The 60,948-nt window shown below is 47.2% G+C and overlaps 1 protein-coding gene across 2 annotated transcripts; it reads left to right on the top strand.

The window, feature by feature from the left end:
- The first annotated feature begins 5,879 nt into the window (after nucleotides 1–5,879).
- P2rx7 (purinergic receptor P2X 7) lies at nucleotides 5,880–46,150 on the top strand. Of its 2 annotated transcripts, none has more exons than XM_041648994.1 (13): nucleotides 5,880–6,016; nucleotides 16,291–16,459; nucleotides 17,725–17,793; nucleotides 20,595–20,670; nucleotides 22,080–22,176; nucleotides 25,697–25,777; nucleotides 26,636–26,765; nucleotides 27,439–27,575; nucleotides 34,823–34,913; nucleotides 35,857–35,922; nucleotides 36,242–36,391; nucleotides 38,422–38,523; nucleotides 43,019–46,150. In XM_041648994.1, exons 1-13 carry the CDS (start codon nucleotides 5,892–5,894, stop codon nucleotides 43,514–43,516), a joined length of 1,791 nt encoding a protein of 596 aa, XP_041504928.1. In that variant the 5' UTR covers nucleotides 5,880–5,891; the 3' UTR covers nucleotides 43,517–46,150. The 2 variants fall into 2 exon arrangements, with proteins under 2 accessions (XP_041504928.1, XP_041504929.1); XM_041648995.1 differs by lacking the exon at nucleotides 5,880–6,016 and adding an exon at nucleotides 6,155–6,357.
- The last annotated feature ends 14,798 nt before the right edge of the window (nucleotides 46,151–60,948 follow it).

The raw sequence follows: 60,948 nt of genomic DNA, 5'->3' as shown, positions 1-60,948 counted from the left end.
GAGAAGGAGCGAAAGCCAAGAGGGCCCATTCATCACCAGATGCCGTGGAGACACGGAGAGGGGAAGGTACCACTTGGCACCGTTTTCAGCAGCCACAGCGAACTGTGCTGAGGGACAGGGAGAGACTCTCGTCATCGATGCGAAGCCACGTCAGTGTTGACAGGAACAAAGAACCTGAACTAAGGAGGAGAATCCAGCACTAGACAGGGAGATGGAAGCATCGGTGATGACGTCATTGGCTGAGCTACTGCAAAGCATGACCAGTTATGTTTTCTCCTCGATGCCAAACGCAAGCATCTAAAGAGAAAGAATCCCGTCTTGTGTAGCTGACCCAGTTTGCTTCTGGTGATCCCACCTCACTTCCTTCAGCTAAACACCTCAAACCTGATGAGTTCAAGGACGACAGTCCCTGTCTCCAGCCACCGCCACACCACTTGGCTGGCCAGTCCTCCCCAGACTCTGCTTGAAGCAAGTTCTTTCTCCCCAGATGCTGGGTGCTTGGGTCCTACATATAGCTCCCACTCCCACCCTGCTCAGGCCATGGCTTGTCCTGTTCCACAGTTTATCTAGTGTTGCTTAACGACCTAGCTCTGTCCCTGCTCTTACGGTCTATAACCACTAGTTCTTTCTATGGCTTCTGGGAGCGCAGTGCCTCCTCTCCTCCTCCCTTCCCACTTGCCTCTTCTCATGGTCTGGTGTCCTCCGGCTGCTGCAGGTCCCCACTGTTGGCCTTACTCGTTGCTGCACCGAGGTTCCCAGACTCTTAAGTCACATAAGACACACACACCAGCAAGGGTTTTAGAGCCAGTAGTTTGTTTGGGGAGGGACAACAGGAAAGATAATGGAGAAGTGGGCCAGAGGTTGGGGAGAGGGAAAGCAGAAGCAGTCAAGGGCCAGTCCCTGCTGGTGGGCATGCAGCCTTACCGTCCTGGGAGGTGGCTTAGACAGGCCACAGAGCTGTTCTACTACTCAAGAGGGGACCTGGGGTGTCCTGGCCTCGGGTCTATTCTGAGAAGCACAACAACTCTCACCTTGCCCCACCCTTTCCTTCCTTTCTTTCTTTCTTCCTTTCTTTCTTTCTTTCTTTTGGTTTTTTGAGACAGAGTTTCTCTGTAGCTTTGGAGCCTGTCCTAGCACTAGCTCTTGTAGACCAGGCTGACCTCAAACTCATAGGGATTAAAGGCCTGCGCCACCACCACCCAGCACAACTATCTTCCCTCTTTTGGAAGGTCCTGTGGCCCCGCCCACAGGCATAGCTGATCAGGGAGAGGTGGCAGAACCAATCAGATTTACTCTCCTGGGATCCTGGAATCCAGTGGATCTGGACTTGCACTTGAATAAGAACCGTGTGTGTGTGTGTGTGTGTGTGTGTGTGTGTGTGTGATGATTTCTGAGAAGCAGAGAAATCCCATGTCATAGACACCCAGTGGGTGCCAGAGAGACAAAACGACGCAGCCTAGAGGAATGGAACTGAAAGAGCAGCCTCAGGACAGGGAGATTTTAGTTTCTGGTCTAAGAGTTCTTAGGAAATCGGGCCGCATTTCCGACACTCATAGCTGCAGGGAGATGCTGACTCCTGCTAGCGTCGCAGTCAATCTGTTTCTCAGAGAAAACCCCTCCCCTAGCTTCCCCTAAAGAAATTGGGCCTTCAGCAACTTGTAACCAGACACCTACATACCGCACATAACGCACACCACGCACACACCGCACACACGCACACCACACACGCACACACACACACACACACACACGTACTTTTCTAAGAAAGTCACCCTTTAACTTCTACAACCCCTGTTTACATCACAACCCGGCTTTCTAGTTCACAAACAGATCCCAATGGCCGTGTTCCTCTCTAGCTGGCGTATTCTCTGAAAGGCTCCAATGCTAACATCTTAACTCCCCCGCTTCTGCTGCTTTCCTGTGCCTGCATATCTCCCATTAAGATCAACTCCTATAACTGGCTGGTGGCGCACACCTTTTATCCCAGCACTTCAGAGGCAGAGGCAGGCGGATCTCTGTGAGTTCGAGGTCAGACTGGTCTACAGAATGAGTTCCAGTACAGCCAGAGCTATACAGAGAAAATTGTCTCAAAAAATCAAAACAAACAGACAAACAAATAAATAAACAATAATAAATTTTTATACAAAGAAAGAAAAGAAACAAGAAAGCCCTGCTGGAGACAAACAAAGGGATCACACAAGCTATTTAAGCTCTCTACCACCGAGCCACATCCCAGATACAAACTTTGGTGTTTTTTTTTTAATTAAAGGTTTATTTTTATGTGTGTCTGCTTGTATGTACACAAATGTGCATACAAGTGCCTACAGAGGTCAGAAGAGGGTCAGATCTCTTGCAGCTGGAGTTACAGACAGTGGTAATCCACCCAACGTGGTTTTTGGGAACTGAAATTGTGTTGTCTGGAGAAACAGCAAGTGCTCTTAACCGTAGAATCATCTTTCCGGACTCTGCCTTTTTGTAATTTATTTATTTATTTTTGTTTTTTGAGACAGGGTTTCTCTGTAGCTTTGGAGCCTGTCCTGGAACTCGCTCTGTAGACCAGGTTGGCCTCGAACTCACAGAGATCCACCTGCCTCTGCCTCCCAAGTGCTGGGATTAAAGGTATACACCAACAGGGTCGGTCAGTTTTTTGTAATTCTTAAAACAACATATGGGGAGGGAGGAAGGGAGAGAGGGACAGACGGATGGAAGGACAGACGGAGTGCCGTAGTCATCAAAACTATTCAACAAATAGTTCTGCGGCTTCTGTTTCTGTGTCCACCAGGGATGCAGGGAAGCACTGAGCTCCACGGCTCCTAGCGGATGGGCGGGACCAAGTGATCACTTTGACCAATGCCTGACGAGCAGCAGTGAGTGCTTTGTTTCTAGGCCAGTCTTTAATTGCTGCTTCAAGAACTCCAGAGTTCTCACTCAAAAGTTCAAGATGAGGCTGTTCCCTTAGCGTTGGGTGCGTAGCACAGACGAGAAAGAAACCATTATTTGAAGCCAAGAGGGTGCTTTGTAATGGCTGCATAGTCTGCCCTGTGCCGACAGAAAGTGCTGGATCTGATGTGTGAGGAGAAGAGAGTCATGGAATGTTAAGAGCCCCAGAGGGATATCATGTGACCAGGGGTGTCATAGAAATCAAGGGGAGAATTTATTCCCAGAAGTACTAAATAAGTAACCATGCTGCTGAATGAGTCCGAGGGGCCAAGCAAAATAAAGAATACACATACGTTCAGCAAATCTGGCCACTAAGAAGTAGTAGTAATCTTACTGAGAACAGCTGTGGTGGCATGAAAAGGAACGGCCCCATGGGCTCACAGATTTGAAAGCTTAGCCACCAGGAAGTAGCACTATAGGAGGTGTAACCTTCTGGGAGGAAGTGTGTCACTGGGGGTGGGCTTTGAGGTCTCAAATGCTCAAGACAGACCCAGTGTCTCTCGCTATTCCTGTTGCCTGCTGATCCAGATGTAGAACTTTTGGATATTTCTTCCGTGTCTGCCTGTGCACCACCATACTTCCTGTCAAGGTGATAATGGACTGAACCTCTGAACTGTAAGCCAGTCCCAGTTAAATGTTTTCCTTTATAAGATTTGCCATGGTATGGTGTCTCTTCACAGCAATAAAACCCTAACTAGGACAACAACATTCATGGGGTGGGGTGGTGGCTAAAATATAGAACACCAAGAAAAGGAAAGACCATGGAATACCCATGGGAGATATTCAGTGGGCGGTGTAAAGAAAATATAGAATGATTTGCCTGTTCCAGGCATATCTGGAAATTGAATTATGAGATGTAGCTTCTTTTCTGTCTTTCTTCACATCCCCAAAGGCTCATCCAAGTTACAGCACATATCTGTTCTTTATCCCTTTTTATGGCTGAATACTCTTTCATCATCTGGATGTGCCATGTTTTTTTGTTTTTTGAGACAGGGTTTCTCTGTAGCTTTGGTGGTATGGGATAATGGTCTGTATTCTGTCAATCATGTTTTAAATAAACGCTGATTGGCCAGGCAAGAAGCATAGGCAGGTCCACCAGACAGGAAGTAGAGGTGGGATGATGAGAACAAGAGAATTCTAGGACTGGGAGGAATGGGCTTCCAACCATTGGAGAAGCAAGATGTGACCTACCCTGCTAAAAAAGGTACCGAGCCATGTGGCTAACATAGATAAGAATAATGGGTTAATATAAGCTACAAGAGCTAATAAGAAGCCTGAGCTAATGGGCCAATCAGTTTATAATCTTCTGGAGACCTCTGTGTGATTTTCTTTGGGGATAAACAGGTGTGGGACCTGGTGGCAGGACAGAAAACCCAACAAATAGGCCCTCATGTTACACTTTGGAGCCTGTCCTGGAACTAGCTCTTGTAGACCAGGCTGGTCTCAAACTCACAGAGATCTGCCTGCCTCTGCCTCCCAAGTGCTGGGATTAAAGGCGTGCGCCACCACCGCCCGGCAGAGAGAAGATTCTTTTCTGCTCTTTCTAGCTAGCAAGCCATAACACCCCAGCCACCCTTGCTTCTTTCTCCAGGAGGAGCACTGTCCTCTGACGTCAGACTCTCAGAATGAAGCAGTCCACTTGTGCCTGGAGGATCCTAAGTCTTGAGGCAGAGAAACAGCTGCCATATCCACAGAGCCTCAGACACAGGGCTCCGCAGGTGCATTGTTCAGTGCCAATCATGTCTGTTACGCGGGATCTTGGCTCTGCTGTGCAACCTGTGTTGGAAGCTGCCCGTTTTATCCACCATACTTTCCTTCAGCCTGCCCAGTGGGGTTTCAGCCCAGGCATGGTAGCTCACCACTGTAATCCCAGAATTTAGATTAGGAGTTCAGGGTCAGTCTCAACTGCTTAGGAAGTTCAAAAGAAGCCTGAATTAGTTACATGAGACCCTGTTTCAAAACAAAACAAAAACGAACAAAATCCAAACCAAAAAAAATCAACTCCACTTTCCTCGGAACCCTACTCTTCTCCTGTCTGGCAACATCCTCGGTCCTCCAGCAGCTGGTCTCCGTCAGGCATGGTCAAGAGAGCGACTTCTGCTGGGTGGTAGCTTGGCTCTTGGTGGTCTGCCACTGGCTGGCCCAAGTCATAGGTTGACCGCCCAGGGCACGGTGCAGGACAGGATCCAGAGGATGGAGTAAGATGCAGTGTTTATATAGTCTTCCCATACTGAATCTGATCCCGCCCACCATCCTCTACGTATTGCCAGGAGTGGGGAAGGACAAAAGCCGCCATTCATTTACCCCGCGCCTGTGCACGTCTACGCGTGGACTGAACAAAGGGTTGTAGAAAACAAACAGGCAATTTCTGTGAGGTGTGGTACTGAGTTCCTATAATCCCAGCACTCAGGAGGTGGGAGTGGGAGGGTCAGAAGTTCAAGGCCATCCTTGGGTAAAACAGCAAATCTGAGGCCAGCCTGGATGCTTGGGAGCCTGTTGCAAACAAACAAGAGAAACCAAAATGGATGTGTCTTAATGGACGCGATGGAAGTATCTAGGCCCCTCTCTGAGTCACACAGGGTCTTATGACTTCTGAAGGGCAGCCCGCTTTCTCCCAAGTGGAATGGGTTCAAAAGAACAAAAGAAAAGGAGGAGGGGGAATTTTAAAAATGCCCATCTTCTGAACACCATCTTTGTGCGGGCGTCTGGGGGAGGATGGCAGGGCGGGGTCATCTGCCAGCCAGGCCTGTAAGACTTGCTTCTTGTTTATTCCACTCACATTTGGGGCAGCTGCCAGGACCCGCCCCCACGGCAGTCACTGGAGGAACTGGAAGTTAAATGTTCCTGCTAAGAAACGTTTTCTTTGACTGTTCCTACCTGGGTCTTTGCTGTGGTCTAGCCTGGGAGGGTCTAGCCAATATCCAGCCTGAACAGAGAGTGAGCCTGCCACCATGCCGGCTTGCTGCAGCTGGAATGACGTCTTGCAGTATGAGACAAACAAAGTCACCCGGATCCAGAGTGTGAATTATGGCACCATTAAGTGGGTCTTGCATGTGATCGTCTTTTCTTATGTTAGGTAAGTGGGGCGTGGGATGGACAGATCTCGGCAGCACTGGACAGCACCCCCCCCCCCCCCCCCCCAGGGCGCAGCTGCTGGTGCACTTGCTAGATTCCACGTGGTTGTTAAATCTGAAACACACTCTCAACAGCGCCTGGGAGGAAACAGTAGGAAGAAGCTGCCCTTGGCTGTAGCCGGAGGAAGCCACAAAGGAAGGGTAGCAGGCTATTGGCCTCCCTTCCGTTTTTTCAACTGCGGCAGAGGCCTGCCGGGATGAGCAGGGCAGGACATGCCTGAGGAACCTGGGAGACACAGACCAACACCCTGGGCTCCCAGAGAGGAGGTGGGGATTTCCCCAGGTGAGTCTGAGTCATCCTTGTGCTTAGGAAACATAGAGCCAGGCTTGGAAATGTCATTTTAGAGCACCAAGGGGGCCTTTTAAAACAGTTTATGAAGTTACGGTGTGTACCTTGGACTTTCCCTGACTTACAGTGTCCATGTCCGTGGCTTTCAATGTGTTCACTGAGCTGAATGGCAGTAAATAAATAAATAGACAAATAAGTAAGTTTAGAACTTTTTCAGCCAGGCGTGGAGGCAGAGGTAGGTGGATCTTTGAGTTCAAGGCCAGTCTGGTCTACAAAGCTAGTTCTAGGACAGCCAGGGCTACACAGAGAAACTCTGTCTTGAAAAACCGAGGGGAAAAAAATGATGAATTTCCATCAACCCAAAAGGAATCTCCGCCTTCTGCCATCATTTTCAACCTCACCTCTGTCCCTTAGTTCCTATGGATTCACCTGTTTTTGACATTTCATATAAACAGAATCTCATAGCATTCGGTCCGTGTTCGTTTCCGTTATCACGTGTGTTATTGCTGTATGCGCTCAATGGCTGGATGACAGTCCCCTATATATAAACTGCTTTTACTTATCTATTCATCAGATGATGGACGTTGGGTTCTTCCTAATTTTGTCATCTGGACCTATGCCCTCATTTCTGCTGGGTTTACCTCGAAGGGGCCTTGTTGGATCTCATGGCAGCGACTGCACATCACCCTGGGAGGCACTGCCGGACTGTTTGGCCCAGCAGCTCCACCTTTCCACAGCACCAAGTGTCAGGGTTCCGTTCTCGGATCCTCACCAACACTCGACTCTGTGGCTTTCTGATCGAAACTAACCTCGCAGTTGTGAAGTGGTTGCTCAATGTGGTTCTGACTTGTGTTTCTCTAACTATGCTAATGATGGAGCTTTTGATACAGCACGTGGCGTGCTGTGGTTTACTGAGCGGGAGCGTGGCCCCATAAGTGTGTGTGGAGGCCAGAGATCAACTTCCTCATAGCTCTCGTCCCAGAACCTGAAGCTCAGATTGGCTTGCCACTGAGTGCCTGGATCCTCCTCTGCCTCCCTGGTGCTGGGATTATAGGCACCTGCTGCTATGCTCAACTTTTACAAGGTTGCAGCAAGTTGAATTTGGGTCTTTATGCTTGTCTTCTCCAGCTCAAAGGGGGTCTGTTTTATAATCCTGGATACATCTTCTCGGCCAAATCACTTAACCAGCCTGCTTCTGTTTCTGTGTGTTAGTTCATACAACCTCTGGACAACTAGAGGAGAAGTGCGTTCCTTATCATGGCTGTGATGCAAGCGACCAATATCTGGTAGCCATTTCTAAAAAACCATCTTCGTGAGCAGAAGGAGTATTTTATATCCATCCTCTATTTTGAGTCTCATAGTAACCATAACCATGCTTGGGTTTGATATGTAGAAATGTGGATTCAGAAACCTTCTCTCTCTCTCTCTCTCTCTCTCTCTCTCTCTCTCTCTCTGTCTCTCGCTCTCTCTCTCTCATGTGCATGTTTTTGAACGTGTCCATCTGTATGTGCGTGTGCACACAGATGTGTGTGGATGTTACAGTTTGATATTTAGATCTGTTCTTGGACTACTCTCTATTTTACGGTTTGAGAAGGGATCTCTTCCTAAACCCGAGCTCACCCATCTGGCTGGGCTGGTGGCCAATTAGCTCCAGGGGCTTCCTTCTCTCTGATTTCCTTCTCTCTCAAGCACTGCGCTTGCCACCAAACCTGGCCTTCATGTGAGATTGCGGGTCTTCGTGCTCTTGTGACAAGCATTTTATCAACTGAGTCATTTCCCCAACCTCCTTGGCTCTGTGGATCTTAGTTTTCTCATCTATAAAATGGGAACAATCATGATTGAGAATATTAAGTGAGCTAATAACAAAGCTATTAGGGAACTATATATCACTTTGCAAGTCCTCATTTGGCTTATAATTGGTTATTATTATTAGGGGTGCTAATATTTGCTCTGTGTATTTACTATCCAATAAATATAATTGACAAGACATATGCCCAAATTACAATGTTAGGTACTCCTTTGCCAGCTAGTGCAGGACCAATACGGCAGAGAGTACTGGTTAGTAAATGTTCATTGTGTGTCAGTACATGGGTGGTGTCACAGTTCTTCCGGCGATGTGACTTTGTGGCATTATTAGGTCCAGTACACAGTTCCTTGTTTTATTTATTTAGCAATAGGGTCTCACTGTGTAGCCCTGGCCTGCCTGGAACCAGCCTGCCTCTGCCTAGAGATGGGATGAAAAGTGTACACCTCTACCCCTGTCCAGCACACGATTCTTTCAAAGCAGATCAGTCAGACAACTCTGAAAAGACTTTATAATACTTAGTTCCAGACCTGGAGAGATGGCTCAATGATTAAGAACCTTGGTTCAGTTCCCAGCACCCACCTCGTGGCTGGCAACCACCTGTGACCCCAGTTCCAGGGAAACCCAGTGCCTCCAGGGGCACTGCACACACCAGCTGCACACATGTAAGTGCAGGTAGAGCACCGTAGACATAAAGTAAAAATAAGTAAATCAGCTGGTGTGGTGGCGCACGCCTTTAATCCCAGCACTGGGGAGGCAGAGGCAGGCGGATCTCTGTGAGTCAAGGACAGCTTGATCTACAGAGCAAGTTCCAGGTCAGTCAGGGCTAGATAGTGAGACTCAAAAAGTTAAATAAATAAATAAATAATCTTTAAAAACATTAACTCTTTCCTTTCATGTGGTGGACTCAAGTCTTGCACGTGTTAAATGCCCGCAGATGCCACAGGAGAGAGCGATTTCAATAGTGTAGTTACCCGCAGTTAAGAGTAAGGAGGAAGAGAGAGAGGGAAAGAGAGAGAGAGAAAGAGAAAGAGAATAGAGGAAGGTTGGCAGGCAAAAACAGAACATTTATTATAAGGTCATTTCAAAAGCCAGAGATTGTGGTGGAGAGGTGACTTGGAGATTAAGAACGCTAACTGCTCTTACAGACGACCTGGGTTCAGTTCCCAGCATCTACATAATGGCTCATAATAACCTGTAACTCCGGTTCCAGGGGGTCTGAAACCTTGTGGCCTTGGCAGGCTTCTGCACACAGAGGACACACATAAACTCACGAAGGCACACACGCATACATAAAAATAATAAACAAGGGGGCTGGAGAGATGGCTCAGAGGTTAAGAGCATTGCCTGCTCTTCCAAAGGTCCTGAGTTCAATTCCCAGCAACCACATGGTGGCTCACAACCATCTGTAATGAGGTCCGGTGCCCTCTTCTGGCCTTCAGACATACACACAGAATATTGTATACATAATAAATAAATATTTAAAAAAAATAATAAACAAGTCAGAAATCTCCAGGGAGTTTGGGACTTGTTTGCAGTTCTGTTTCATCTGTATATCTTCAGCCCTGAAAGAGCTGTGGTGACTATGCTTCTGGCTATTGCCAAGGCTAGCCCCTTCCTCAGTCCCAGCAGGAGCCCACAGCAACTGCTGGTTCCCACTAGTGCTATTCTTTCTGGTTTTCTATGACCAGGGAGCTACTGTTTGAACCAAGCCATCTGTAATGTCACCATCTTGAATTTTATTCCATATTCTGAGAAGACACAGGATGCTTCGGTGCAGAGAGGTAAAAGATATTTACTTTCTACTGTGAATTTTGTTTACTCTTTCCTGGAGATGGATCTCAGAAATATTTCAGTGGCCGACAAAGAACTGGGAGGGCTTATTTCACTTATGGCAGCTTCTCCCCCTGGCCCAGCCCACCTCCACCAGCAGCACACAAAGGTGTTGGCCTTTGAAGCCCCAGGCTGTCCTTTGTTGGGGAGAGGATGTGCCTATACTTTATGTATGGTATTTAAATTGGAATCCCAGGCTGACTGGCTGTTCCCCAAAGGGTAGCCTCCCACCTGGAAGACTGGCCTCTCCTGTGATGCCAGGTGTGATGAGGGAGGTGGAGAAGATACCAGACCCTGAACCCAAGCCAGCTGCAGTCTCTACGGCTCCAGGAGACACGAACCGTGCTGTTCATCACCTTGGCCCTGGATGAGTTCGGGCAGCTGGAGGATTAGAAAGGCCTACTCAGGAGGAGACCCCTGTAGGAGAAGAATCTGGCCACGTGACACATAGGACCCAAAGGCCGGTAGCTGCAAAGACTGAGATAACAAACCAGAGGGGCAGCGAAGACAGACACGAGGGAGGAGGGAGGAGCAGGAGCCAGGGCGGTAAGAGCTCCACTGTGATTCTCTGAAGAGCCTGTCTACCGCTGGGGAGTGGAACCATCTGACTGCTGTATCTAAAGGCGCCAGTGACACTGTGCAGGGGAATGGGTCTTGTGGTACGACAAGAATGGGGTACAAGCACCACTAAGAAACTGCTGAAGTCACCCGGGTGAGCTAGAATGGGGCGGTGGAGTTTGAGAGATGTGGACCAAGTGGAGATGGACCTGCTATGGTGAGAGATGGCCCAGCGTCCTGAGGATAAGGACGCTTTTGTCTGACCCATGCAACAGCAAAGAGAGGTCAGGACTGGTAGAGATACTGAGCAAGCAGCTAGAATGTTCTGTCTACTTCCACTGTGATATTTTTTATTTGTGTCTAGCCCCAAAACATAAAAACAAAATCTGAAACACATAATCTCAAAAAGAAAAAAAAGAAGAGGAAAGAAAGAAAGAAAGAAAGAAAGAAAGAAAGAGAACACAATCCCCTTCTCTTTAGATTTATGAAAGCTGCCCAGGCAGCCAGCCCCTGTGCTCCATGGTGCCACAGCAGAGGCTTCTGGGAGGACTGGTGCATACCCATGGCTTCTGGTGTCCACTCCAGCCCAGCCTCCCTGGCTGTTAACACAGCACTGGGCTATGGTTTAACAGCATCTGGCTGATGTTTCCGTGTCTCAGAAGGGAGGCCCAGGGGACTGCAGAAACCAGCAGTGCCCAGCCTGTGGACAGAATTGAGCTTTATCTTGAGGGTGCTGGAAAACATAAAGAGGAGGCAGCCTCTTCTGTTCCCTATTTGCTGCGTTTTCAGAATGCCTCCTTTTCTCTGCATGCGTTGTCAGGCTGCTCTTTGCCTCTTTGACAGGGACACGTGGGCTCTTGGAACTCACCCAAATAACCTAGTAATCTCATATCTCAAAGTCCTCGGTCATGTGTCTAGACTCTTCCCTGATAAGGTACCATTGCCAGAGATCAGGATCGGCCACCCTTGGGAACATGCTACAGGATGGGGGAACTGGTGGGATCCGGCTCATTTAGGGGACAGCTGCAGCTGAGGTCCTGGTGCCTGGTTGCCACCGAGAAGGACTGTGGGTTTGTGAGTTCACAGTGGTCCATAGACACCTTTTTCCTAGAGCTGTCTGCTTCCTGACTGTGTAGTATCCAAGTGAACAGTCTTCGGCCATGTAACAGATCATATGACTTTACAAATCTCTTTGGTGACCAAAGTCATATAGCCAGGCAGAGGCAGAGCTGACAATGAACTTGGACATCTCATCCAGAGTTCATGCTCAGACTGGAGAGCGGAGGGGACAGGACCAGGCCCAGAGGGAGATCAAACAGTATTGGATCACCCAGCTGTGAGCAGATGGAGATCTGTATTAAGGAGTCGACAGTGATGGAGGATAGGTGGAGCCTAGCAATATCAGTAATACCAGGGAAATGAAATAGTCGAATTTCTTTAATTTTGTTTTTCTGAGACAGGGTTTCTAATAACTCTACATGTAGCTTCACCTGACCTTGAACTACTGACCTCCTACTGCTACCTGCTACCGCCCAAGTGGAAGGATTGCACTCCATTGCACAGCTCAAGTGATAGGACATGTAGTTTAACAGATGTGTGAGGAGGAGGATGGATGAGCAAGTCCCCTGGGCCTCCCCTCGGAGACACTAGCACCAGCCCGTGGACACCGGAAGCCGTGGGTATGCACTAGGCCACCCAGAAGCCTCTTCTGGGGCTCCGTGGAGCAGAGGGGTTGGCTGCCTGGGCAGCTTTCATAAATGAACCATGTATGACCCTTACGGAGAGAATGGGTCAAGAATGTGTCTCACTTCTGACTTGGGCCACTGATCCAGAAGTTGGTGGATACCTTTCTGGAGTTAGTGAGTTCAGAAGAAAAAACAATCAGGGTCAAAGGCTAAGTTCAGAGCTTAAGGCTTTGAGTTTGAATGGTATGAGGCTCATAACTGTGCATACTGATTGTGTAGGTATTTGCTTTCAGAGCGTTAGGATAGATTATCTATCACCAGTTTATAGACAGATGGTGGTTGGAGCCACGGACATCTTCAACTGATCAGTAGGAAAATGAAAGCAAGAAGCTTGGAACCCTAAGTGGTACTAACCCTAAGTGGTACTAACATTCAAGTGGCAGGGAGATGCAGAAGTTTCCAAGTGATTCTGAGATGGAGAGGCCAGGAGAATGCAGGCTTCTCGAGGCTGAGGGAAGAATGAGAAGGAAGTGGACCGTGGTCACCAGAGTCGGCCATGGCAGCTGCAGCATGTCTGCTGGACTTGGAAGAGAGTGAGCTGGCAGGGGCGGCACTAGAGAAGTGGGGGGGGGGGGGGCAGCCAGACTGGAGTGGGTGGAGGAGTGAATGGAGGTGCGGAAATGGATGTGCTGACTCACTCTTTCAAAAGACGGGGCTCCACGGGAGGAGCCAGGCCCTGCGTGGTGCTAGGAGGAGTCAGACCCTGCACAGTGCTGGGAGAATGCGGGATGGGGGGAGGGTTTATTTTTAAGATGAGACATTGTATTTAAATGCAGATGGAAAAGAGATGGGGGAAAGGGGAAAGTGGTGGCATAAATGAAAAACCACCACCGTCACCGTCAAGTCACCTGCACTGGCACCAGCTCGCAACCACAGGGAAAGCCTGCCTGGCCCCCTTCTTTGTGTAACCACGTCACAGTTCCATTCGGTGCCCTTCTCCTTCAGAGGGCTTCTCACTACTGCATCTATCCTCATCTCTGTGCCGATGCTCGAGGTGCTGCCTAGACCCCTCACTGTCTCAGCCATGCCATGCAACCATGCCCTTTGTCCGTCAAGACTTTTGTGAAAGGCAGGGTGTACACGTTTGCTTTGCGTGAAACAATGCAGACTTCTGTAGTTTGACCCAAAGAACTGAGCCATAAATGTGCCTGCCCTTTGACCTGGCGTTTCTCCTCAGGCAGAGCAAGTGCCTTTGCTGGGAGAAGAGGCTCCTACGAATGCTCCTGGCAACATGAGTGAGGATGTACGGGCAGCAAAGGCAGAAGCGAGGCCCTAGGCTAGTGATACATTAAACAAACGTTAAAGCAGGTCTCCTCAGAGCTTGTCTTTCACCTCAGAGTTACCTTTGCTCGGAACTTAGGCATTTCTCATAGGAGACAGGTAGACTTTGCTGAGAAGCACTTCCTTCCTGGGGAGCTCAGAGAACCTTCTCACCATGGTGCCAGTGGTCCAGTTATGCAGCTACAAATCTGTGAAAGTCCTTCAAATCCACAGCATATGGATTGGGACTCTGAAGAACACTTTTCTGGTGATCCTCTGTATCTACATTTGGTGAGTTAGGTGAGAGCCAGTCTCAGGGCTCCATGGCCCCAAAGCTCTCTCTCCACCTCTGCTCTATCTGGGCTCTTTCATTTCTTCCTCTTGGGCCAAACTGGTCTGCAAGGGTCTCTGGAGGGCCCTGGCCTCTCCTGTTGCAGGTCTCTTGTGCCTGCCATGTTTTCCAGCTCTTCCTTCCCCACTTCTCAATCTTACCTACTCTACCAGGCTCAGCTAGATATCTGGCTCCTTAATACTGTGCTTGCTCCAGAGGCTGCTGGCTTTGAATACACCTGGATGCATTGCCCATCAGTTTCTTAGAGTCATCAGAGTTAGAGATTAGAGAATTGTGACTGAACCCATGACCCAGAGGGGAAGCCTGGCTTCTCTTGAGTCATTGCACAAGGTCAAGAGTTTGTGACTAGATTGGCCACTAGACTGCTCTTCCTAAAGCGGAAGATACTGCAGTCTCTGCCTCTTTTCTCTTTCGATGCATCTCTAGGAAGTGTTAATAGAATTGTCATGTTTACAGGGCGGCAGTGGTGAATCCCAGCCCTTGGGAGGCAGAGGCAGGCAGATCTTTGTGAGCTTGTGGCCAGCCTGGTCTACAGAGTGAGTTTCAGGACAGCCAAAGCTATGCAGAGAAACCCTGTCTTGAAAACCAAAACAAATGAAACAAAAAAGAATTTTCATGTTCATTATGATAAAAAGGTCCATATGTTTGCAAAGCCTTCATAACTGACAGGGCTGGACTCTAGTAAGCTGATCCTGAGTTGCATATTCTAGAAGGGATATGGGGCATCAGGCTGAGCTCCCCACCGAACAACTAAGCACGTGTTCTTCTGGGAGGCTGTTGCAAGTGTTTTGCTTGCGTTTTGAGGCTGGAGTGAGGCTGAACACTTGTAATTGTTTCTGCCTGCAGCGTTCTACCCGACACTGCACCGCACGTGCTGAGTGGGTTCTGAATCTCAGTTTCCAGCACCAGCACATTTTTTAGTTAACTGTTTGCATTTTGTGTGGGTGCCATGCTGAGCAGGCGAAGGTCAGAGAACAACTTTTGGAAGTTAGTTCTCTCCTCTCATCATCATGTGGGTTCTGGGCATCAAACCCAGGCCGTCAGTTATAGCACAGATAAGATAATAAAAGCCCAGAGACAGATATTGGGGTTCAGCCTAAAGGTCAGAAAAGCAAAGCAGGCAGCCACTGGTTCTTACCTCTACCTCAGACCAAAATGGCGATCCTGCCTCCAGGAATCTCAGAATGAGACTGTGTGTGAGATCTGTCTCCTCCAGTCTTATATTCCTTTCTAGTGCTGGAATTAAAGGCGTGCACCACCACCGCCCAACCTCTATGGCTACCTAGTGTGGCTACTGGGATTAAAGGTGTGTGCTGCCACTGCCTGGCCTGTAGGGCTGACAAATGTGACTGTTTTACTCTCTGATCTCCAGGCAAGCTTTATTTGTCTTGTCACAAGTGTCTTAACTCACTGAGCCATCTCGCTGGACCAATTTCTTTCTTCTTTAATCACAGTTTGAAGAAATGCTAACATGTATGGTGCATAAAATAAAACCTACGTGCTACCGTGCAACTGACAAAGCAAAGCATACTAATCCAGCTCCACTCCCTGCAAACTCATCCTTCATCCCACTCTCTCCCCCCAGTAGACATCATTGCGAGTAGCCCTGGCTGTCCCAGAACTCACTCTGTAGACCAGCCTGGCCTCAAACTCACAGAGATCCACCTGCCTCTGCCTCCTGAGTGCTGGGATTAAAGGGGTGTGTGATTTTTATCTTACCTATCAAGGTAAAGTTCGGATAGCATAAAACTGACCTCTTAAAGAGAAAGGAATAAAGGGCTTATTTGTAAGTGAACAGACAGGTGCTATTTAACACGTGCTTAGTATTATATAGGAAATGCCTTTATCCGCCAACATATTTTTGTCATCTTTAAAGGAAATAAAGTACTTATTAACTGCCGTTCCCCATTTCTTCTCCCCGGCAACTGTCCATCTGTCCTGTAGAGTTCTTATAAATGAGAAGACCTGCTGGGTGTGGCAGTGCACACCTTGAATCCTGGCATTTGAGCGGCAGAGGCAGGAGGATCTCTGTGAGTTCAAAGGCCATCCTGGTCTATACCAGGACAACCAAGACTACATAGAGAGACCCTGTCTCAAAAAAAACAAAACAAAACAAAAACCCAATGACCTGAAATAAGAGCAAGCAGAGCCGTTCAGCCACCCAAGAACGGGACTGAGTCGAAATTCTGCCTACAGTGGGTAATACTAAGGGGGATGGGGAGAGGTGCAGCTGAGAGGGAGAGGCACGAGGAAGCAGGTCGCTGGGCAAGCAGGCTGAGAACGAAAGCTGCTCCCACTACCCCTACCCCAGAGGCTGCAGCCCAAACCACTGCCCGGGGGTTTTAAGAAAACCACTGTTCTTCATCTGTCCTCAGCTTTGCTTTGGTGAGTGACAAGCTGTACCAGCGGAAGGAGCCTGTTATCAGCTCTGTGCACACCAAGGTCAAAGGGATTGCAGAGGTGGTGGAGAACGTTGTGGAGGGTGTGGAGATGAAGTCACGGCGCAACATCTTTGACACTGCAGACTACACCTTCCCTTTGCAGGTGAGCACCAGGCAGCTGACTCCAGGACTCATCCCTGGCCTCTGCCTCTCCCCATACTTAGGGGTCTAGAGCCTCATTAAAAAAAAAAAGTTGGTTAGGGTCTAGGGATCTAGCTCAAACAGTAGAATGCTTGACTAACATGCATGAAACCCTGGGTTCAATCTCTAGTGCCACAAAAACCAGTGGCAGTATAAGCCCGTAGCCCCAGGAGGTCAAGGATGGAGAATTGGGAGTTCAAGGTCACCCTCAGCTTCTTAGTGAGTTTGAGGCCAGCCTGGAATACATAATACCCTGTCTCAACAGAAATGAAAAGCGTTGGCCCTATTTAAAACCTGCGAAAATCCCAACTGAGAAAACCTAAAAATTGCCAAACTGGGTCACATCCAGCAGCTCAAAGAAGATGCGTCTTTGCTTTATCAAGTCCTACCGGGCTGCCCGAAATAGCAGCGCCTCCTGGCACATTCCAAATGTGGTCTGATTCGCTGGCGCTGGAGCGCAAGTGGCTTGAGAGGCAGGGCCACAGCGCGGCAGGCGCAGCCAGGATTCAGAAGGGCGGAGCGCTTGGCTTCTGCACGGCTGGTGTGACCTTTTAGCATTGAAAAGGTCCCCAGGAGGTGGTTTCTAAACCACCTCTCTTTCTAAAGAGAGGGTTTGTGACAAAGAGAAAAGGTGCAGGTCGCAGTGAGCTGTGTGGCTAGCTGAGTCTGCGAAACACTTAGCCAAAAAAGGAGAAATAAAAGAGGGGCCGAGGAGTTGGGAACAGACGGGGGTGGGAGGAACAAAAGAGCCCATTTGCAACCCTGGGGAGCCAGAGCACTTGGCAAAACCATCAGGCCCAAGCTGCTATTTGTTTCTAGCTAGAAACCATAAAAGCCACTGATTGCCCAGGTAGTGGGAAGCCCGGTGGCCTTCCATTAAGCCCTGAGAAATGCGAACAGCTTGCCCAGGGTGCAGCCCACACCCACCTCCACTTCCCCAGCTCTCCAGAGTCTCAATGGGATTTTACTGTGGGAAAACTGGTGCAGCAGCTTGTGAGGTTGGCTCGGAAAATGACTGCTCCCCACATTTGAAAGCTCCGCTGCTCCCCCTTGCCTGGTGAGACAGTTCCTGCAGCTTTGATGTTAAGCCCTTGGCAAAGTCCGTGCTGCCCGCGGCTGATTTCTAGAGGCTTCGAAGAGTACAAAAGACTCGCCCCCGGCAGGCACTTAGCTTAAGGAGTTCTGCTCCCCCAGGCCCCGCCTTTGCTCTTCCATTTCTCTCTGCAGGGGAACTCGTTCTTTGTGATGACAAACTTCCTCAAGTCAGAAGGGCAAGAACAGAAGCTTTGTCCCGAGGTGAGTAGGGGACCCTCTCTGAGTGATCAGGGGAGATGCATTCTGGGAAAGAGCTCTTTGCTTGCCCCAGTCTAAGAGCGGGCCTGTGTGAATACCCGCTCTTACCTTCACAGGCTTTCTGTGCAGCTCACAGCATGATTCCTGGCTCGTGTGTGATTTATTTTACATTTCACTGGAGCCTCTATGGGGTGCTGCCAGCCTGGGGGGCACCACAGGACCCTGGGGAGGGGAGTTTAGCCTATACTGCAGTCTGGCCTGGGTTGTTCCACCTGGCCTTGTGCCTCCCCTCTTTGTAGGTCAATACCCCCAGTATCTCTGGTCATCTCAGTAAATGCGACTGAGCCCTAGTGTACACCTGATTATGTATGGATTGTTCCAGCTTTTTTTTTTTTTCGAGACAGGGTTTCTCCATAGCTTTTTGGCTCCTGTCCTGGAACTAGCTCTTCTAGACCAGGCTGGCCTCGAACTCACAGAGATCCGCCTGCCTCTGCCTCCCGAGTACTGGGATTAAAGGCGTGCGCCACCACCGCCCAGCTTTTGTTCCAGCTCTTTAAACGCCCCGCGCACCCGAGGGACTTCACACAGCTTGGTTTAGTCTTGCAGTTCCGTGGTGGGCTGAGCTCAGCTGGGTGGCTGATTTGCCTTGTTCTTTCAGAGCTGCGGCTGCAAAGCAGCTGCCGTTAGCGTGTTAGCATCATTTGGAGGCTCAGTGCTGGGCACCTCTTCACTTCCAGGGACTCTCAAGTGTTTTTCTCTTCTTGGGGTCTTCTAGCGTGCCTCCTCCAAAAGAGCGACCAACTTTCCAAACTGCATTCAGAGACCCTAGAGCCAAGAAGGCAGAAGAAGACATAAGCCCGGAGCTGGCACCACGTTAGTTCTGTGATCACACACGGGCCCAGCTACACAGCGAGGGAACCACTTATCTATGGGCCAGGAGAGGGATCGAGAACCTCTCCAACCCATGCAGCAATCAAAAAACTAATGTTAGAATTCTTTTAGAGAAAAAAAAATAGAATTGGTGTATCTTTTTTTCCTGGGAGTTCCTTTCATAGCTGATAATGAAAATTACACAACCACCCAAGAGCCATAGTACACCATTCATTCATTCATTCATACGATGATGATAAAGACCTGTTATGAGTCAGGCTGGTAGTTAGGCTATAGGGATGTGACCGAGGATTTGCAGTTAGAAGATTCATAATTGAATTTAGGAGTTACCAAGAGAAGAACCCAGGGTCCTGGTAGGCCACAGAAAGAAAGCAATCCAGGCAGTAAAGAGAAACTGAGTCTGGAAACCGTGGGAACTATTCACTGAGCAAGGACTACATGCTAAGCCGTCTTTCCACCTTCTTAGCATCCATATAAGACAAAGCACTTTACCCTCCTTTAACAGACGGTCAAACACAGCTTAGAGGAAGTGAAATGACTCGGCCAAGGTAACGCTCTCACAGAACCCAAGGGTATCTAGAGCCTCGTCCTGATATAAAAAGACATGAATGAGCCAGCACTCGGGAGGCAGAGGCAGGTGGGTCTCTGTGAGTTCGAGGCCAGCCTGGTCTACGGAGTGAGTTCCAGGACAGCCAGGGCTACACAGAGAAACCCTGTCTCAAAAACAAACAAACTAAACTAAACAAATGCCCAGGTGACAAGGAGCAGAGGCCCTGCCCGCCTGTGTTTGTTCTTAAGACTCACCATTCGACCTGCTGCATGAAGTCAAACACCCAAACCAGTCCTCTCTTCTCTCTTCCCTTATTCTGTCCTTCAGCCCCAGACACAGCTGACCCATTTTCTTCAGGCAGGAGTGTGCTGGCCATGTTCTCTCTTCCCACGTGGCCTGCTACACCTTGCTATCTGTCAGCTTCTCAGTCCTGTGGTGGCAGGGCCACCTACTCTCTACCCCAAAAGCCGTCCCCAAGAGTGCCTCCTGGCTGTCGTGACGTCTGCTGTTCACATTTCTATTTAGTCTTGTTTTTGAGATAAAATCCATACACTCTAAAACCAATGGCTTCCAAATACACAATTTGGTGATTTTTATTTTGCAACATCATGCAGACCATCATCATAATCACCTAATTCCAGAAATTTCCTACCCCCTCCCCCAAGAAACTTTGACACTCAAAACAAATTGTCCCCATTAGTGACTAATCTCTCTCTCCCCACAGCCATGTACAACCAGTCTGCCTTCCCTCTCTGGGGATTCGTCTATCTAGGACATCCCTATACATAGAACCGTACCGGACACGGCCTCTTGTGTCTGGCGCCTTTCACACTGTTTTGAAGTTGGTCCATGACATAGCATGTGTCAGGACCTGGCAGACCAAGGCTCCACATATGGGGGCTGGGAAAACGAGTCAGTCATTAAAGTGCTTGCCATTCACGCATGAGGATCTGAGTTTGATCCCCGGCATACACACTGAAGCTGTGCGCACCTGTGGTTCTAGTCCTGGGGAGGTGGATGGATGGATTCCCTATCCACCTTGATGCTTGACCTGCCAGCCCAGCCAAATAGGGGAGCTACAGTCTTAGTGGGAGGCCTGTCTCAAAAAATAAAACGGAAGGTGACAGAAAAAGACACCTAACATTGACCTGTGGCGTACACACACCCGCGCACGCACGCACGCACGCATGCACGCTTCACATACGAGAGAACCACCTTTTCTTTGTTCTGTCCCACACTGATGGATTTGGTCTGTTTTCACTTCCTGGCGCCCGGATGCTGCAGTTACCACCGGTGCGCAGGGCTTTGTGGTATCTTGGCGATGCAATGCTCATTCTCTGCTCTCCTGCCCTTCCTCCCGCAGTTTCCCACCAGCCCCAGCGCAAAATGTAAATCCGACAGGGACTGTATAAAGGGATGGATGGACCCGCAAAGCAAAGGTACTCTTTTGTGTCTTACTCTGGACTGCTAAAGGGGGGTGGACTGGCGTCTTTGTGGCATTCATGATGTCCAGTTTCGAGTCCTTAGCCTCTGGTAGTTGCCTTTCTTCTTTTTTTTAAAATTTATTTATTTTTATTATGTATTCCTTCCATGTATGCTTGCATGGCAGAAGAGGGCACCAGATCTCATTATAGATGGCTGTGAGCCACCATATGGTTGCTGGGAATTAAACTCAGGACCTCTGGAAGAGCAGTCAGTGCTCTTAACCTCTGAGCCATCTCTCCAGCCCCTGGCAGTTGCCTTTCACAGGTCACCACCAAATCACAGGTCAGGCTGTGTCTGTTGCCTGATTTGTCCCCAGCAGACCAGCAGAAGCCTGTAAGGGTGACTTGAATACCCCAGTGAGAGATGTGGATTCAGGGTCTAATTGTTGGAACTTCCCCAAAGGCAGGGAATTTGAACTTCCAAGGACCTGGGAGTTTAACTTTCTCATTTACTTGTCCTTCTTTTCCTCCCTCCTTTTTTTTTTTTTTTTTTTTTTTTTTATTTTCTTTCTTGATACTGGAGGCAAACCCAGGCCTTGTTGCAGGCTGGGTAAGCACTCTACCATTGAGCTACAGCCCCAACCTTGCAAAGAGACATTCCCTCGAGTTTTAATTTTAAAAGACATAAGACTCGGGTCTGGTAGGGCAGGTCTTTAATCCCAGCACTCATGGGGCAGAGGTGGATCTCTATGAGTTCGAGGCCAGACTTGTCTACATAGCAAGTTCCAGGTCAGCCAGAGCTTAAAAAGAGAGACCCTGTCTCAAAACAAGGAAGAGTCACCAGTGGTCACAGTGTCCACACTCACACTCGGGAAAGCAGCTGAGTGCTGGTCACAGTGTCCACATTCACACTCGGGAAAGCAGCTGAGTGTTGGTTCCACTGTATAACATGTGTATGCGAGTTGCCACGGAGATCATTGTAAGGTGGCTTGCCCTTGATCAGGTCTCTTTCTGACACTTCATAAAGATGTTCCCAAGCTCATCATGTGGCTGTACACATCCTCAGGTGAGCCGTGTGCCCCCGGAGGCACCCAGACGCCACATGAAAAGCCAATCTTTAGTTCATGTCGAGTATACATTGAATGCAGAACTCTCCTCTCGGGCATCTCTCCCTCAAAACAAAACAAAAGGGCAGGCAGACTCCAGCCCCCTGTGCTGTCTTTGGGCCTCTCTAAGAACGTATTGTCAAGTGTTCTGTTTGACATGGGGGGCATGTGTGATGAGAGTGGGGTTCACAGAAGAGGGAGCTGCTTGGGCTTCAGAGTGTAGTGTCTCTGTGTGGACTTAGTACACGATACCTCCTAGAGATATTTCTCTTCTGGGTCATTCACATCTGTGGTTCTTCAACCCCTTAAAACTTGTAGGAATCCAGACTGGCAAGTGTGTACAGTATGATAAGAACCGGAAGACCTGTGAGATCTTTGCCTGGTGTCCCGCTGAGGAGGGGAAAGAGGCCCCCCGGTGAGTTCCATGGTGGGAGGCACAAACAGTGGCCTTGGCAGTGCCAGGTGAGGCCTTTCCAGGGCTGCTGGGCTTCTCCGAAAGTCCCGGCTTGGAGACCTCTCTGCCATCTCTGGGGAGGCTATGCCAGCCTTGATATGTTATAGTCAGCCTGAGCCAGCTGGCATGTAGCCGTGACCTGGAACACCCTTAGGTCGCCCTGCCATCATGGCTGCTCTGGAAACCCTCCCCAAGAGCTACGGCAGGGTTTGCTCTGATCCATCCGTGCTCATAGGAAATGACAAAGAATATAAAGAAGCCGAGCTGGGGAGGTGGCTCAGGCGTAAAGTGTCTGTCCCGCAAGCCTGAGGACTAACACAAATAGCAGGTGTAGCAACAGTCACGGTAGTCCCAGCTGAGGAGGCAGAGTCGGGGTGCGGTTCAGCTAGTCTAGCCAAATTGGTGAGCTCCGGGCTCAGCGAGACACTCTGCTTCAAAGCATAAGGTGGAGAGTGCTACCAACTGCTACCCTCCACACATGAGCAGTCTGAGGGCTGAGCACCTATATACCCATGCATATAACAGAGCGGGGGAGGGGAGGGAGACAGAGAGATCGCCTGCTCCTAGAAGTATAGTGGTTCTAGACCATCTCTGTCCAATAGAACTTTCTTCAGTGATGGGAATGTTTGGTAACCATGGTGTCCAACATGGCAGCTGCCAGCTACCTGTGGTGACTAAACACATAAAATAAGGAATGGAATTTTAATTTAAAATACATTTGCTGGGTGGAGGTGGCAGCACGTGCCTTTAATCCTAGCATTCAAGAGGCAAAGGCAGGTGGGTTTCTATGAGTTTGAGAGTTTGAGGCCAGCCTGGTCTACAGAGTAAGTTTGAGGACAGCCAGGGCTACACAAAGAAACCCTGTGTTGAAAACCCAAAAATGAATAAATAAATAAACGTATGTTTCTATTTTATACTTATTTGCATTTATATTTGCTTGCCCATATATGTGGGTGCTTGTGAGCTGTCACGTGCATCAGGACCTCAGAAGACAGCTTGCAGAAACTGGTTCTTTCTTTCCACCATGTGGGTCCCACCAGGCTTAGCGGCAAGCACCTTTACGCCAATGAGCCACCTCACTGGCCCTAATTTTAATCTCAATATCCACTTTGCTTTAAGACTTCCCAGACCAAGCAGCCTCAGGAGCACTCTGTGTGTGGGACAGAGAGAAGGTGGCCAAGCCGACTCAGGCCAAGGTCCATCCTGCCTTCCACTGCCAGGGTGCAGGCAGGAGGAAGCATCGCCCTGCGGCCTTTGGTTGTCAGAGCAGTTTTACTTCTAGGTCAGAAAGTTTCTGTGTGCAGAAGGTGCTGTGCTGTGGGCGAGACCCTGGACTCCACCACGGCACCGCTTGGGTCCACACAGGGGTTTGTGGTTGTCACTTCCAGCTCTGCCACCAGCTCACTCCCCAGATGAACACCGTGTGTCTCCACATGCTGGTCCCGAGCTTTATTTTTCATTCTTTCTGCTGTTTTTTATTGCCATTGTCTTTGAGACAGGGTTTTACTTTGTAGCTTTGGCTAGCCTCGAACTCTCTAAGTAGACCAGGCTAGCCTCAAGCTCACAGAGATCCGCCAGCCTCTGCTTCCTGCATGCTGGGATTCAAGGTGTGCTCCACAATACCTGCGGTCACTTTTATTCTTCTTACTTTTTGAGGCAAGGTCTCACTGTGGAGTTGAAGCTGGCTGCACCTGTAATCCTCCTGCCTCAGCCTCCTGAGTTCTAGGATTACAGGCATAAAGCACATTTTGACACAATTGGACAAACTGTCTCCTCTCGTGGTACGTGAGCCAGGTGAGATGGTTCATCCAACACAGCCACCAAGAAATTGGCACTCTTCAGTGACTTCCCTTGTGTGTCACTTCATATGACATAAAATCTAAAACATCAGGTGGCCAGATAGGGAGTGACTCCCCAGCCTCTCGCTCTGCGCCAGAAGAGACGAGCCATACAGAGAAAGCTGTAATTCAAAATAAAAAGCTACAAATGTCAAGTGAGAGGATCCTGCAGCCTCTGACTCTTAGACTTCATTTACTTATTCTTTATATACGCACATATATTTTTAAAACTTACTCTGACACTTTCATACATACTGTATATATAGTGTATTTTGATTATATCTAACTCAGATCCCCCCCCCCCACTCTCCCTGGGTCTCTTCCTCAAATACTTTTCTTCTTCAACCTTCATGGTCCCCCAAACCCTTATTTAAAATTAAGTATGGTATTTTTAAAAAATACCACTGATGGCTTTTCTCCCCCAGTGGCCTGACTAGCATTTTCCAGCACTAGAGGGCAAGGAAGAAAACCCCAGTTCCAGCTTGATTCCCTCATGTCCTTCAAGTGTGTTATGACTTCAGAAATACAGTCTTATCAACTCTGTGTGATAGGAACCAAGAGCAATGGTAATAGCTTATTTTTGAGGATTCTCGCCCCCACCCCCAGCACTTTCCCATAGGGAAGTATCCCACATCTGGTACTGAGATTTTCATTTAAATTTTTATTTAATAACTCATGTCTCGAATAGAAGCACTGTCTACCCAAAGCATGAAGTTTACAATTTCTCTTTTTGTTTGTTTGTTTTGTTTCTCAAGACAGGGTTCTCTGTGTAGCCCAGATTGTCCTGGAACTTGCTCTGTAGACAGGGTTTCACTTTGTAGCTTTGGCTAGCCTCAAACTCTCTAAGTAGACCAAGCTGACCTCGAACTCACAGAGATCCACCTGCCTCTGCCTCCCGAGTGCTGAGATTGAAGATGTGTGCCACCACCACTTGGCATTTGTTTTTGTTTTTTAACCTTCAGCCTGTCTCCATCTTTCATAGATTACCAACTGCTGGTGCTCTTGTTCATCACTGTATCCCAGGGCCCTGCTCCCTGTCCAGAACCATAATTATTTGCTAATGAGTGGCTGGCTGGCTGGTGGGTGGGTGGGTGGCCTTCCTGTGGCTTGGAATTTTGGTTCCTCTAATTCAGTGTAGAACTAAGGGCTACCCAGCGCCTCTGGTGAATGAATGAATGATATCGATAACTCTGTGTGTGGTCCTGTGATAAAGGCTGGGCATGCCTTAATAAATTGCCATTCAGCCTTGCAGGGACTTCAGGCCGATCCAGGAAGCCTCAAACATGGCTGCTCAAGAGCCGACTGGAGCTGACTAAAGGCCAGTCATGCTCATTCGGTCTCGGTTTCAAGTTTACTGGTGGATGGGGGCTTGACACCAGCCACGGTGGGAGCATTTACGGCATGGTAATCAGCTAGTGGCACGTATCTTGTCAGATGGTAACATGTCACCGCACAACAGCGGACATGCAATTGTGTCAGTGTTGGACGTGACACCGTAATTGCTATGGGGGTCTCAAGGAGGGTGAAGGCTTCTGGGGGAAGCTACAGGTTTTACGGAGAATTTTGCTGTATTCATTTTTCTTCACTCAAAAGCACAAAACCATACCCTCTGGTCCCATGGACTCTTTGTTCTTCTCTCTCAGGCCTGCACTCTTGGGAAGCGCTGAAAACTTCACTGTACTCATCAAGAACAATATTGACTTCCCCGGCCACAACTATACGACGTAAGCATCGCAAACGCCTGGCGGTATGCATCAGTTATCTAGGCCGTGGAACAAAAGATCCCAAACCTAGGGAGCCTGGAAATTACAAGAGCTTTATCCCTCTCACATCTGTGGATCGGGAATCTGGCAGTGTCTCTGCTGGTGGTTCTGGTTCATGGTCTTTCCAAAGCTGTCAGTCAGAGCTTCTGTTGGCTCTAGGTTTGCTTAGGGCTGAGTCCTTTCCCAGCCTTACCCATGTGACTGAGGCAGCAACATGGTCATCTCACCCAAGGACTGTGGGAGTATCCTTAGGACATGGTGGCTGCATGACCAGAGCAAGTCGTCTGCATAGTGGATGAGCAAGGGTAACTGAGATGGAAGCCACAGTCTTTGGAAGTGATACCCAACCAATTCTGCAATATGCTGTTGGTCACAAAGATTGTTCATGACACAATGTTTTTTTTTTTTGTTTGTTTTTTCGAGACAGGGTTTCTCTGTGGCTTTGGAGCCTGTCCTGGAACTAGCTCTCTAGACCAGGCTGGTCTCGAACTCACAGAGATCCGCCTACCTCTGCCTCCCGAGTGCTGGGATTAAAGGCGTGCGCCACCATCGCCCGGCTTGTTCATGACACAATATAAGAGGACATTCTACAAGGGTCCACAGGGGACAGGGGATCTGCCACACAGCTCATGTCAATGAGCAATGGACCTGTTGGTAGTAGATCAATGTCAAGTTCAACAGTGTCCCATTGGGAGCTTGACACCAGCAGTGATGGAAGCATTTACACCCCGGTAATCAGCAAGCACTACTTAGCAGGCATTGGTCTTCCCTTTAGAGAGATGGTTGTTAAAACATCTGTTTCTTTGCCATTCTGCACAGGAAAAACATTTTTCCAGATCTGAAGATCCCTTGTACCTTCCATAAGACTCAGAACCCTCAGTGTCCCATTTTCCGGCTAGGGGACATCTTCCAAGAAGCAGGAGAGAACTTTTCAGAGGTAGCAATTCAGGTTGGTGGAGCATTTATACGTGTGTCAAGGGGTCGAGGTTGTCAAATGACAAATAACAGTGTCCGGTGGGAGTGGCCGACGGTCTGGCTCCTAAAGTCACGGCTCACTTTATTTGTATGTGGTAAACCATACCCATTGCTTCAGGGAATCCCAGGGTCCTGAGAGAGCTACTTGGTGTGTTTCTCCTGTGGCTGTAGGAACAAATCACCACTAATGTGCCAACTTAAAAGACCACACGTTTGCTTCTGTGCCTGGAGCAGGAGTCCAGCGTCAGAGCTGAATGCGGTGTCAACAGCAGGTGCAGGGAAGGATGCGTGCTTGCATTTCTACCTTCCCCACTGGTGCTTCTTGTGTTCACTTATTGCTTGAGGGTCCCTTCCTCCACTTATTTTTTTGTTTCGAGATAGGGTTTTCTGTGTAGCCCTGGCTGTCCTGGAACTTGCTCTGTAGACCAGGCTGGCCTCGAACTCAGAGATGCGCCTGCCTCTGCCTCCCAAGTGCTGGGATTAAAGACATGCACTACCACTGCCCGGTTGCACTGAAACCTTTTAATGAGTATTTCCCCACAGAGAGAAAATCTTCCTCAAGAAGATATTACTGAGTGGGACAGTGTTTGATGATGGCATAACCCCCTAACCGGCTTCGTGACTCTTCTTGTTGCTTTTCCCCCAAGGGAGGAATCATGGGCATTGAGATCTACTGGGACTGTAACTTGGACAGCTGGTCCCATCGCTGTCGTCCCAAATACAGCTTCCGCCGCCTGGATGACAAGTATACCAATAAGTCCTTGATCCCTGGCTACAACTTCAGGTAACAGTACCACATGTGCCCATGGGCAGAACAAGCAAATAGAAAAGACAAGGTAGCTGCTATATACCAAAAGCGGCACACTAGCAAAAACGTAAGTAAATAAAACAACATTGCTAGTCATTAGGGAAATGCACATTAAAACCACAATAAGATAAATCTGTGGGCCAAAGAAGATGGCTCAGTGGGGAAGGGTGCTTGCTGCTAAGCACAGAGACCTGGGTTTGATCCTCAGAACACACGCAGTGGAAGGACAGAACTGGTTCTCACAAGCTGTCCTCTGACTTACCATGTAGGCCATGTGTATGCGTGTACACACACACACACACACACACACACACACACACACTAAATAATGTTAAAATTGAAAAAAGTGAGAGAATGGCTAAAATTTTATAAGACGGGATGGAGAGATGGCTCATCAGTTAAGAGCACTGGCTGCTCTGAGAAGACCCAGTTTTGATTCTCAAAACCCAACATGGTGGCTCACAACCATCTGTAATGGGGTCTGGTGTCCTCTTCTGGCCTGCAGGCATACACACAGACAGAATATTGTCTACATAATAAATAAATAAATTAAAAAAATAAAAATAAAACCAAGAAATGAAAACTTAAAAAAAAACATAATGCAAAAGAATTCCCCTGGGGCCCCTCCCACTCTCAGGAAGTCTCTCATTTTTCCTTAATGAATCTATATTCGCTCTGTTTAAAAAGTAAATAAAATTTTAAAAATCAAGCAAAAGAAACTTTGTACACAAATATTCATAGTAGTCTTGCTTATAGCAGTAAAACAAAACAAAACAAAACAAAAAACAAAACAAACAAACAAACAAAAACCCCAAAATTCTGAGAAGCCAAATGTCAAGCACAGAGGAATGGCCACCCTGCAGGGTATGTGTGCAGTGGAGAGCTACTCAGTACGAATAAGAAAGGAACCAAGTATCGATACATGGGATACCTGGGAGAGTTACAGGTATTATCTACAGACGTTGGGTTGAAAGGTCGACCTAAGTGGTATGTGCCACGTGACATGATGCCATGTGCCACGTGACATGATGCCATTTAGATGATGTTCAATAGGCAAAACATGGGCTGTTGGGAGGGCTCAGCGTGAAGGGTGTGTGCTGCTGTGCCCAGTGGCTGAGCTCAAGCCCCAGACAGAATCCAGATGACGGAAGGGGGAAACCACTCCAAAACCCATTACTAGGCGTGGTGGTGCATGTCTTTAATCCCAGCACACAGCAGAGGCAGGTGAATCTCTGTGAGTTTGAGGACAGCCTGGTCCCAAGCTAGTCAGAGCTTGTCCCAACAAGTCCCAAGCTAGTCAGAGCCACTTAGAGAAACCTTGCCTCCAAACAAACAAACCATTGAACAGAACCCTTAAGACTCATGCATTGTGAGATACGTAAATGATATCTCAATAGAGCACACAGGTAAATCTAACTAGAGCATTTCGAATGGGGGCAAAGTGCTCTGGAAAAATCGAGCAAGTTACTGTGATAGGAAGATGTGGCCTGGGAAGCCTCTCCAAGCAGGAGGCAGGGACCCTGCAGGCATGGCTCCCCTTTCTAGTTAAGAGGGAGGACAGGAGCCTGGGCTCTGAGAAGAAACTTGGGAAATAAACTCACATCTGTGAGGCCCTTTCCCATGCAGTCTAGACTAGCAATTCTCAAAGTGCAGCACTCAGTACCAGCACCACACAGTGACTCAGAATGCACATTCCCGGGCCCGGCCTAGACCTCCCGGTTCAGACGGACAGCAGTGGCCTGTGGTCTGTGTTTTCACAAGTCTCCGTGGCACTCTGCTGTGCACTCGAATCCGAACACTGCCGACGCAGACGCCTATCCTCAGAGCTCCCTTCTGGAACCCGCCTGGGTGCTTGGCATGGTGCAGAGCATCACAGAGCCTCCTCACCCCAGCTTAGCAAATACCCACACTGGAACAAGGTCCCCTGGAGACTTTTATTTATTTATGTATTTATCAATTATTATAACATATTAATATTATATATTAATTATACAGCATACTACATATTGATATTTATTTATTTATCATTATATTATCCATTTAGTTCTTTGTACCTGTAGAATATTTTAAACCTTGTGATATTCTACACAAACATCTGGCTTCCTCTTTTTCCTGAAAAACTGAAGCATTTAACACAGAGTTTAAAAACTTGAAATAACACTGGGCCCATATGCCGTGTGACAGCATTGGCTGGAGCTGGGGAGAGTGTGTATGTGGCTTTGGCGGTGTCGCTGCCCTTGCCACTTCTTTATGTCCTTCAATGTGACCTGCATCTTTTCTGCCTGGCCCCTGTGGAGATCTGGGTTGGAGAGCCTTGATTCAGCATCACTGCTCTGGGTCAGCGGCGTTTCATCCCGGGCTCAGGAAGAGGCTCTTGGTGCAGGTCACTGTTTGATCACCCTCGCCGGATAGGACGAGGTTCTGAAGAGGCCGTGGCCATTGGCAAGAAAGAGAGGACACGATGAATGATCCCCCGACTGTCCTGGGCATTTTTATTTAGCAGTCAGCCAAAGCATGCAGGGCAATGTACCAATCAGACATTGGCCAATGTCCTCCTGTTCTCTGAGCTGAACCTGAGAACATCCGCCCCTGGTGGGATCCAGCTCTCTAGAGGCCTGAAGGGTTATGACGTCAGTATTCTTTTAGAATAGAGTGTTAGCAAATTTGTTGTTGAATGAGCACCAGGAGAACTCTTTGGCCAAAAATAAATTGTGGAGCTCTGATAGGCAAGAGAACAAGTTATTTTCAAACAGCATCACAAAAGAGAAGGAAATTACAGGCTATATGAGGAATTTGGGAAAATATAGCTTTCTTTTTTACAGGAAGTTAAAGAGTTCACATTATATAACTTTGTCCTCAAGAAAAAAGGTTTATAGGGGCTGAAGCAATGGCTCAGTCAGTAAAGAGCTTGCTGTGCAGGCAAGAGGACATAAGCTCGGCTCGCTGGCACCCATGTAAAAAGCCAGGCCTTGTGGTATTTGCCTCCAATCCCAGTGCTGGGCAAGCAGAGACAGGAGGATGCCTGGCTTGCTGGGTAGGCAGTCCAGCCAAGCCAGTGAGCAGCAGATTCAGGGAGAGACCATGCCTGACCAAATAAAATAGGGAGTGGTGGAGAGAGATTCCTGATACAGCCCCCTGGTCTACACACATACACACACACACACACACACACACGCACACACACACATGCACACACACATGCACAGCACACACACTCAATAAAGAGGACACACAGAAGATCCTCCTCTGGTAAGCCTAGCCCTAATCCTCACTGATTTATATGTGTGATACTGGGGTATAAGATGTATTTCTCAGGCCAGGCAGTGGTAGCGCCCGCCTTTAATCCCAGCACTTGGGAGGCAAAGGCAGGTGGATCTCTGTGAGTTCAAGGTCTACAAGAGCTAGTTCCAGGACAGGCTCCAAAGCTACAAAGAAATCCTGTCTTGGAAAACAAAACAAAACAAAAAAAAAAACAAAAACAAAACCATTTCTCAGGTCCAGAGCATGTATGGATAAGGATTAGTTTCCTGTGGCTACTGAAACAGATTGCCACAAACAGCTTAAGGCCAGAGGGGAGTCAGAGGGCCTTGCCCTCTCTGAAGGCTTGGGGGGGTGGGTCTTCTCTTGCTTCTCCCGCTCTGTCAGCTCCAGGAATCACTCACCTTACAGCTGAACCACTCCAATCTCTGCTTAAGTCCCTGAGTGGTTTCTCTATGGTCTTCGAGTCTCATTTCCATCCCTTTAGTTTATAGGGATACTGCTAACCAGGGCATGCAGGATTGCCCAGAAGCAGGGGAAGCTCTTCTTGACATTTGTAAAACCATGTTTCCAAATAAGATCAAATTCACAATGACAGCCTGGGGTCAGGGGCTTGGACCTATCTTCTCGGGGTCCACTATTGAATCCATTAGGGGCAGAAAAACATTCTTTTTTTTTTTTTTTTTTTTTTTTTTTTGGTTTTTCGAGACAGGGTTTCTCTGTGGTTTTGGAGCCTGTCCTGGAACTAGCTCTTGTAGACCAGGCTGGTCTCGAACTCACAGAGATCCGCCTGCCTCTGCCTCCCGAGTGCTGGGATTAAAGGCGTGCGCCACCACCGCCCGGCTCAGAAAAACATTCTTGTCTAGGGTTCCTCCTTGACCTACCAGCTGCCTGTACTGACATAGACTCCTAGAGCTTCTCAGACCTTTTGAAACCCATCTATGGCATTCAGGCCCAGAGGACCCCCTTTAGAATAGTCTCCCCGCATAATCTTTGCCTCTGTGGTGATTTACAATGGCAGGAGCCCGGAAGCAGAAATCCAAGTACTTACAAAATTAATTTTCCCAGGAAGAACAACCACAAGCATGGAGTGCTGACGCATGCTGGCTTGTGTGTTGGAAAGTGAGTCATTCCACAGAGCAGGAAGGAGGGGCCGGTCTCAAATGAAACAATCAGATTCAAGACAAGGGGAACCCCTTGGCTAGAAGCAGGCACCGAAGTGCCTGAGATTGGCTGATTCAGTCTCAGGGGGTTCGGTTTTCTATTTGGTTGGTTGGTTGGTTTAGTTTGGTTTGGTTTTTCAAGACAGGGTTTCCCTGGCTGTCCTGGAACTTGCTCTGTAACCAGGCTGGCCTAAAACTCACAGAGATCCTCCTGCCTCTGCCTCCTGAGTGCTGGGATTACGCGTGCACTAACACCACCTGGCTTCAGTCTCCGGTTTTGAGGACTTTTCACAGGAAGGATCTGGGCTCTTCCGGGTGATGTTCTGGCAGAGCATCTGTCTTCTGTTTTCTTCTCTTCCTACACCCGGAAACAGGATGTGAACAACTCAGAAAAAAATGTGTTTTTATGTAAGATCCACCTATAAAGGACAGAGAGACTCAGGCCAAAGCCTTCTGAGGTTTGTGGTTTTATTGTATCACGTTGGACTGCATTGTTTAGTTGCTGTTTTCTTTTGCTTTTTTGAGGCAGGCTTTGACTATACAGTCCAAGCTAGCCTTGAATTCCTTGTGTAGCCCAGGCTGTCCTTAAATTCAAAGCAATCCTGCCTCAGTCTTCCAAGTGTGGAGATAATAGGTTTTGTTGGACTCATGGGGGTCGTGCAAAGATGGGGACAGGCCACCAAGGTGTAATAAAACAGAGGCAAACTTTGTTCCAGGAAAATCATAAAAAAATAAATCTCCATGGGGCTCAAAAAGCTTATCAGCTAGCTGAGAGCACAGCCAGAGATGGACTTGTAAGGCTGTGGCAAAGGCCGGTTTTCAGACCCCTCCTTTTACAGCAAGCATTAGGCATGAACAAAGGAATTTTTTAAATCTCAAGGTAAAAATCCAGATATAAATTGCGCTTCTTTGCAGTTTCCATTAGCAGAGTCTTTCAGTTAGGCTAGTGTTTGTATCTAGTCCATTGTTTTCCCTGGCGTTCCTTGTCAGTGTTTACCAAGGCTCTGCACCTCCCCTGGCACTGCAGGGAAGGGTATGGAAAATGCACAACCAAAAAGTCAAAAGTCACGTACATCCCATCATTTAAAAGTTAACTCAGCTCACATCAGTTGCTGGTCATGAGTGGCTGGGGGTATCTAAAAGCTGATCCTCAGTTTGCTGAGTGACCCTAAGATTGCAGAGGCCGCTTCAGCCTCGCAAATAGAGCTATGGGTTGTAAAGCGGAGTAGCCCACTGTTAACCGTCAATCTTTAAGCTACTGAGAAAGCTGCTGACAGCCGCTCTCATTCTCCTAGGTCTACAACTTTATATTTTCTTTATTTCTACTTGTTTTTGGAATCTACATTTTTATATTCTTATTCTTGAAACACCTTCCAAGTGCTGGGATGATTAAAGGTCTGTGCCATCAGCCTAGCACACTTTTCTTTAAACACAGGTGTTCTAGTTAAGCCCAGAAGCTATTGTCTCGATGAAACACCATGACCAAAGCAAGTTGGTAAGGAAAGGAGTTTTTTGGCCATCATGCCCTGCTAAACATGTAGTTTTAAATCTTCCCGATTATTTATGAAAAATAAAATATCACACACACACACAAACACGCACATTTAGCTTCTGTACCTGTTTGGGGTGGTTGTGATTTGTGACAGGTTAGCTCAAGGGGATTGACATGGAGAAGTCACTGTCACCGGACTTAAGTCTAAAGCCCACAAATCCCAGAGGATGGGAGCAGACCACCCCACCCAGGGCTGCAAGAGAAGAGCTGGGGGAAGGGGAGGCCCAGATTGTGAGGAAGGGAGAGGCAGGCTGGGGAGAGAGCTGAGAGCTGCTGGTTTGAACACTGTCATCAGGCACTGGGCTACAAGAACTTTCGTGAACTCTATGTCTGGCCCTGGTACTCCGGGCCTCTGTGTGCCTGAGGATAGAGAAATTCTGGCTGCTATGAGAATTAAATAGACAAGGCGATGGCAGGGTAGCCAGAACTGGCCTGAAGGTGTGGATGTGACCTTCATAGGCTCACACAAGATGAGTTTCAGGCTGCTGACCTTCGGTTTGCCTGTGTGGCTAATGACTGGCAGAGAGACGAGTGCAGGATCTAAGACAGCACAGTTATGGCAGATCCTTGAACTCTCCCCAGTAGGCAGCAGAGGGCTGAGGCTCACTCTCCTTCCCTGCTTTGTTCTAGAAGCCATGCCTGTTAGCACTTGGGAGGCAGAGGCAGGAGAATCTCTGAGTTCAAGGCTAGCCTGGTCTACAGAGTGAGTTCCAGGACAGCCAGGGCTACAGAGAAACCCAGTCTTAAAAAACCAGAACAGAGGGAGACAGGGCGATAAAAGTCTGCCATGATGGCACACACCTTTAACACCAGCAGTTGGAGGCAGGCAGATCTCTGAGTTGGCTTGGTTTACATAACGAGTTCCAGGAAGCCAGGGCTACATAAAAAGAGACCATGTCTAAAAATAAAAAAAGAGAAATAAACACATTGCCTGAAATTACTCTTTAACGTTTCTTTGCTTATTGTTGATCTTATATTGCCTTAAAAGTTGGATGTTTTCATAGGAAACTAAAAGCCAATTTTTGTTCCTCTGTGATGGTGGAAGCAGGTGAGGTAACCTGAGGATGCTCTTTGGTTCCAATTGGTCAGAGAGTAATTCGAGGGCTGGACTGTACTCTCTCCTCTGCCACTGTGCAGGCATCAAAAGCCGATGAGGAAGACTGGATTGGCTGCTGGTTTGCTCTTTCTCCCCAGAAAATACCAGATCGTTCAGCGACACTGTTGTAAATGTGGCTGCTTTTCTCCCATAGATACGCCAAGTACTATAAGGAAAACAATGTGGAAAAGCGGACACTGATCAAAGCCTTCGGGATCCGCTTTGACATCCTGGTTTTTGGCACGGTAAGTCTCTCCTTCCTGTGACTGTCTAATTGTGGATGCAGTGAGGCGTGAAAGCTAGTGGCCACAATCAGGAGTTGGCTCCGTGTAATTCACTTGTGGAATGACAGGAGGAAGAAATGCATTTGGGTTTCTCCTGATGAACAAACCATCTGAAAAAAACATGGAATATAACTGAGGAAAAATTCAAATATCCAACCTTTGTTTGATTTTTTTTCTGGGCCAGGCTTTTGCTACAAAGCCTCGAATTTTCAATCCTCCTGCCTCATCCTTCTAAATGCTGGGATTTTAGGTGTGCACCCCTACACCTAGCTCTAATATTCTACGTTCAGATACTTTAATACTGAGCTAGAGAGATGACTCAGAGGGTGAAGGGCAAGCATGAGGAATTCAATGCAGACCCTCCAGAATTCAGGGAAAAGGCTGGGCATGGCAGTGCATGCGCGCCTGTAATCTCAATACTGGAGGGAGAGAGAGGAGGATTCCAGGGATTGTGGGCAGCATGGTCTACTCACCAAATTCCAGGCCAGGAAAGGCTACATAGCTAAGACTCTGTCTCAAAATACATAAGGAGGAAGGAAGGGACAAGAACTAATAAAATGTAGCTGAGCGAATGGAAAGGCCACTGAGAGTGGACCTTGCAGAGACCAATAAGAACCCATATGGGTGTGGACATATCTACTCCCCAAGTTATCCCACACTGTGGGAGAGTGTGTCTGAAACCCTCATCTCATGTGGAGGTTCTCCCCTTACTGACCACATCTCTCTAGAGCATTCTAGATGACAGAAAGGGGACACATGATGTCTTGTGGTCTCTGTGACAGTTGAGCACTCGGATGTGAGCCTCAGTGCCTTCACCGTCTTCTGCACCGACTGAAAGTTAACAAGAGAAGGCGCCAGGCGCCGCTCTGAGTTCAGCTGAGTAACGCTTCCCGCTCTGTTTCAGGGAGGAAAATTTGACATCATCCAGCTGGTCGTGTACATTGGATCCACACTGTCCTACTTTGGCTTGGTAAGAGATTCTCTTCCCCACCCTTAACGAAAGTGATTCAGGCTGGGCAGTGGTGTGCACAGCTTTAACCCCAGCACTTGGGAGACTGAAGCAGGGGGATCTCTGTGAGCTTGAGGCTAGCCTGGTCTACACAGTGAGACCCAGTATTGAAACACTTGGAAATAGCAACAAAACGAAAGAAAGAAAGAGAGAGAGAGAGAGAGAGAGAGAGAGAAAGAAGGAAAGAAAGAAAGAGAGAGAGAGAGAGAGAGAGAGAGAGAGAGAGAGAATGTTGATTTGGTGGGAGAGGTCTCACTGGCGCGGAGTTTGCGGTCCACAGGCCACTGTATTCATCGACTTGCTCATCAACACATACTCAAGCGCCTTCTGCAGGTCCGGCGTCTACCCCTGCTGTAAGTGTTGTGAATTCTGTGCGGTCAATGAGTACTACTACAGGAAGAAGTATGAGCTGGTCATGGAGCCGAAGTCGGTAAGGCATACTGCTCCTGTTAGACACCCACACACACACAGATTCCTCTAGGTGGCTAAAAACATAGATCATTCATCCCTAAGTGGGTAGGTTCCTTGGTAACCCCAAACAGTTGTCTCTCTGATGAGTTCTTTGGTTTTGAGAAAGAAAAGAAGAAAAAAATGGAGAAACTAGAAATACAAGGAAGGCAATTTTTTATGTTCCGGCTTTTGTCATTTATTAAATTGGCACAGTCCCTTTCTGACCCCATATAATACAATGGCTTCAGAGAATAAATCATTTGGCAGTGATAATAATATTTAAATAGGAGTGTTTCATATCCTGGGTTTTCCATTTCTCCATACATTTCTAGAAAAACCTTTACACAAGATGCACATAGTACATGTGTTAGGACAGGTCACTAAATTTTGTTAAATTATTGATAATGCTTGTTAAATTAATAATCAAAAAGTTGTTTAGGAATAGAGCATTTGCTCCATGTGTGAGGCCTGGGTTCGATCCCCAGTATTGCTAAATAAATGAATAACTAACAGGAAGAACAACATTTATCCAAATATCCACTGGATGAATGGTGAAAGATGCCATAGTTAACAATTCTCCTCACTCAGGTATTATTAGCAAGGAAGAAAATAAAGCCGTTGGCTACTTAAATACACACACATCACTCTCTGAAAACAATGAGGTAATTAATTCCATTGCACAGAAGGCCGAGGCAAGAAGAATAAGGGTTCCAGGTCAACCTAGAGATAAGAGCAACAAACATACCTGGAAAATTAGATGTGGTGCCTCATGTCCTAGCGCTGGAGACGCTGAGGCAGGTGGATTGCCACAAGTTCAAGGTTAGTCTAGGCTACAGAGTAAAACCTCGTCTCAAAAAAAACAAAAACAAAACACACACACACACTCATATGAACAGAGGGAGGGAGGCGGGAAAGACTGAGACTGGCCACTACTTTGTCTGGAGTCATACAGAGTACATGGTCAAGCTGGGATTGCGCCTGAGGCTGCTCGGCCTCTGAATTTGTCACAACAGCTTAGGTAATGACATCAGCAAATATCCAAGATGCTTTGTCCACGAAGTGAATAAAAGATTCCCAGTTTATAGGCTAAAAAGACAACAGCACATGCAATCTCTGCCTGTACAGTCTCTACATGTATATTTCATACACATAGATGCACACACATGCACATGTGTGTCCTGGACCCACACAAGAGTGCTGGTGGCAGTGGGTGCTGGTGACTTCTAGCCAAGAACCTAAGGTAGGGGAGAAGCCGCACCTGTCCTGTTTTGATTTTTACTACTTTGGACTTTGTGAGTTGGGTCCACCCCACTCACTTGCCTGCTCCCCAGGAGAAACTGCTGGCTCCTTGAAAACAAAGAAGGTTACTTATTTTCCCCCTGGGAGCATTGCCGTCCTTTTCCAGCACTCGAAAGCACAGTTCATTGTTTATTGTCCCTTGTCCTCGTGGTGGCACTGGCCTGCAATCCCAGCAGTGGGTAGACTGAGGCAGCAGGATGGCGGGTTTGAGGCTAGTCCAGACTAGAGAATAAGACAATGCCTCAAAAAAGAAAATAAGGAGAGAAGAAAGGAGCGGGGGGGGGGGGGGGGAGTGAAGGAAGAGAGGGAGGGAGGGAGAGAGGGAGGGAGGAAGAAAGGAGGGAAGGGAGGGAGGGAGGAAGGAAGAGTTCAGTTTACCTTTGTAATTAAAAACTCCACCGGCCCCACTCATATGAGTGAAATTTAACAAACACATAAACAATTTAAGGAAAACACCACAGCCCCCAGCGTCTAAGGACACTGAACTCAGGAGAGCCCAGCATGGGCCATTACACTGTGCTGGGGCCTCGCTGGACTGCGGCCAGGACGGCTCTCCAGTTAGGGCACGTGGGGTTCCGTGTCTGACTCCCCTTTAGGTCTTGTTAGCTTGCTTGTCATGTGGTCGGTGAGGTGAGCAGATGAGATCACGTATGTCAGCACCGGCGATTCCTGTAACCTGCACAGGGCAGACTTTTACCCTTCTTTTCCTAGACGTTAAAGTATGTGTCCTTTGTGGACGAGCCCCACATTCGCATGGTGGACCAGCAGCTGCTCGGGAAGAGTCTGCAAGTCGTCAAAGGCCAAGAAGTTCCAGTAAGTGAAAACATTTCGTCTTTTTTTAGGAGATTTTTCTCTTAAATATAAACACTTGTAGATAGTTATATAAATCACAGTTGATGAATTTTAACGAAGTGAACATACTCACGGAGCTGATGAGGGGGTAAAATGGCTCTGAGGGTGAAGCCATTGCTGCCAAGGCTATGACCTGAGTCATGGGGAAGGAAAGGACCAGTTTAGGCACGGTAGTCTCTGATCTCCTGTGGTACATGTGCGCAGGCATTCACACATGCACACACACACATGCATGCACAAGCATGCATACACACAAAAATAAATCTAATAAAATGATTTAAAATGACATGTTTTGGACTAGGGGGATAGCTAGCTCATAGTAGAGTTTTGGGGTTTTGTTTGGTTTGGTTATTTGTTTTTTGAGTCAGGGTTTCTCTGTGTAGCCTTGGCTATCCTGGAACTCACTCTGTAGACTAGGCTGGCCTCGAACTCACAGAGATCTGCCTGCCTCCACCTCCCGAGTGCTGGGATTTAGCAGAATTTTTTTTTAAGTAAATCTTTTTTTTTTAAAGATTTATTTATTTATTTATTTATTTATTTATTTATTATGTATACAGTGTTCTGTCTGTATGCTTGCTGGCCATATGAGGACACCAGTCTCATTACAGATGGCCGTGAGCCACCATGTGGTCGCTGGGAATTGAACTCAGGACCTCTGGAATAGCAGTCAGTGCTCTTAACCTCTGAGCCATCTCTCCAGCCGGATTTAGCAGTATTTATCCAGAGGAGGAGAGACTGAATATTCCAGAAGTCCCTTTTATGCCTCTCCTGAATTGCCATCTTCCCTTGTAAACAGTCCCTTATCCTACATCTAAAATTAGATTTCAGGTTTTTGTTATTGTTCTTTTGAGGCAAAGTCTCACTATGCAGCCTTGGATGGACTGGAACCCATAGAGATCTACTTGCTTCTGAATCCTGAGGGCAGGGCTGGGATTAAAGGTGTGCCACAACACCCAGTTTAAGGATTGGTTTGATTGATTCTAGACTTTTATAAAAGTCCAACTGTACAAGCAAGGTACAGCTGTCTACACCTGTAGTTCCAGCACTCGAGAGGTTACAGGGAAAACACTTGGACACAGGAGTTCAGACCAGGCTGGGAAACCCAATGAGACCCTACTGCTAAAGAAAATTGAGTTGTATAGTAAAGACTCTGAGTGGACACAGTCTATTGAAAGTCTGACTCCTGTCACTCAGACTTTTAGTGAGTTATCTGACATTGCATATGGTGATAGTTCATTCTCATTTTTGTATAATTTCTGCTTCATAAACATTACGTTTATCTACCCATTCCAGCATGGAAGGTCATTTGGGAAGTTTCTAGTGTGGGGGCAAATGCCAATCATGCCATGATGGCAAACATCTGTTGGATGATTGCCTGAGTCACGGCCAGCATATGTTTTGGTGTTAAAAGATACCAAGAATCAAAGGGCTGTAAACGTTTGTGTTCCCCACGGTTCCGGTCACTGGGCATCTTTGCCACTGTATTGATTTCTGTGGCCACAACCAGTGACCACAAACCGGGTGGTTAAACAAGCCGGTTTGCACTGCAGTCTGGAAGCCAACAGGCTGAGGTTAAGGTGTTAGCAGGGCTCTGGTTCCCCCTGGAGGCTTCGGGGAAGAACCCTCGGGCCAGCCAGCAGCCGCAGCCCTGGCTAGGCTACCAGTGTGGAAAACACAGGCTTCTACCTCATCTCCCGTCTCAGCAGCCAGCTTGTCTCTGCCACAGGTTTTTGGTAAATGTTTTAACAATGTGGTTATTCGATTCAAGAAAAGTCCCTTTTGTGCTTAGCTTGTTTTTTTAATCATAAATGGATGTAGAATTTTAAAATATTTTTTCTTCTTCTTTTGAAATAATTTGTGAGGTATATTTTTCCTGCTATGTGGTGAATTTCAATGATTGATCTAAGTTGGGGGATCCTGGACCTTGACTATCTGGGCAGATGTGGTACTACTGAGAACTATACCCCATGTGACTTCGGGACAAAGTCTTGGTGAGCTGCCAGGGAGAATCCTCGGCTTTCTAAGCTGCTGGAACTTACTGGTTACCAGGGCTAGGTGTTGTCGTCATTACCGCTGTTTTTACTTTTTTACGTTTGGGGAGCCCACCACCCAGCTCCCAAATAAATACACACACGGAGGCTTATTCTTTCTTAAGAATGCCTGGCTTTAGTTTGGCTTGTTTCTTGCCAGCTTTTCTTAGCTTAAATTATCCCACTCCCCTTTGCCTCTGGACTTTTGTCTTTCTATATTTCTGGAGCCCTTTCTTTACTTCTTACTCCGTGACTTGCTGTGTAGCTGGTGGCTGGCGCCTGAGGTTTTCCTCTCTTTCTCTTTCTCTTTCTCTTGCTCCTTGATTTCCCTTCCCAGATTTCTCCTCCTATTTATTCCCTCTGCCTGCCAGCCTTGCCTCTCCTTTTTCCTGCCTCACTATTGGCCCTTCATCTCTTTATTAGACCAATCAGGTGTTTTAGGCAGGCAAAGTAGCACAGCTTCACAGAGTTAAACAAATGCAACATAAAAGAACGTAGCACATCTTTGCACCATCAAACAAGTGTTCCACAGCATAAACAAATGTAACACTTCTTCATCTAATATTCCCCCACAGCTAGGAATGTGTGTAGGCATGTGCGCATGCTTGTTTGTGTGGACGCATGTGTGTGTGAGTGTCTATGGTCTCTAGAAGTTGAAACTACTTGTCTTCCCCAATAACTCTCCACAATTACTGTTTCGAGACAGTGTCTCTTACTGAACCTGAAGCTCCCTAATTCTGCTGGTCTGGCTGGCCAGTGAGCTCCAGGAAGCCTCCTGTCTCTGTGTCCTTGGCACTGGGACTTGAGGTGCACCCAGGGCGGCTTTTTTTTTTTTTTTTTTTGGTTTTTCGAGACAGGGTTTCTCTGTGGCTTTGGAGCCTGTCCCGGAACTAGTTCTTGTAGACCAGGCTGGCCTCAAACTCCCAGAGATCCGCCTGCCTCTGCCTCCCCAGTGCTGGGAGTAAAGGCGTGCCCCACCACCGCCCAGCGTGAGCCCTGGGGACCTAACACAGGTCCTTATGCATGCATGACAGGCACTCTACCCACTAAGCCAGCTCCTTATCTTACAACTTTCCATTTTAATATGATGTGCTAGTCTTCGTATTTATTCATAGATTTGGTTAATATTTAGAATTTTTATATCTCATCTTGGGAGGAACTGATCAAAATTCTCATTTCTTATAATGTCCTTGAGGAATTTGGGTAGAAAGTGAACTGTTTGGCTGAGTGTGGTGGTAAATCCCTGTAATCCCAGTGTTTGTGAGGTACAGGCAGGAATATCAGGAGTTCAAGGCCAGCCTTAGATAGTGTGTTTGGGGTCAACCCAGGCTACAAGATACTCTGTCTCAAAAAAAAAAAAACTAGTTAGTATTTGAGGCGCTACACGTTTGCCACTTGATGGGACATGATTCAGGGATGTTCTGTATGCTCCAGTGCCACCTGGCCAATGGCACCAACTCTAGAACTCTTGTATCTTCTCAGAAAGAAACCCCACTCCGTCTGTAGCCCCGTCCCTTTTCCAGCTGCCCCTGATAACTACTCGCCTACTTCCTGTTGGTCTATACATTTGCATAAGGCGGGTCACACGCTGTGAGATCCTGTGTTGCACTTCTTTCGGTTAGCATGGTGCTTTCAAGGCTCATCCACGTGACTGTTTGCCGCTGTTTCAGTTGAGCTGTGGCTCAATAGGATTCCTGGACAGACAGACTGCCTGCCTAGGTCACCTTTTGTTTTTCTACCCATTAGTTGGTGGATCCTGGGGTTGTTTCGGCCTTTCATAAATAGTGCTCCTGTGACCATTCACGTATTCGAACTATGCGGTTCGAATGACTTGACTCAGGTCTTCACCCAGAATAAAGGCGCATGCCACATAGACTAGGCATGACAATTCCGGCATCTTTAGGAGCTAATGAATGGGTATGGCAGAGTCTGGCAGGCATGGTAATAGTAGGAATGAGTCAACAGATACCATCTGCTGTGTACTGGGCACTGCCCCAGGCCCCACGGTATGTAACAAGTAAACATCCTTCCTACTTTCCCTTGGAAGACAACAGTCACCAAAGAAACATATTAACTAGCGAGATCTGTTTCGAAGGGGGAGGCTGTCCTCTGTCTGGGAGTGATGGAAGCACCCAGGAGGAGACACACCCTCCAAAGGCAGCCAGGGCAAGGGGCCAGGTCCCAGTTGATACCTGGCTTTTCTGAATTTCCTTTTCCAGACATATAAAGTGGAGACAAGCGTTTGTCTTGCAAGAGGTTCGTAACATACTAAGGGCAGAAGCAGCTGCCTAGTCCTGATACAGTTAAAGTGATAGCTCCTCCAGTCTCTGTAATAGGAAATATGATTACATAGGTTGATACAGCTTTCAAACCTAAAACCCAAGGGATTGCTGTTGTTGAAGGATCTGGAACTTTGACTTTTTCAGAGGCCTCAGGCGGATATCATGAACCTGTCTAGGCTGTCCCTCTCTCTCCACGACTCACCTCCCATTCCTGGACAACCTGAGGAAGTGCAGCTGCTGCGTAGAGAGGTGACCCCGGGGTCCAAGGACAGCCCAGGCTGGTGCCAGTGTGGAAACTGCCTCCCGTCACGGCTCCCAGAGAATCGCAGGGCCCTGGAGGAGTTATGCTGCCGGAGGAAGCCGGGACCCTGCATCACCACCTCAGAGCTCTTCCGGAAGCTCGTGCTGTCCAGACAGGCCCTGCAGCTTCTCCTGCTCTACCAGGAGCCCTTGCTGGTGCTGGAGGAAGAGGCCACCAACCGCCGCCTACGACACTGTGCGTACAGGTGCTATGCCATCTGGCGCTTCGGCTCCCAGGACATGGCGGACTTTGCCATCCTGCCCAGTTGCTGCCGCTGGCGGATCCGGAAGGAGTTCCCCAAGACTGAGGGGCAGTACAGTGGCTTCAAGTATCCCTACTGACATGGCTGTCACACAACGGTGGCTCAGAGCAGCTTCTCTCTGCAGCCACATTTTCAGACAAAGGGAACTCAGGTTTCCTCCCGTGTAAGCTCTTTGTGTGTTGAAGACCCCGATTAGATCGACCTGCAAGCGCACAAGCCCTCTCCACAGGGATGAGAACCTGGACCTGAGCCTGGAGTCTGAGCCTGGGCTTTAAAGTCTACATGGGCTTCTCATTTCCCAGCCTGCTTTCCCTGAACTAGCCTGAGACCAGACTGAGACGATGTAGGTGGATGTCTTGTAAAAGTTTACATAGCTCCATGGATGCAAAGGTCTAACCCTAAAAACAAACCCTTTGGGATTTGAGAATGCCCTGAGAGATAAAAGATGGCTACCAATTCTCTGTCATCCCCTTCCCCAAACCAAACCAACCCTCAAGACCAAAGACATTGTTTTCCCCTCCCCATTACAGGCAGCTCTGGGCTCCACCCAGTAGTGGATGTGTCCTTACATCTATTCTAGGACCTTGTTTTAAGAGGCTAACATCTTCCACTTCCTGTCCTTGGACCTCTTGCTGAGGGGAAGTCAGCCCAAGTAGAGAGTCGAGCCTCTGCTGTAGGGAAACCCGAGCTGCCTCTGCCAGCTCACCGCCTCTAAGCCCAGCTTCCACACGTGGAGAGAAGCTCCCTTCAGGTGATTCCAGACCCCGCTAACGTGGGACGAAACTGCAGGGGACAGGCTAAGCGCCAACTGCGCAGTCAACCCAGAGGAACACCTTCCCGTCTTACGTTTGAGGGGAGGGGGCTTGGCACACAGCAACGGGTGACTGGGACAAGAGGAGGACATCGAGGCCTGGAGTCACTGCAAAATGCAATGCTCTCTTGGGCAGTTGTAAGAGGATTCATTAACTCAATTTAGAAGCCATCAAATCTAACTTAAACAAGGTATAGTCTGATCCTCACTGCTATCCGAGGGTTCCAAGTGACTATTGTCAGAGACTGGTAGAAGCCACCTCTGTGTCTTTGACGTCCTGGTCTCGAGTGTGGAGGCTGTCTGAGCGCTCCTTTCAAAGGCAGCCCAGACGGTCGGGGGCAGAGTGATTCCAGTGCCCAGAAGGCGGAGGCAGGAAGGCTGGGAGTTCCAGGCCAGCCTGGGCCTCATGGCAAGACCATGCCTTTTTTTTATGTTCGCGTGTTTTTCTGCACCGTGTGCATGCCTGATGTCTGGGGTGAGTAGAGGGTGTCAGATCCCCTGGAACTAGAATGGCAGGCGGTTGTGAGCCACCAGGTGGATGCTGGGAACTGAACGTGAGTCCTCTGCAATAGCGGCCAGGGCTCCTAACCTCTGAGCCAACTCTCCAGCTTCAAAACTACGCCTTTAAAAGCATAAAATAATCGGAATCGTTAAAAAGAGGGGGGGAGAGGGGCTAGAGGGTAAAAGTATTATTTTCTGCGCAAACATGAGGACAGCATCCACAGAAAGAGCTGGCTCAGAGGGGGAAGAACTTGCCACCCGATCGGATGGCCTGAGTTCAACCCCTGGAGCCTGTGGGGGCAGTGGAGAACCAGCTCCTAAAGGTTGTTCTCTGACCTCCACGCATGCTGCTCACGCGTACTAATAATAAAATAAATTTAATTTTTGAAGAAAGTCGGTCCCCTTCGCTGTCTTCTACCCTTGCTGAGCATATGCGAGGACAGTCACAGGTTTGGGGTCCTGCCTTGTGCAGGACAGAGACTGTGAGGATGGTCCTAGGCCTTCACGGCTACTCCAAGACAGTGTGAGGCTTTTAAAAGCTAGACGCAATAGATGTAAGTTGAAGGGGTGGGGCTGAGACGGCTTAATGAATGACAGCTGCAGGGCCCGCCTGAGCCACACTGTGGACAGAGAGAACAGACTTCCACAAGCTGCCTCTGACTTCCACATGCGAACACTGGCACATGACCATCCCCTAAAACATGATGTAACTTTTGAAAACAGAGACTTCTCCTGTAGTGCTATAAAACAGCACGGAGGAAACCTATTTTTTAACCCCAGAGTTTTATCTGGCTTTAAACTCAGGGATCGTACCAGCTGCACTAGCTTGGATTTTCATCTCTCCTACCTTTTTGGAGATATGTTTAAGAAGTGGGCTGTATTTGACTTCAGAGTTGAGCTTTTTAGTCTAAGGATACTACAGGCATTCGGTTCTGTGGCCTCAGCCTTTGTCCCGATGTCTCCTTCCTAGTGTCCTCACGTCACCTTGTGGAGGCCTCAGATAGTCACTAATCTCTGGGTCTTCCCAGTGTTTTCTCCTGCTTTGGTCGCTGGTGCTCTGGTGAGGGGAACTCTCTACTTTGTGTATAAAATGACACTTGCTGAAGCTGGGCCCATGTGTGTATCTTACTGCATAGGTAATGCCATGGTCTGGGGCCCATTTTGCAGGATCCAGTTCCTTGGTGTTAGATACATTCGGTTCTGTCCACTACCAGGGCTCATGCCTTCTTCTGGCAGAAGGGCGAGATGCTTCTTGATACAGATGGCCGACTTCATGGAAAACTTGAGATGGATCTGTTTCTCTCTTTCAAGGGAGCTATCTTCTAAGCCTTTCCTAATTTCAGGTTGGCAATGTAAGTTTTCTTAATTGTTTTAGTAATAAAAATTGATTTAAATTCATTTATTTAAGTCTTCTCTTTGGTTTCTTTTCTTTTTTCCAGAAGAGTCCTGAGTCTCAATGATTTCATTTATTTTTCCTAGTAGATGAGGCTGCTCCTCCCGAGGATAGACAGACAGACAGATAGAGATACAGATAGATATCGATAAAAATATAGATAGTGGTCAATGATTTGAGCACTGGGAACTTGCAACCTGTGGTTGCAGAAGGCAAGCCATGCTCTGAGGTCATAAATGGGAAAATCTGACCTATGTGGGGACATCGAGAGTTCTACCTGAGAAATGAACAGTTTAGCTAAACTATGCAGAGGAGCATAGAGTGGAGCAGGTTAGAGCATTCCAAGTTGTGCTGAGCAGCATGTGACCTGCACAAGGGGGGGGGGACACAAGGGACGGACCATGATGCTCTGGGATGGGGACCACAACATTCTTCACAGACAGCAAGCCATTCTGTTAAAATCAGCCATGAAGGGTTGTAAGCAAAAGCCTGATAAGATCACATTTACTATTTAAAATCTCACTCTGAGCATGGTGGCACACATCTTCCAGTACTTAGAGACAGAGACAGGCAGATCTCTGAGTCTGAAGCCAGCCTGGTCTGTGTAGAAAACTCCAAAGCAGCCAGGGGAATATAATGAGACCCTGTCTCAACACACACACACACACACACACACACACACACACACACACACATAAAAATGAAAAGCCATTCTGAAGCTGAGGCTAGACCTCACTGGTAAACTTTGGGGCCCCAGGTTCAAGACTTAGTAATGAGAGAAAAAAAAAATTACTACATAAAATTGAATTCCCAGCAACCACATGGTAGCTCACAACCATCTACAGTGAGATTTGGTGCCCTCTTCTGGCATGCAGGCAGAACACTGAACATAATAAATAATCTTTAGAAAAGAAAAGATTTGATTGATTTTTTTGATGTTTGTTTGTTTGTTTGTTTGATCATACTGTGTAGCTCTGACTGTCCTGGAACTCTGACCTCACAGAGATCCATTTGCTTCTGCTTTTCTGCCTCCTAAGTGCTGGGATTAAAGGTGTGCACTGCCATGCCCAGCAAGAGATATTCTGAAAGTACTTTCAGATTCTTCTCTCTCTTTCTGTCAGTGGCACCAGGCGGTTTATGAGTCAGCCCATTGTTGTGTTAGGAGCAGCGGGCTACTTTCCTGGCACCCGGCCGCCCGCATGGCTAGCTTTACCCGAAATAATTACACAGAAACTGTATTCTTTTAAACACTGCCTGGCCCATTAGTTTCAGTTTCTTATTGGCTAGCTCTTACATATCGATCTAACCCATTTCTAATAATCTGTGTAGCTCCACGAGCTGGCTTACCAGGGAAGATCTTAACCTGCGTCTGTCTGGAGTGGGAGAACCATGGCGACTCACTGACTCAGCTTCTTTCTCCCAGCATTCTGTTCTGTTTACTCCACCCACCTAAGGGTTGGCCTATCAAATGGGCCTAGGCAGTTTCTTTATTAATTAACCAATGAAAGCAACAGATTAGAAAGAAATCACTCCCACATCAGCCCATGTGATCCCAGAGTTCTCAGTGATGTCTCCTCCCCCAGGGACTTTCCTTTCTCAGCTAGCCATTGTTGGGTTAGCTGAACCACAGCCCATAAGTCATTCTAATCAATCCCATATGTACAGATAGATAGATGGGGAGATAGATAGATAGACAAACAGACAGACAGATAGTTCCCATATGTATATCAGATAGATAGATACCATATGTACATCAGATAGATGGATAGATAGATAGATAGACATATAGATCCCATATGTACATTAGATAGGAGATAGATAGATAGATAGATAGATCCCATGTGTACATTAGATAGATCCCATATGTATGATAGATAGATATATAGACAGATAGATTCCATAAGTACATTAGATAGATAGATCCCATATGTGTGATAGATAGACATATAGATCCCATATGTACATTAGATAGAAGATAGATAGATAGATAGATAGATAGATAGATAGATAGGAGAGAGTCATTCTGTAAGTTCTGTTACTGTAGAGAATCCACCAAAACAACATTGAATACACATTTGGGTAGATAAAGAATAGCCCAACTCTTCACTGGAATATGAATGTATCATGGATAAGGACAAACTCAATCACTGAGAGACTTCAGAAAAGGTTAGCAGATTCTTGTATCCAGAAATCTAACAAAGGCTCCTCTCATTTAAGTTTTCTGATACCGATTTGTTTTGTGTAGGTCAACGAAATTGTGCTGAACAAACATTCTATGCCTGAGCTGCATCCTTAGCCCTTAGTTTTTGTTTTTCTGTGTGTGCTCATGTGGCACATATACACACGCAGGTGCTCATGGAGCCCAGAGGACTGATGCTGAACATCCTGCGTCATCATTCTCCACTGTATCCCTTGAGACAGGGTATCTCAGGGAGCCTAAGACCTTGTTGGCCTTGAACTCACAGAGACCCGCCTATTTCTGCCTTCTGAGTGCTGGGATTAGAGGTGTACATCACCATTGCCCAGCTCTTCTTTTTAATATTTTTTTGACCTGCAAGTTTCTGAGCCATCTCTCCAGTCCCCAATCCTTAGGTTTTTGGTTTGTTGTTTTTTTTTTTTGTTGTTTTTTTTTTAAAAAGACTTACTTATTTTTATTTTATGTGCATTGGTGTTTTGCCCACATGTTTGTGTGAGGATGCCACATTCTTTGGAATTGGAGTTACAGACAGTTGTGAGCTGCCATGTGTGTATGGGAATTAAACCCAGGTCCTCTGCAAGGGCAGCAGCCAGTGCTCTTGACTGCTGAGCCATCTCTCCAGTCCGAGTCCTTAGTTTTTTAAGACAAGGTGTTGCTATGTAGCCCAGGCTAGCCTTGAGCTCTATCTAGCTCCTCAGGACTCCATCTAGCTCCTGAATGCTGAAATTGCAGATGTGTGCCATCATGACCTTTTGTGTGACAAATAATTCTGGGAATCTAATACTTGGGTTTAATAGTTCCCTAAAGAAACGAAAGCAGAGTTGTCCTATGAGTCATCAGTTCTGCTAGGCACACACCCTTGGGCTGAAGCAACGAATCCAATAAAAACAACCAGGAGGTTTGGGGGAAGGGAAAGATCTAATATATTGTATAAAGTTCTCAAAGAATAAATAAAAAAATTAAAGTAAAAACAACCTGGCAGGGCTATAGTGGTACAAACCTTTAATCTTAGCACTTGGAAGAGGTAGGCAGAGTTCGAGACCAGCCTGGTCTACAGAGTGAGTTCCAAGACAGCCAGGGCTACACAGATAAAACCTGTCTTGGAGGAAAAACAAAACAAAAACCCTGAAGAAATGAGGGGATTTTCTTTCGGTTTTGAGACAGGAACTCACTATGTAGATCAGACTAGCCTCCAACTCACAGGATACTACCTCCTCCTCCTCCTCTTTCTACCCTCTCTCTTGGTGTAGGAGGTCCTTCTGTCTATGTGTTGCTTTTATTGCTTAATGAATAAAGAAACTGCCTTGGCCTTTTGATAGTGCAAACTTGGGTAGGCGGGGAAAACAGAACTGAATGCTGGGAGGAAGAAAGCAGAATAAGAGAGATGCCACGGATCCGCCAGAGTCAGACGCTGGGAATTTTACCCGGTAAGCCACTGTCATGTGGCGATTCACAGATTAATAGAAATGGGTTAAATTAAGATGTAAGAATTAGCCAATAAGAAACTAGAGCTAATGGGCTAAGTAGTGATTTAATTAATACAGTTTCTGTGTGGTTATTTCGAAGCTAAGCTAGCTGGGCAGCTGGGATGAACAAGCAGCCCCTCCTCGCAACACCCCCAGGCTTCCTTTTCTTTTCAGAATCTTGTTATCTTTCCTTCTGAGCCTCAATCCTGGCCTTGGCTCTCCTTGTATACTATGCATATTGCGTATTAACATATTTCATTTGAAAATAGTCTACTAGAAACTATCCCTTGGTCAGGAAGCCAGGAAAAGGGGAGAATCAGACATTTTAGGAATGACAGAGAAGGTACTTACAGAGGTGGATAGACCAGTCGTGGGGAGGTATAAACCTTACTCTCGGCTTTGTTGGTGTGGGACTGCAGGCTGGACCTTGCCTGAGGTACTGGTTTGGTCTTCATCCAGCAGTTCCTCAGACAGGGCACTAAGGGCCAAGTCCAGAGTTCAGCTCCCTGAACATGAGCCAGGCTAGTAGGCAGGTGAGCAGATGTGCCCGGAACCTGCCCACAAAGTCCAGGACTCCTGCGTGTTACAGGAGTAGTTTTGCTCGCTCAGGTTCACCTGGATTGGCTACTGTATCCCTGTAAGCAAAGTGGCTCTGTAACCGAACATAATGAAGTCACATCTTGGTGAGTGTAAAGCCAAAATAACAGTCAGAGCATGAAAGATGGGAGGGTGTTTGCCTGCAGCAGGCAAGGAGACCAGGGTTATTTCCAAAGTGATAAATAACCTTGTGGAACAAAGAAAACATGAGGTCTATACACATCACACAGGGCTGGGCCTATTTCTAGGCATGCTCCCTTAAGGAGTCTGTTCCTGAGCACGCCCGAGTTAAGGAGTCCATTCTTGAAGACGCACAGTTTAAGGTCATGATTTAAAAAAGAAAAGACAGTAGAAGGACTTTTGGGTGCACTTACTTCAGAGTCATGGAGAACCTGGGTAAAAGACCAAAGTGATGGGCAGAAGTGCCTCTAGCTGAGCGTGTGTGCACATGTGAGCACTTTGTAGCACGGAGTTGTTTGTTTCATTTTATATGGATCAGTGTTTGCCTGCATATGTATGTGAGCGTGTACGTGTGCGCATGTGTGTGTGCGTGTGCATGTGTGTATTGTGCACATGGTGCTATCAGATGTCAGAAGAAGGGGTCAGATGCCCTGGAACTGGAGTTACCGATGGTTGTAAACCACCACGTGGGGGTTGGGAATCGAACCGGGTCCTCTGCAAAAATAGCAAGTGTTCTTAACCATTTAGCCATCTCTCCAGCCTTGTTTTTGTTTTTGCTGCGTGGGTATTTGCCTTGCACGTATACCTTGTGCTCCATGTGTGTGCCTGGTGCCTGTGGAAGCAGAACATGCATCCAGAAGTGAGCAGGGCTGGATTTCCTGGAACTGGAGTTCCAGCCACTTGACAGCTCCCATGGGGTGCTGGGAACCAAACCTGGGTTCTCTCAACAGCAGCCAGCTCTTTTAACTACCAAGCCATCTCTCCACCCCTTGGTGATCTGCTTGTTTCCTAACATTTTTATTTTACTTTGTGTGTGTGTGTGACTGGGTGCACACGTATGTTGTAATATGAGCGGCGGGCTACGTTCCTGGCACCCGGCCGCCCGCACGGCTAGCTTTATACCCGAAATAATTACACAGAAACTGTATTCATTTAAACACTGCTTGGCCCATTAGTTCTAGCCTCTTATTGACTATCCCTTACATATTGATCTAACCCATTTCTAATAATCTGTGTAACCCCACGAGGTGGCTTACCAGAGAAGATCTTAACCTGCGTCTGTCTGGAGTGGGAAAATCATGGCGACTGACCTGACTTGGCTTCTTTCTCCCAGCATTCTGTTCTGTTTACTCCGCCTATCTAATTTTCTGTCCTATTAAAGGGCTAAGGCAGTATCTTTATTTAACCAATGAAATCAACACAAAACAGAAGACTCCCACATCACGTGTACCATGGTGTACACACGTGTGAAGGTCAGGGGACAACACTCTGAGTCAGCTCTCTCTTTCCACCATGTTGGTTCTGGAAGCAGAACTCGGTCCCTAAGCCTGGTGACAAGTGCCTGTATCCGTTGATCCATCGCTCTGGCTCTGCCAGAAAGTCTTAGGCGGAACCAAGGAAAGGCTATCTGAAGGAGCGTTAACATCAGAGGCTGCCCGTGGAGGCGCCGGCCTGGCTTGCTTGCTTGGCAGGTTGGGAAAACTGCCACCGGTGGTCACCGTGGGTTAGTACCGTGTGTTACCAGGTGACAACTTCTGCATGTTGTCATCAGAAAAGGTCTGGGATAGGCTGTCCTGGAAATGAACGTGGCCCCTCGGCGAATGCAGGAAGCGGAAGTGGCTCCCTCACAGAAACAGAGCCGCCCGTAGAAATGAAGCAGGAAAGGGTGAAATTAGAGCAAGCAGGGCATTTTAGAAGAAGGGGGAATCCTTTTTGGGAAATTGACTTGAACTAACTCGGATCTGCAAAAACCTACGTTTACAAAATAAATACCTGGCTGGGTAAATGGATTCTGTTTTACAACGGCGTTCACGAGACAGATTCCTTTCAGTAGCATCTGGAGAAAACTGTGGACACCCACTCTTTGTCCTTAGAGACAAAGTCTTGCCATCTAACCCAGGCTGGACTAGAACCCGCTATGTGGCCCAGAATGGTCTGGAGCTCATAAAACTCCAAAGACCCGGGGCTATCCATCCAGAGCTCTGCTCTGAACTACAGAAACCTGTCTAGAATTCATCTTAGTTTTCCTATTTGCAAAAGGAAGAGACTGGACCAAACAGAACCTCTTGGGCTCTTTTAATCTCAAAATGTTCTCTCCGTTGTATAAAATGGATTTGATTTATTCTTGACGTTAAGCATACACAAGGTGCTTAGCGCGCCACCTGGTAAACGATCAAGAATCTGCTGGCAAAAGTCCACACCTTGGCTTCCAAGGCCCCACCCGCTCTGGCCACTGATGACCCCTCAGAGCCTGAGCGCCACCGCTTCCTTCCTAGCCCACTGTGCTCAGTTCATTCTCTCTCTGTTCCTGGAACACAGCAAGCTCATCCCTGCTCACTACCTTAATCCTTGCTGTTCTCTTTGCCTAAATGTCACCCACACACACACACAAACACACGCAAGATTATCAGAAAAAATGACTCAAACATGCTTCTTCCGAGATAACAGATACACAGAGAATGCAGCACCCTGCCAGGAATGTACTTTCTCTTCTAGGACGTACATGGAGCATTTATAAAAATAGGCTGTCACGCATCAGGCCTTGTACATCACAGTGTTCAATATAGCACAGGACAGGTTCTTCAAGTACATTTCAATGAAACTAAAAATAAATTTTCAAAAGACATATTTCAAAAAATACTTGGAGCCCCTATAAGTTATTGCTAAACGATTCCTGGAAAAAAATAGAACCAAAGATAATGAAAACACTACAAGTCAAAACAGGTAGACACAACTAAAGAGGTCCTTCAAACAGAAAGAAGCTCACAGCTCTAAATAATTCATCCGGGAACTAGAAAGATGGAGGAAAAGATAAGTTAAACATTCAACATAACACATTGAAGAATAAATCATTGAAATGAAAGTTTGAGAAAACAAAACTAAAAGCTGGTCATATAAAAAGATTATTAATATAGAGATGTGTCTAAGAAAAACAACAACATCACAGAAGATCTTTAAAGTACCAAGACTGCTCCAAACACGGCTATGAACTGGAGCACTTCCCCCAGCTGCGTCTGACTTATCTGCATTGTCTGCTCTCTGCGTCTTGGCACTGGAGTAAAAGCAAGGACTTTTGTTTCCTTGGTCCCAGAGACAGCGAGCTCTTCCTAAAGGAGATGTTTCTGTTTGTTTCTGGCAGCTCTGCCCAGCTGGAAGAGACCGTGGATCCTGGGAAAGGTCAAGGGATCAGGGCCTATCAATGGTTCTTTGTCACCAAACCTTGGTTATTGCTTGGAGTCACTCAGAGAACTCTGAATGCCTGGCTAGGAGAGCCACAACCGCACATATGAGGTCAGAAAAGCAAAGAAGAAAAATAGGAGGTTTCTGAACCTTTTAAACACTGAATTACCGTATAATCCAGTAAATGTGTGTCTAGGCCGATACTGAAGTGAGCGGAAAGCAGACTGAGGGGACCCTGCCCGACGTGTTCACAGCGGCGTGACCCACAGGGAAAAGAGGCCAGTGTCTATTGGTGAATCCACGGACAAACGTGTGATGTAGCCCCACCCAACGCAGCTACAGCCAGGGAAAGGGCAGAGGATTGATTAATGCTGAACTGTGGATGAATATCAGAACACAGTGTTGAAAGAAACCACAAACACGAAATGTCACATTGTGTCACATACCATGGGGTCTGTGTGCAGGAAAAATACAGAATAGGTGAATCCATAGAAACAAAGAGAAAGCAGACTGGGGGCTGCCAGAACCCAGGGGACAGGAAGATGGGGGCTGCTTCATGGGAATGAAGATTCTGCGTAGGATAATGAGGCTCAGCATGCTGGTACACACTTGTCATCTCAGGACCCAGGAAGAGGCTAGAGCCGGAGGCCTTAGGTTCAAGGCCAGCCTGAGACACCTAGGGAGACCTTGTCTCAAAAAATGGGTAGATAGACTAATTCAATACTTACCCTCTGAGGACTGGATGGTAGGAAAACACTTGTCTTTGCTTCCCGTTATCAGACCATTTGTTTCTATAAGAGCAGAATTTTGAATATACAATAAAAACACTACAATTTATGACATAAAAGAACCTGGCATCTGCGGTGTTTCTGTGGTGCAAGGGCATGCCTAGAACCAGGGCTTCCATGACCCTGTGCCACACAGCACTCTTGAGAGACACTGCGGATCCACCATGGGTTTCTTTTGAAGTTGAGTTGGTGTGTGTTCACAAACCTTTTACTGTTGCCATTTTTTTTCAAACCCCCCACTGAGTTCTGAGATCCCTGTAGAATGATGACCCACAGTTTAAGAAGCCAGGATCTGGAACCTAAGTTCTCCTAAGTCTGTTCATTGGATTGTTGATTCGAGTATTTGAAAGATCCTAGTTGTTTTGAAAAAAAAGTTTCCAATCAAGGACCACTTTATCCCATTTCACCAATAGAAAACCTAAAGGCCACAACTACTAACAGAATTTTCACATATAAAGTATTGGCGCTCTTTTGTTCTGTCCCAGTCACAGTCAGAATGCCAAAGTGAGCAAGATGCTAACAGCAAGCCTCTCTCGTGTCACCAACACTCGGGCTCTGGCTGTTTACATGGTGGTGCTACCACTGACCCCCTCAGGTTAGACGCCAGAGCTCATGCTTAAGAGGCCTGGGAGCACTTGGCCTCCAGAAGCTGAGGACAAAATCTTTTTTTTTTTTTTTTTTTTTTTTTTTTTTTTTGGTTTTTCGAGACAGGGTTTCTCTGTGGCTTTGGAGCCTGTCCTGGAACTAGCTCTGTAGACCAGGCTGGTCTCGAACTCACAGAGATCCGCCTGCCTCTGCCTCCCGAGTGCTGGGATTAAAGGCGTGCGCCACCACCGCCCAGCTGAGGACAAAATCTTTAAAATCAACTGGTAATCTGGGTCAAAAGGAAGCTGAGGCTGACTGTATTCTGCTCTCAGAGACAAGAGATAGAGAGATCTTGGGAGGGGCCGTGGGAAGATAAGCAAGTCTAACTAATAATCCTCTTGACAGAAAAGAGGCACAAAACTCAAGTCCAAATGGATCAAAAACCTCAACATAAAGCCAGCCACACTGAACCTCATAGAAGAGAAAGTGGAAAGTACACTTGAACGCACTGGCACAGGGAACCACTTCCTAAATAGAACCCCAGCAGCACAGTCACTGAGAGAAACAATTAATTCTGTTGTAATAAGGGCGGCGGCGGGGCTGCGTCCCCAACACCCCAGCCGCCTGCCCGGCTAGCTTATGCCCCCAAATAATTACATGGACACTGTATTCTTTTAAACACTGCTTGGCCCATTCTCTTCTAGGCTAATTCTCACATATTAATTTAGCCCATTTCTAATCATCTGTGTGTAGCACCCCAAGGTGCGCTTACCGGGAAGATTCTAGCCTATGTCCATCCTGGGTCGGAGCTTCATCCCAGGAGCAGGGCATAGCGTCTCTCTCAGGCGTCTGCTCCTGAGAGGAGAGCTGTGAGTCTCTGACCTCACTTCCTCTTCCTCCCAGCGTTCTGATCTGTTTACTCCACCTACCTATGTCCTAACCAATAAAATGGGCCAGGGCAGTTCCTTTATTAGCCAATGACCTTCCTCCATCAATTAATAAATGGTACCTCTTAAAACTGAAAGGCTTCTGTAAAGCAAAGGACACAGTCAACAAGACAAAATGACAACCTACAGAATGGGGAAAGATCTTCACTAACCCCACATCAGACAGAGGTCTGATCTCCAAAATATACAAAGAACTCAAGAAATTGAACACAAAAAGATCACAAAGTCCAATTTAAAAAATGGAGTACAGACCTAAACAGAGAACTCTCAACAGAGGAATCTAAAATGGCTGAAGACACTTAAGGAAATGTTCAACATCCTTACTCATCAGAGAAATGCAAATCAAAACAACTCTGAGATTCCATCTTACACCTGTAAGAATGGCCAAGATCAAAAACACTGATGACAACTTATGCTGGAGAGGTTGTGGGGAAAAGGGAACACTCCTGCATTGCTGGTGGGAATGCAAGCTGGTACAACCCCTTTGGATGTCAGTGTGGCGATTTCTCAGAAAATTATGAAACAACCTTCCTCAAGACCTAGCAATACCATCTTTGGATATATATCTAAAGGATGCTCAATCATGCCTCAAGGACGTGTGCTCAACTATGTTCATAGTAGCTTTGTTTGTCATAGCCAGAACCTGGAAACAACCTAAATGCCCCTCGACTGAAAAATGGTTAAGAAAAATGTGGTACATTTACACAATGGAGTACTACACAACAGAAAAAAATAACAACTGCTTGAATTTTGCAGGAAAATGGATGGAGTTAGAAAACATTATTTTGAGTGAGGTAACCCAGACACAGAAAGACAATTATCACATGTACTCACTCATAGGTGTTTTTTAAACATAAAGCAAAGAAAACCAGCCTACAAACCACAATCCCAGAGAACTTAGACAACAATACGGACACTAAGAGAGACTTACATAGATCTAATCTACATGGGAAGTAGAAAGTATAAAAAGACAAGATCTCCTGAGTAAATTGGGAGCATGGGGACCTTAGGGGAAGATGGAAGGGGGGGGGGGGAAGGGAGAGGCAGGGAGGGGAGCAGAGAGAAATGTAGAGCTCAATAAATGTCAATTTTAAAAAAAGGAAAAGGGGCACTTTCACCCTCTACTGACCCAGAGAGAATCACTACCCACTGCTGTCACCCACTTCCCCTTTCCCACTGGATGGAACAACCAGAAAAGGGGAAACAACGAATGAGAAGGTGAAGGTCGCTGCCATTAGAACTAAGCATCATGCTCTTCGTGTATCTCAGACAGTTCACACTGTACACACACCACACACTTGAGAGGTCTGCAAATACTCAGATGTAGAGTGACCTCTAATACGGGTGGTGGTGGCGCACACCTTTAATCCCAGCACTCAGGAGGCAGAGGCAGGCGGATCTCTGTGAGTTTGAGGCCAGCCTGGTCTACAGAGCTAGTTCCAGGATAGCTAGGACTGTTACACAGAGAAATCCTGTCTTGGAAAAACAACAACAACAAAAACAAACAAACAAACAAACCAGAGTGACCTCTGCCTTTTCAGTGATTACCCTTATGGGGAGAAAAGAATTGGGAAAACCTTGACTTTTGCCTAAATCCCAGCAGTCAGAAGACGGGGGGAGGCTGTTTGGAATTCTAGGTTAACATGACCTACATAGTCGTCTTGTTTTATTTAAAAATTCTTTGAGACAGGGTCTCACTATGTAGCTCTGGCTGGCCTGGAACTCTGTATGTAGGTAGACCAGGCTATCCTCAAACTCACAGAGACCAGCCTGCCTCTGTCTCCAGAGTATTGCAATTACAGGCATGTGCCATCCACCCTGGCTTACAGGGTAATTTTTAAGACAGTGTGGGCTACTGAGTGAGATTTTTATCTCCAATAAAACAAACAGGAGCTCAGGGGCATCTCGTTTGGTAAAGCACTCGCCATGAGCAAAGGACTTGAATTCGGATTCTAAGAACTCACATAAGAACTCAAGTGCAAAGGGGCTTTTACTCGACTGTGAAGAAGGATTCCGGGGTGTGGAATATTCCTTTACACTGTGTGAATAAATGCCACTGTGATTGGTTTAATAAAGAAGCTGATGGACCAATAGCTAGGTAGGATATGGTTAGGTGGTTGAACCAGACTAAGAGGACTCTGGGAAGAAGAGGGTGGAGTCTCGGGAGATGTGAGGCAATGCCGAGAGAAGCAAGGTGAACTTGCCGTGTTGAGAAAAGGTACCACTACCATCACATGGCAGAACATAGATAAGAAAGATGGGTTAATGACAAGCTCAAGCTAGCAGCCGAACATTCATAATTAATATGAGTCTCTGTATGGTTATTTGGGAGTGGGCTGGTGGAACAGAAAATTCCGTCTACACTGGGTATCACTCCCATGGTGCTTTGCAAACAGAAACTGCTGCTCAGAGCCAAAGAGGCCTGGGTTCCCAGTGTGTTGAGTTCAGGGCGGCTGGAGGCTGTTTAAGTAACAATGACGGACTGGAAAGAATAACACAGTCATATATTAAATGGGTTTTTATAAGGAGATGAACTATGACAGAGGCACACCTCCAACAGTCTTGTTTTGCCTTTTTTTTTATTCAAATATTCCACTAAGTTTTCAAGGTGAGGCTGAAGCCTTTGTCCCTAGGCTATTCCTTGTGGGAGCTTCGTCTCCTCTGTTCCAGTCATCTGTAATTCGCCATTCACCAGACAGCAAGGACACCCGGCAGATGAGAACTCTGATGGCAGACTTCTGCCTACAGTAGACAGGGAACCCTCACATCACAAAAAGACAACCTGGTTTAAAATGAACAAAGATCTGAACAGACATTGCAACAATGTACACATGACAAGTAAGCTCCTTGTGTCTGTCCTATGATGTCATCAATCATCTGGAAATGCAGATCAAACATATGCATCTATCTGAGTATTGATAGATTATGTCATGTTCTTTTACTTCAGAGCAACTAAGGGGATATTAGTGTTTGAGGGGCAGTGACACACAGTTATCTATAGCCAGAGACAGACATCTGAGTTGTCTTGTTTGTGGTCTTTTTGAAATAGGGATCTTGTTAAGTAGCCCAGGGCATCCTCCAACTCACGCCCCCAAGACTAGGGTCACAGAAGAGCCATGGTTTTGTGCATGGGGGAAGAGACAGTGAAACTACAGAGTCCCCCTCCCTGCTAGGCACTTACCCTTTGCTTGGATGTCCTGAGCATGTATACAGATACACACCTACATCACTCACCGGCAGTGTGTCACACAGGGGTGACATGTTAACATCTTGTGCCTAGTGAGTGAACCTTACATCATTTTGTTGTTGTTTGCGGTTTTATTTTATTCGGCCTTTTTTTTTTTTTTTTTTGAGCTCTACAGTTTTTTCTGCTCTCCTCCCTTCCTCTCCCCTCCAACCCTCTCCCAAGGTTCCCATGCTCCCAATTTACTCAGGAGATCTTGTCTTTTTCTACTTCCCATGTAGATCAGATCCATGTATGTCTCTCTTAGAGTCCTCATTGTTGTCTAGGTCCTCTGGGACTATGATTTGTGTTTGCTTTATGTGAATCTTACATCTCTAAATGCCTAGACATTTAGATATTACGTTGAGAGCTGCTTCTGAACAAAGGCTACTGTCTCATTTGACAGGCCCTTGTGATGGAATGCCACTGAGGTGATTGCTGGTCTTATGCTCTATAACCAAATGACACCCTAAGGCACACTTGGGTGTACTGCTGCTGACCTCTTGACTAAATGGCCCCATACTGATGAGCTCTTTGGAGTTCTTGGCTCCGCTTTTTATAGACACTCATTTCTTTTTATGGACTGCTAACGTATTTACCATCGCTCAGTATCAGCTGCCTCGGGCTGTGCCTCCCACTTCTCTCTAACTCTCTGCAGCTAAGCCAGCATTTGTTCTGGCGCCTACATCACTGGTGACATTTTCAGTCTGTGGAATCCTAGCACCACAGCCCTGCTTTTTCTTTTGTTGTTTTTGAGACAAGGTTTCCCTTAGCCCGAGATAGCCTCAAACTTTATCTGTAGCTGAGGCTGACCCTGAACTCCTGATCCCCCTGCCTCTACCTAAGTGTCATGTATGCCACAATGGCCAGCACTATGTTTTGGCAATTCCAATTTTAGAAGAGTTTCTTGTTTAAGTTTAGAAAAAAATATTCTTTCCAGGACAAAAGTGAACCAAAAGAGCAGGGCCAGGAAGCAGGACCTCAGCAGAAGCCTGGGGAGCCCTATTCTCAGCCTTCTGCTCCTAGGCTAATCTGTTTCACTTTGGCCTCTGCAGGCAGCCTGTCTAGGTCCTTAAGTGGGTGGTGCTTATGTCAACTCGGTTCCAATTGTCTGCGGAGAACAAAGAGCGGCCTATACCCAAGCGAGAGATTCAGCCTCCTTGGGCGTGAGACAGGCCTCCAGCTGTGGTCCAGTCAGCTACGCCTGAGGGAATGAGGTCAAACAGCAAGGAAATGGCTGCTGGGCCACCCTTGGCAAAGAGACTGACTAGAAAAGGGAGGGAAGAGATGGCTAAACCACATAGACTCCAGATAATCGTACTATTTGACTGCTTTATCTAAAATAAATACAGTCTTTGTGAGGCCTTGGGGGTGCTCCCTGTGAGCAAACACAAGTTCTGGGGCCAGTGTTCTATGTTACCTACTTTTGTTTTCCCTAGGTCTTGACTGTTTATTCCTGATTCCTTTATTATTTTGGGCAGACGTAACACGATGCCATGACATTTGATCTTTTCAAATGTACTGCTGGGTCAGGTGTGGTGGCGTGTACCTGTAATCCTGGCACCTGCAAGGTGGAGACAGAAAGATCAGAAATTCAAATTCATCCTCAGCTATATAGCGAGTTTAAGGCCAGCCTGGGCTAC

Source organism: Microtus oregoni, unplaced genomic scaffold, assembly GCF_018167655.1.
Source record: "Microtus oregoni isolate MIOR12 unplaced genomic scaffold, Mior012 000003F_ref0000135, whole genome shotgun sequence".
NCBI lineage: Eukaryota > Metazoa > Chordata > Mammalia > Rodentia > Cricetidae > Microtus > Microtus oregoni.
The sequence above is the reverse complement of the archived record's forward strand: the minus strand, read 5'-3'. Positions and strand labels throughout refer to the sequence as shown.

Bases quoted from the DNA above. Each gene is read 5' to 3' on its own strand.
- P2rx7 (XM_041648994.1), top strand. From the start codon at position 5,892: ATGCCGGCTTGCTGCAGCTGGAATGACGTCTTGCAGTATGAGACAAAC. The intron at 20,671-22,079 runs GTACTCTTTTGT...TAAAACTTGTAG, and splicing joins GATGGACCCGCAAAGCAAAG to GAATCCAGACTGGCAAGTGT. The intron at 22,177-25,696 runs GTGAGTTCCATG...CTTCTCTCTCAG, and splicing joins GAGGGGAAAGAGGCCCCCCG to GCCTGCACTCTTGGGAAGCG.